Genomic DNA, 72089 nt, shown 5'->3' with positions numbered 1-72089 from the left:
AACAAAAAAATATAAAAAAAAATTAAAATTTGGGTTGAGAATATTTGATAATTATCTCAAGATGAGATTCTTAGAAATTTCAAATGGTAAATTTCTAAAAAATCTCTTGGTGAAAAATTTTCTTTAAATTTATCCCAGATGGTGGAAAAATTTAAATGAAATTTCAATAAAAATAATTATCATATTATTTTCTTTCCAAAAAAAATTAATTAAAAAGAATTTTTAAATAGGGCCAAATGGTAGAAAATTTAAAAATTCAAAACAAGAAAATATTTCTAATTTGGCTCAAATGGTGGAATAATTAGATATATTTTCAACCAAAAAAAATCTTTCTGACAACGAACCCTCTTTAACGAAACAAATAGGATCCTTGAATACTTTTGAAGTGAGAAAATATTTTTAAGAATTCTACCAGATTGATGGAAGAATCTTATTAATTATTTTCAATATTCAACATTAAATTTTAAAACCATTAGAACCAAGACCCTAAGATAAATTTAAAATAAAATGGTACCATCATTTGGATGGACATGTAAAGGTGCTATAACATTTCCCATATGTAACCGAACTTTCGAACCTTGTTCTAGTTGTAGACCCAAACCTATTCTTTTAGGAACCCTTAGTTAAGCTTAGAAGTTCTTTAAAAGGATAGATTTCTTAGGTGGCCAATCACACCTAAATAAAAAAGATTGGTGGTAACTCCATCCATTTATTGAGTCTAGCTATAGATTTACGGATCTATATGTTATGACATATCCTTAAGTCACTTATAAGTTTAATTAAATTATAATTTATAATAATATTTTGGCTAAAATATTAAAAAGGTCCTTAAATTATTTCACTTTTTAGATAAGTTCTACTTTTATTATACCTAAACAAGCTCTCATCTTTCGATTTGCATTCAAATAAGCGTTTATTTCAAACCAAAAATTGATTTAAGTAAAGGATTGATTTAGGCACAAACCAAATATTAGCAGTTTATTTGGATATAAATTAAAATTTAAGGGTTTATTTAAATGTAAATTAAAGGTTAAGGGTTTATTTGGATACAATAAAATTATAGGAGCTTATCCAAGTAAAGTGATAAAAGTCAAGGATTTTTTTATTGTTTTAACCTAATGTTTTTGTATTAAAAGTAATAACGATAATTAATTTGATGAATTTCAATATTTTTTAACAAATATTAAATAACATGGTAACCTTAAAAATTTTGGTACAGCAATGAATATTATTTAACTAATATAATGGAGAAAATGAAGGGGTATATAATGTTTCTCCTAATAAAAGAGTTTCATGCTAATCCTAAAAAAAATTGAAATTAATACATTAGTATATTCTTCTTTGAAACATCATATAAGACGAACTTTTTTTTGCCATATGGAGAAGATAAAGCTATGCAAAACCATCCAATCTTTTGTCTCATTTTTTGCTTGGCATAATTTTGCATTGGTGCTTTCATTGATTGATTGTAATTGTATGCTCTATCATTTGAAAGCTTATTTTTTCTTTTGTTTGAAATTTTTTATTGTATAAAAATATTAAAATATATAATCTTAGAAATTAAAATGAAATAAAATAAATTCCTAACCTTGGTACTTATTATATTTTTTCTTACAAAAATTCCAATTCTCAAAATAACAAACTTGTTATGTAGTACCTATACGATTTATAATGACTTAATTTTCAATATTAACAACATAAATTTTCATGAATGAATGTAACCTTAGCATGGCAAAAAATGTAACATTGGCATAGGCACATTAAAAAGATAGTTCCAATAAATTTTGTCATATATTAAAAAAAATCACAGAAACAATTAATCATACTTCATTTAATAATTCAAGTTAGGGCTTTCAACCACATCGATGACAAACAAAAGCGAGTAATTTAATACAATTGAAAAATATTAAATCATCTTGAGATAAAAATTAGTTAAGTAGAATAATTCTTATTACAATTTGATCTTTAGTTAGTGGTAAATGCAACACCTCATGAATCATCTAATTATATAACTTAGAAGTCCAATTGAAGTGCTCAAAATGTTCAATAAATCATATAGTGCTAGTTATTGGTGGAAGGTGTACGTAATTGATTTGCATTTGATTTAATATTAGTTTTTATTCATGGTGTAATAATTATAAAATTTTGAAAAAGGAAAATAAAAAAAATAAATTAAATATAGAAGTTGGGTTAAACTATAAGACTGATATATATTAAAAAAATTATTTTAAGTGACTAAAAAGATTTAATTATGTTATCAATGATCAAGTAATTTGTAAAAAAAAAATGATAAAATGATCAACTCATAAAACATACAAATAATAAAACCATTAACATACATATATAGTTAGCAATTTAATTAAAACAAAAAATTGAAAGGTAAAAAACAGAAAAAAAATGCTTCAATGACTTAATTATGATTATTTTTAATGAATTTATTTATCAACATAAACTATATGTAAAATTAGTTTTATAATAATATAAAACAAACTCCATATAATTGTCTTATTCTCATGCACACTAATAAGCTTTAATCCTATTCTATTTGTATTTTTATTTTATGTGAAAATAATATTTTGTGTCTTAATATGAGTTTAATTAAAAAAATTCATTTAGATTAAAATTTATAAAGAATTTACTAATAGTATTTTAATCAATTACTTTTAATATTTTTTAAATTAAAATTTTATTAAGAATACTTTAGTCAATCACTTTTAGTTTATAGTAAAAAAAAATCACTTTTAGAATTTTTTTAGTCTAATTACAAAAAAAATTATAATAATAAAAAAATTCATTTAAATTAAAATTTATAAAAAAAAATTTTACTAAAAGTTTTTTGGTCAATCATTTTTAACATTTTTGGAACTAAAATTTTAAATTTTTTAGTAGATTAATTTCATATAAACTCTATTTTTAATTTTAGTTGATTTAAATTAAACTTAAATAAATTAATAAAAGTTATATATATTTAAAGATAATTTTATTAATTAAAATATTTAAGTTAATTACTTTTAACACTTTTGGGATTCACACTTTTAGACGTTAGAAAACAACTACATTTACTTGTATAGAAAAGAACAAAAAATTCACTATCAATATTATTAATTGGCTTCAATCTCAATGGTCTATATTAGTTAGAAGCATAATATGACTACAAAGTCCCATAGGACACATATGTTATATATATATATATATATATATATATATGTTAAGATTTAGTAATACAAGTTAACAATGAATTTCACTAACTTTTTAAGTTATTTTAAGTTTAAATTAAATAAATTTACCTATCATAAAAATAAATATATAGAGCAGGAACAAATAACAAAAAGAGTATGTGTTTAAAGGTAGATTTTTCATCAAATCTTTATTTTAATTGTAGGACACACTTTTATTTTTTTAAAATTCCAACAAATTCAATATGAAATGAAAATCAATAACGAAATTATTAAAATAATAATAAAAAAGAAAATACACTCGCATTTTCAATTACTTTTAAAACATAACAACAAATTATAATCGAATTATAAAAAAAATAAAACAATGCCAAGTTTGATCATGCATTAATGTTTATACTATTTGAGTGTTTTGTTTGCTTATGAAAAAGAATGACTAAAATTTTATGATTTGATTTCATGTCAAATTTGTCTATCAAATTAAATTTTATGCAGACTTATTTACACATTAATTATTTCTAGCAATGAAGAAGGAAATAACAAAAATATGAGAGAAATGCTATTGAATGACAACTAATTAATTAAACAAACCAGAAAAAAGAAATCAACTATGATTAATGAATATTTTATTTTATATGAAAAAGGTTAGTAATAAAAAAAATTTAATAATAAAAATACTTGAATTAAAATTTATTAAAATTTTAATAAATGAGAATTTAATAATAAAATGTTAATAATTAAAAATAATTAAATTAAAATTTATTAAAAATTTTATGAAGCATATTTTAGTCACTCACTTTTAATATTTTAAGTGTCATCACGTCTAGATATGAGAATTTATCGCTTAACATTGACTTAAAAGAGTCGTCACCAATCTTTTTTATTTAGATGCGATTAGCCATCTAAGGAATCTATCCTTTCAAATAATACCTAAGCTTGACTAAAAGTCCCTAAAAAAATAAGTTCGGGTCTATTAACCAAAACAGGGTTCGAGAGTTCGGTTATGAGTGAGAAAAGTTATAGCACCCGCACAACACCTATCGAAAAATAGTACCAGCTTAATTTTATATTATCTAATAAGCCTTTAAAAATTTTATCAAGTAATTAACTATTGAAAATTATTCTTAATTAACTCCAATATTTTTGGTAAAAAATTAAGAAAAAATCCCCTCACCTTAAAAGTATGCAAGAAAATTACTGTTTCACTTGTAGAGATTCCGTCGTCAAATTATTTAACATAAAAATTTCAAGAAAGAAAAGGAAAAGAAATAAAATTTTAATTTTAGGTATAAATCATTTTTCTTTCAAAAAAAAAAAAAAAACTCATTTGCTTTTGTATAAAGAAAATTGACACTTTCAACTTTTCCTTAAAACATTTGAAAGATTTTTTATTTTAAGAAAAATTGATACTTTCAATTTTTTCTTAAAAAATTTGAAAATTTTTTATTTTAAGAAAAATTGATACTTTCAACTATTCCTTAAGACGTTTTTCTTGATAATTTTTTTTAAGAAAAATTGGTACTTCCAACTTTTCCTCAAAAATATTTTTTTCTTCTGAAATTTTAATTTCAAGAAAAATTGATACTTTCAACTTTTCCTCAAAAGTTTTTTTTGAAATTTTTATTTTATATTTTTATATTTTTTTAACTTTATTCATGTAAAAATACTCTTAAAAATAAACAAACACAAAATATATATATAAAAGAAAATATCAAAAAAAAAAAAAATAATTCGACTGAAGAGTTGGCGTAGCTTGGCTATAAATGTAGAAAAGTTGGAATGACTCAAAAAGTGATTTCGTTTGACTTAGCTTGAGACAAAGACCGAAAAATAAAAACGTTAGAATATGGGATTTACGTGATTTGAGATTCCAAATGATTGCACTTCCATTATAAGAATAGGTAACAATGTTGTCCTGACAGAACCAAGACTTTTAAATTTTGGAACATTGTCCTTCTTTGTAATATCAGACATTGAGGATCTTGAAGGTACAGTGCATCCACTAAATTGAATGTAGTTAACATCATTTTCATGGCTAGCCAAAACATCCAATTCATGAACTAGTTGTTGTGAATCATGTGTACTAGGCTTACAGGCACTCTAGACCTTGAGGAAGGTCCATTATTAGATGGAAAATTACTCCTTCCGATAGTAGCAGCTTCAGAAGGCTTTGGCAGGTACATGCGTGGGCTATAATGTGAATACCTGGCATCCCAAATTCGACAAGTCCCATCATCAGATGACGATAAAAGCTGGAAAGTAAAGGCAGGGCCTAGGACTAAATACAATGGCAGTTACAGCACTAGTATGCCCTCGTAAAACTAAAACTGGAAGCGCCAAACTCAAATCACAAAATCATTTGATGTAGATGCCATCAAAATATTGTTTGAACTAACAACCAGTTACGTCACCTTCATGTCTATGGTAGCTAGCCAAGCAAAATACAGTTTCCATAGACCTAATTTTGACAAGGCGATCATCTGAACCAATAATAACATATCTCCCAGAGCGATCAAGTATGGTATAATAGACAGCATTTTGATGTCCCCTCAACTTCGTTATATTTTGCATTTTTTTGCACCGCGGTAGATGGTTTAACAATAGCATAGCATGTAGAGCGAACAGAAGGAGATCAGAGGTGCTTCCAAAATCTCCCCCCAATTTCTCTTATGCTTAGCCCCCGAACTTGATCAGCTTGCATATGAGGCCAACGCAGATAAGCAGGTATAGGCTTTCCCTGCCTGTTTTCTATACTCTTTTCAGAATTCAAAAGTGAAAAGAAACCAAATACCAACAATGTAGGGATGTCAGTAGCATTCTTGGTAAGAGACAGATTAGCCAATTGTATCCATAGAGAGCCTTGTCCTTGCCCACGTATCCACCACAGCACGTATCATCGCCTTCTGCAATGGCTTCAGTGCTCTCGACTTTGGCTATAATAGCTTCCATGTCCTCAGTCTTGATGCAAAGCACACATCTAGTTTCTTCACTTTTCACCGGAGCAAAGTCATCAATGATGTCAAATACGAGAATGGTAGAGCCAGCGAGCTCAAGCTAAACAGAGAGGATATAAGGAAGCTCCTACTCAGTTTTGCACTTGGGGTAAAGAGTACAGCCATTATCGACAGCGTCGAATGCAGTCTTGTAGAATTGCATTGTATCAACTACCTTTGGTGCTTCCACCATCAGCTGTGGCTTCATCGCCATGAACTCCACCGCCACTGTCTTCTCGATTCCTTCGTTTTGGGCCTCCTACTACATCATTGATGAAAATAAACAAAACTCTTTACAAGAATGGAAATTGGAGCGTGTGAGCACGTGGGCTTTTGAACTAAAATCTCTCATAAATCAATTTGTTAGCTTTATCAAATCGTTTTAATTTTCTGGTTTGCTTCTCTCTTTCTTAGACTTTTAGTCAGGGCACTTCTTTCCTTGTTTTTTCCCACCAACTGGTGACTCTACACGATGGTTTACTACATGTCGCTGCTCTAAACACAAGCTATGCCAATTTCTCTATTTCACTGCTGATTTTCTTATGTGTTTCTGATCTTGGGATTTTTTTTCTGTGATTCATTTTTTATCTCTCTGTTCTCTCCCATTGATTCTTCTATTGATTTATAGGACTAAACTTAGGAAAATTTTAAAACAATTGTGATTTTATTTGCGTTATCAAAGAAAATCAAAATTTATCTTCCGTAAAATGAATCCCACTGCAACCCTATCAGTGCCACTCACTTCCTCCCATTAAATCCAACCTTCAAAAAAAAAAAAAAAACTAGATAATTATGAAATTAAACTAGAACTAAATAACATAAATAAATAAATAAATATGATAAATAAAAAAATAAAATTTAAAATAAATAAAATTCTACAATTGAGCTTGTATCGAACTTCACATCAACGAAAACTCCAGACAAAATGGGATGTCTATAGTTGCCCCTCTTTGCGCATTTTCTGTGAAACAAGAATTTTGCAAAGATGTAGATACTCATTCAAGACTCAACTCGACCTTTTTTTTTTGCTTTTTTTGTTTTTTTTTTGTTTTTTTTTTTGTTAAAATTTTGATCAAAGCTCCTCTAAACAGAGGCTCAATGACTTTAAAAAAAAATAAGGCTCCTTTAAACAGAGTCTCAACGACTTTTAAAAAATAAACAAGACTCCTCTAATTAGAGGCTCAACAACTTTTGAAAAATGAACAAGGCTCTATTCAATGACTTTGAAAAACATAAACAAAGCTCCTCTAATCAGAGGCTCAACAACTTTGAAAAATAAATGCTCTTCTAAATAGAGGCTCAACGACTTTGAAAAAATAAATAGCTCCTCTAAACAGAGGCACCACATCTTTGAAAAATAAATGCTCTTCTAAATAGAGGCTCCACAACTTTGAAAAAAAAAATTACTCGTCTAAGTAGAGGCACCATAACTTTGAAAAAAATAAATTGCTTTTTGACAATCATGTCCAAAAGAGTTATAGATCGTGTTTGAAGGAATTTTGTAATGGGAACTCAAAAATTCACAATTTGAGTTCAACATTCAAAGGTTCAGCTTCGCAAGAACCTTTCAGCTTCACAAGAATTTATTGAAATTTGATTCTCAAAATTTTAATTTTTATAAAAATTCAAATTTACAAGATCTCAAGATTTGCATTTGCAACTTGCAAAACTCGCATCCAACATTTAAAGATTCTCATTTAAAACTTAAAGATTCATATCCAAAAGTTTAAGGCTTTTCACTCAAATTCAAAGGTTCGCATTTGGAAAACTTGGGATTCACATCGTAAAAGTCTAAAGCTTTTTGTTTGAATTTTAGAGATTCACATCCAAAAGTTCAAAACTTCTTTTTCGAGTTCAAAGGCTCACATACAATAAAAACTTAGAGTTTCACATCTAAGTTCAAAGGTTTTCACTGAAAAATTTAGAGATTCGTATCCAAAAGTTGAGTTTGAAGCTTTGAATTTTTGAGATTCACATCCAAAAGTTCAAAACTTTTCATTCTAGTTTGAAAATTCACATTCAACGAACTTTAGGATTTCACACATCAAAGATTCTCATTTTGAAACCCAAAAATTCTCATTTTAGTTTAAAAATTGACAAATTTTGGACTTCATACCTCAAAAATTCTTATTTTGAAACTCAAATATTCTCATTTGAGAACTCAAAAATTTTCATCAAAGTATTCACAATTTACTTTTCAAGTGACTGAAAAAATTGCATAAATGAATGTCATGATCAAAGATGCAAATACCTTCTTAATGATGCAAATACCTTATTAATAATGCAAATGCAACAACCTAGATTCTTATAGTACCATGCATGTCCAAAAAAAGTTTTAATTCATCAAATTATGTGCATGTACTATTCAAACAACGATGCCAACATGATGCATGTAATGCGGACGTCAATAATGTCATGAAGTCCTAAATAATTATGGTAATATGGCTCTTAAGACTCCATCATTTTGAGCTTCTTAGCACTAGTCATCTCAAAATAAATTCTGTCTTTTATCACTTAATCATCGCCTATAAGCTTCTCAATACTAGCCATTTCAGAACAAATCTCATCCTTCATCACTTCACCAGTTTTGTCCATTGCCCCATATCATTTTCATCACTCAATCACAGCTCACAGGTTATGTCGATCCATTTATCCCCATACTTATCACTTGGTCATACCATTTTTTTTCAAATTTTACCTCATCTTCATTTTATTGACCAATCCATCATCATGTGTTTTTTCAAATAATCATTTTTAGGTTTTTATCATCTTTTCATATTTTCTCTTATCATCTTGAATTTTTTTCAAAAGAATGTAAGAATCTTTAATACACATTGTCATTCATTCATCATCATTTCAAATTATGACAACTATAATGCAATCATACATTTTCTCGATTTATTCTAGGGATACAGCAGTAAGAGAGCACAAGGTGAATTGAGAAATGAGTTTGGCACAAAAATAAATAGAGATAGAAACAAGTTGGAAGCATGTCATTGGGATGTTTGGTATATCCAAACAATGAATATTCAAACAATTTTGAACATTAATCCATGATTTTTTTTCAAAAACTTATTCCATTAGCTGTCAAAATTATTTTGAGCTCATTGAAATTTACCCCAGCTTTGGAGGATCTTCAGATGTCTTTAATCTTCTATATATTTGAATTGTTCATCCAACTTTTAACTCAGAGATTTTTCTACTCAAATCGCCTTTTCAGATTTTCAATTTGAGTTTCCATTTTCTCTCTTTTCCATTTTTCTCTTTTTTTTTTCTTTTTTTTTCCTTTTTTCATTCACATCGATCTCTAAAGCAGTGTAGCATGATTTTGTTATTTCATCATGAGCATACCTTAGCCCAACATATGATCATTCAATTCGAGCATCACATTTGATCTAAATAGACTTTTAAAGGTTGTGATGTAGGCCATGATGAGGGGTCATGAAAAAATGGATAAAATAGGCTCAAAACATATGTTTAAAGGGTTTAAAACCAAAGGATCATCACTTGATACAACTTGGCATTTTGCTCTGCTCTACATCATTTCACTACTTTTTTTTTCATCTCATTTTTCACAAAAAATTCCCCTTACTTTGCCTCAAATCATGTGTGACATTTTTTTTCCTTTCTTTTACTTTTCTTTCTCTTTGCATCTTTGAGATTTTTTTGTGATCTTTTACCTCTTTTCTTTTTCAAATATTGCCCCCTAATGTGGAGGTTGATCCTTGGTCAGGGTTCATTTAAAAAAGAGAATCATAATAGACTCAAAGGGGTAGCAATGAATGGTTTTTCAAATGGTAAAAAAAAATGGTCATTTTTCATCTCAAATGTGAATACTTTCCTTGAACATCATGTATTGAGCAAAAATAAGCTCATGAATTTGTATAAAAAATTGCACATCTTCAAGATATATTAATTTTACATCTGTTAGTAGTTGGCTTTCTTTGCTCAAATAGTTTCCTTAAATCAATGTGAATGAGTTTTCAAAATTAAATCTCAGAATTATTGTTATCATTGTCTAAACATTCATCATTTGAAATTTGAGAATAGGAATGAAAAGTTATGAAAGGTGAGCATGGAACAATGGTTGAATAAAAGAGAAAATATAATGAAATGCATTAACTTGCCTTTATTAAAATGATAACAAATGAAATCATATTGCATAAAAGAAATCCTAACGTTACTCTAAAAAAAAATCCTAAAATGACAAGAAACTTCTAACCAACCTTATCTTCATTCTTTAAAATTGTGCCTCTGTGCAATCGAGTGAAAGATTTTTATTGACATCCTACCCCTTGATTCATTATAGCTCTTCAGGCCTTTTTGAGTTAACATGTTCCTGATTCTCATTTAGAGCATTAACATTATGATTAGGCAATGGATTGCCACGAACATTAGGTGTTGTTGCTCTTCCTTGATCAAAACTTACCATTTCATCCTTGATTAACCATTGCACCTTATGCTTTAGGGCAGTGTAATTTTCAGTGGAATGGTTAGCAATTCCATAGTGGTAGTCACAGTGAGCTGTAGGATCATACCACTTAGGATAGAGTGGCTTAAGTGGTTCCACACAGTTGGGGGTAACCAGGTGGTTGTTATAGAGTTCTCGATATAACTTCATATAAGTCATGGGGATTGGATCAAATATAGGTTTTTCTTGAGTAATTCATTGCTCTCATGAACCACTTGCCAAGCTAATAGGACGAATTTAGGGTCTTGCAGGAGTTTGAATTTTAAAGCTATATGTGAGAGCTTGGGGGCTAAAAATGAGCTGGTATGTTGATGGATAAAGTGGTTGTGAAGCTAGCTGGTATGGGTAGGATGAAGAATTATTCACAGCAAGATAGTATAGAGAGTAACCTTAGGATGGATATGGTTGATATCCCTTGAATTATTTGTCAAAGTTCACGGCTTGAGCTTTAATATCTTTCCTCTTTGATGCCTTCTTAGTTTCTCCTCTTTTCAACTTGCCATTTTTAATGGCATTCTCAATGATTTCACCTGAGATCACTATGTCAGCAAAATTTTTTGTTGTATTCCTTATAATTTTTTCATAATAGAGAGATTTTAAAGTGCTGACAAACAGTACTGTAATTTTTTTCTCAGTCAGAAGAGGTTGTACTTGTAAAGTAATATCCCTTCACCTCTAGCCATACTCCTTAAAAGACTCATCTGCTTTTTTTTTTCAGGTCTATAAAGACAAACAATCAGGAGTTAAATTCATAATGTGTCGATATTGACTAATAAAGTCATGGGCCATATCGCTCCAAGAACGGATGCGAGTTCTATCTAGCTGGACATACCATCTAGTAGTGGAGCCCGTAAGGTTATCTTGAAAAATATGATTAATAGTTTCTCATTATGGGCATGGGCTACCATCTTTCAACAATACATGGTGATATGAGTTTTTAGGTACTTTGTACCATCATACTTTTTAAAATTTGATACTTTGAACTTTAGTGAAATAACCACATCTAGGACTAAGCACAGCCCAGCAACATCGACAGAACCAAAAAACCTAATTCCTTCTACAGCTTATAACCTTTGTTCAAGCATACTAATTTTTGAATCTTATTGAGATTCCACCACATTTACCTTTTTCTTCTCTTTTTTTTTTTAGTTCATCCAAATCTGAAACTTAGATTGGTTCTACTACCTTTTCAGTAAAGACAGAGTTCACGTAGCTGTGGTAATGTCTAGATTAGAGGCAGATGGCATTTCAGGATATGTAAGATATGTAAATTGTTAAGGTGGGGCTTCTTGTGTAGGTTAAGCTTGAAGTGGACCAAAACCAAGTGGGTATAAGAGGTTAGTCACTTCTTATGATGGAAGGCCCTGTTGGTCGATATTCTCTTCTATCCTCTTTCTCTTGTTTAGCTTGTTAAAAGCATCTGAATCTTACTCAACTCATTTTTTAGCTTTTCTTGAGCCTTTTCTAATTTTTCAAATCGATGAAAGTTTTCTTGCTCTATTTGTCTAGCTTTGGGTCTTGTGTTGTATTAATGAGTGAGGTTACTTAGTGGAGCTATCCTTGAACCTTTAACACCACAATTATGATTAGAAATGTTATGCTATGTTGTATGATATGCTAATGCATTAATGGAATATGGATCTTCATGGATGAAATAAAAATGATGCAAATGATAATGTTAGAACATGATCATGAAAATGATACATAAAATAAAATAACGCAGATGCACAAGTCAAACAAACAACATGGTTAGTTTCACGGATGAAATGAAAGTGATGCAGATGCATAATGTTACATGTGATAATGAAAATGATGCACAAAGTCAGACAATCAAAATGATTTGATAAACATTAACTTGTTCCTTTTAATTTCAAGATATATCTATCATTGGGTAAGAAAGGCTTTATCTTAGGGTTGGGCACTTCTAAAGCTCACTATATGTGGTTCAAGGCTAAAGTCTAAAGGTTCCCAAATTACTCCTTATATCATTGTCCGTCACAGACTAGTAAAGCATCACAATCCTCATCCATTATAGGCTACAAGCGAAAAAGATTCAATTTGAGTGGGAGTATTTGGCTAGCCATTGCGGAGGTATTAAAATCTCACGAAAGCAATAGGTACTTTACTCTTTCCTAGAAGGACGGAGCTAGGATATAGAGCTCATGTTATGCACATGCATATGAATGACAGTATTAACGAAGTAAATAAATAGAATGAATAATAAAAAAAAATCTATACAAAAAGGTTTAATTTTATTAGGCTTTTTGGATAACATAAATTTATCTGCTGGCCTGACTCTCGGGATCCCCATTGGAGTCACCAAACGGTCATCATGTCTAGATTTGAGGATCTGTCGCTTAACATTGACTTAAAGGAGTCGCCATCAATCTTTTTTATTTAGGTGCAATTGGCCACCTAAGGAATCTATCTTTTCAAGGAACACCTAAGCTTGACTAAGGGTCCTTAAAAGAATAGATTCGGGTCTATTAACCAAAACAGGATTCGAGAGTTTGGTTACGAGTAAGAAAGGTTATAGCACCTTCACAACGCCTATCGAAAGATGGTACCAGCTTAATTTCGTGTTATCTAATAAGCCTTTAAAAATTTTACCAAGTAATTAACTATTGGAAATTATTCTTAATTAACTCCAATACTTTTGACAAACAATTAAGAAAAAATCCCCTTACCTCAAGAGTATGCAAGAAAACTACTGTTTCACTTGCAGAGAATCCATCGTCGGATTAGTTAACATAAAAATTTCAAGAAATAAAAGAAAAAGAAATAAAAATTCAACTTTAGGTATTAATCCTTTTCCTTTCAAAAAAAAAAAAAACTCATTTGCTTTTGTATAAAGAAAATTGATACTTTCAACTTTTCCTTAAAACATTTGGAAGTTTTTTATTTTAAGAAAAATTGATACTTTCAACTTTTCCTTAAAACGTTTTTCTTGACAATTTTTTTTAAGAAAAATTGGTACTTCCAACTTTTTCTCAAAAATGCTTTTTTTTCTAAAATTTTAATTTCAAGAAAAATTGAAACTTTCAATTTTTCCTCAAATTTTTTTTTTAAATTTTTATTTTTTATTTTTAAATTTTTTTAATTTTATTCATGCAAAAACATTGTTAAAAATAAACAAACACAAAATAAACAAAGGAAAATACCAAAAAAAAAAACTAGGTTGGAGAGTTGGAGTGGCTCAACTCCAGATGCAGATGCAGAAAAATTGGAATGACTCAAAAAGTGATTTCACTTAGCTTAGCTTGAGACAAAAACTAAAAAAAAAAAAAAAGTCAGAATATGGGATCTACTTGATTTGAGAATCCAGATGATTGCACTTTCATTATAAGAATAGGTAACAATGTTGTCCTGATAGAACCAGGAATTTTAAATTTTGGAACATTGTCCTCCTTTGTAATATCAGACATTGAAGATCTTGAAGGTACAGCGCATCCACTAAATTGAACGTAGTTAACATCATTTTCATGGCCAGCCAAAACATCCAGTTCATGAACTAGTTGTTGTGAATCATGTGTACTGGGCTTACAGGCACTCCAGACCTTGAGGAAGGTCCATTATTAGATGGAAATTACTCCTCCCAATAGCAGCAGCTTCAGAATGCTTTGGCAGGTACATACGTGGGCTATAATGTGAATATCTGGCATCCCAGATTCAGTAAGTCCCATCATCGGATGACAATAAAAGCTGGAAAGCAAAGGCAGGGCCTAAGACTAAATGCAATGGCAGTTACAACTCCAATATGCCCTCTTAAAACTGAAACTGGCAACCCATCTGGCAAGCGCCAAACTCGAATCACAAAATCATTTGATGTAGATGCCATCAAAATATTGTTTGAACTAACAGCCAGTTACGTCACTTTCATGTCCATGGCAGCTAGCCAAGCAAAATGCAGTTTCCATAGACCTAATTTTGATAAGGCGATCATCTGAACCAGTAATAACATATCTCCCGGAGTTATTAAGTATGGCACAATAGACAGTATTTCGATGTCCTCTCAACTTCGTTATATTCTGCATTTTTTTGCACCATGGTAGATGGTTTAACAATAGCATAGCATGCAGAGCGAACAGAGGGAGATCGGTGGTGCTTTCAAAACCTCCCCCTAATTTCTCTTATGCTTAACCCCCGAACTTGATCAGCTTGCATAAAGGCCAACGCAGATAGGTAGGTATAGGCTTCCCCTGCCTGTTTTCTATACTCTTTTCAAAATTCCAAAGTGAAAAGAAACTAGATCCCAACAGTGTAGGGACACCAACGCAGATAGGTAGGTATAGGCTTCCCCTGCCTGTTTTCTATACTCTTTTCAAAATTCCAAAGTGAAAAGAAACTAGATCCCAACAGTGTAGGGACATCAGCAACATTCTTGGCAAGAGAGCAGATGAGCCAACTGTATCCATAGGGAGCCTTGTCCTTGCCCACGTGTCCACCACAGCATACGTCGTCGCCCTTTGCAACGGCTCCAGCGCTTACGACTTTGGCTATGACAGCTTCCACGTCCTCACTCTTGATGCAAAACACACATCCAGTTTCCTCACTTTTCACCGGAGCAGAGTCATCAGCGATGTCAGATACTAGAATGGTAGAGCCAGCGAGCTCAAGCTGAATAGAGAGGATATGAGGAAGCTCCTACTCAACCTTGCACTTGGGGTAAAGAGTATAGCCATTATCGATAGCGTCAAACGTAGTCTTGTAGAATTGCACTGCATCAACTACCTTTGGTGCTTCCACCATCAGCTGTGGCTTCATCGCCGTGAACTCCACCGCCACTGCCTTCTCGGTTCCTCCGTTCTGGGCCTCCTACTACGTCATTGATGAAAATAAACAAAACTCTTCACAAGAATGGGAATTGGAGCTTGTGAGCACGTGGGCTTTTGAACTAAAATCTCTCAAAAATCAATCTGTTAGCTTTATCAAATCCTTTTACTTTTCTGGTTTGCTTCTTTCCCTTTCTCGTTTGCTTCTCTCTTTCTTAGACTTTCAGTCAGGGCACTTCTTTCCTTACTTCTTCCCACCAGCTGGTGACTTTACACGATGGTCTACTGCATGTCGCTGCTTTAAACACAAGCTATGCCAATTTCTCTATTTCACTACTGATTTTCTTGCGTGTTTCTGATCTTGGGATTTTTTTTTCTGTGATTCGTTTCTGATCTCTCTATTCTCTCCCATTGATTCTTCTGTTGATTTATAGGACTAAACTTAGGAGAATTTTAAAACAATTGTGATTCTGTTTGCGTTATCAAAGAAAACTGAAATTTATTTTCCACAAGATGAATCCCACTCCAACCCTATCACTGCCACTCACTTCCATCTATTAAAGAAGAAAATTAAACCTATCATCCCTCTTATTGCCAAATTTTCTACTTATGCAATGGTGCATCCTCCATGGCTGTGTAGGGATACTCAACAAACTTGAATATGTTTCAGAAATATATTGGATAATTAGAGTGTTTATATAATATTTTATAAAAAAATTGTGTTATAATTCATATTAATACGAAAAATATGAAATATATTTAGATTTTATTAAATCCATATATGATTTTTATTAAATACATTATTGTATTTTAAATTTTTAAATTCACCTAAAAACTATTATTCCAATCCAAATATATAAAAAAAATTATACCACCTTCAAATTTTAAAATAAAACAAGAGAGCCACATGATTCATATAACAATTGACTATAAGACTATTAGTTCGAAGTATTTGCCCTGATTGAAAATTTTATATTGATAGCGGAGTTTCTTCTTGGGAGCGACAATGGTAAGGGTTAAATTTTTAGGGTTTAAATTTTTTAAAATTCAAACAATCATCCCTAATAGATGATATTCAGTAAATTTTGGATTCAAATTTTAACAGTAACAATATCTTTATTATTTTTAAATTCAAATTTTAACATATGCAATATCTTTTATTATTTTTAGACTAAGATCTTATTTGTATAAAAAATAAAACTAGAATTATATTTCATAAAATCTTCACTCTAACTCTGTCTACCTTACATATAACAAATTAAGAATGTTAATTCATTATTATATTGAAATATCATTTACCAGTTTAAACTTCACTCACCTACTGTAATATGGACCCTCTTACATTTAAAGATTGAACTTTAATTTAAAGATACCTTCATCTCATATTTAATGTTATAAGATGCGTTGGTATCTTATATTTAATGTAATAAATTTAAACATCACATTTGTAATCAAGAAATGGTTGAATCTAATTCATGAAACAGAAGTAGAAATTTGAAGGGAGAGTTCTCGAGGTAGTTATTTAGTGGCCAATGTTACTACCTTGGTTTTCTGCTACTACTGTGCCTTCTATATGCTGCTCTCAAGCCCTGAGTTCAGATGCTGACAATGTAGCATACTGCATAGACAGCAAAAAATGGCATTTATGTATGTCCTCAATATGCACAAAATAGATGCTTCAGTTTTAGTAATGTTAGGAAAATGGGGTCCAGTCTCATGTAAGTGGTTTTGGACCAAGTAAAGGTCATGGGCCTTGATCTTTTATTTTACACAGAGCCCTAGCTACTTAATAAAAAAGAGGTGGGATTGTTTTATGTGTGTGTCGACAACCAAGCAGAGAAAGAAGAAAAGCCAAAAAAAGCAGAGAGAGAAAAAGGAGAAGGGAGAGTTGGTTAAACGGAAGTCGATCCGTGGTCCGATTGAGTTGGAACCTTGTCAGGAGGTTTATGATTCAGAGTTATACATTCTGAACGGTGAAGATCGGGTTTGAAGCTCTCTAGGAACAAATCCAGGGTGTATTTGTTGAGTCACTTATTTGGTGAGATTTCTCCAATTGTTTCTCTAGTTGTTGATTAGCTCTAGTTTTAGCTAGAGAAGAACTTTGTATAACTATTATTTGATAGTGAAGATTTTTCTGGTGGCCCGTGGTTTTTCCCTCTGCACTGAAGGGTTTTCCACGTAAATCTTGGTGTGCTTTATTTTTCCTGCGCATTTGATTATTGATTGTTGTCTATTGCTTCTGTATTGTTGTGATTATTGCTTCAGGCGTAACAAGTGGTATCAGAGCGAGAGTTATTTTGAGACATCGATACAGAAGCAACCCAGGATAGAAGTAAATTCTGTTTGAGATCATGGAGGGTGATACAGGTTCCATGATAAAATTGACAGCATCAAATTATTCAATTTGGAAGCCTATGATGGAGGATCATCTATACTGCAAAGATTTGTATGAGCCAGTATTAGGTGATTCGGCTAAACCAGCAGATATGAAAGATGAAAGCTGGAAGAAGCTAGGTAGAAAGACGCTGGCTACAATCAGAAAATGGGTTGATATCAGCGTGTTCCATCATGTAGCGCAGGAATCGGATGCTCACATTGTTTGAGAAAAATTGGCAGTATTGTATGAGAGAAAAACAGGTATGAATAAAGTTATGCTTGTTAAAAAGATTACAACTTGTAAGTCTAAACATAGATCTAAGTCTAGAGGTAAAGTGAAGTGTTTCCATTGTGGTAAGGCGGGTCATATAAAACGAAACTGTAGAATCTTAAAGCAAGAGCGAAAAGATGAGAAAGGTAAGAGTTCAGATGATGGCAATATTACAGCAGTGAATTCAGATAGTGATTCAGTTACTTTGATTTGTACACATGATGATTGTAATCATGTTAGTGATCTCGGCATTGAGTGGATAGTTGACACAGGAGCGGCATATCATTGTGTTCCTAAGAGAGAGTTGTTTACAACTTACAAAGCAGGAGACTTTGATTGTACCAAGATGGGAAACAAGAGTGTGTCGCAGATTGTTGGGATTGGTGATATTGTTGTACAAACTAGTACAGGCTGCATGTTGACTTTGAGGGATGTCAGACACATTTCAGATATGAGAATGAACTTGCTTGCTATTAATGTCCTTGATAAGGAGGGATATGAAAGTCGACAAAAGAATGGACAGTGGAAGCTTCTCAAAGGATCTATGGTAGTTACAAAGGGAAAACTATGCTGCACAATGTATAAGACATGGATGCAATTGAACGGTAGCCAGGTAAATACCATTGAAAATGATGCTTCAGCAAACTTGTGGCACAGGAGGCTGGCACACATGAGTGAAAAAGGGTTACAGGTTTTGGCGAGGTACTCTCTCATTCCCTTGACCAAAGGTATGTATCTCGATTCATGTGATTATTGTTTGTTTGGTAAGCATCATAGAGTTTCTTTTCGTAAAAGTTCTCAGAGAAAAGAAAATAGATTGGAATTAATTTATTCTGACGTATGTGGTCCCATTGAGGTTGAGTCATTAGGTGGTAGCAGATATTTTGTTACTTTTATTGATGATGCTTCACGTAAGACTTGGGTGTATATGTTGAAATATAAAAGTCAGGTACTGCAGTATTTTCAAAAAATTTCATGCCATGGTTGAAAGGATGACAGGGTTACCCTTGAAGTGTATTCGAACTGATAATGGTGGGGAATACACATCTAAAAGCTTTGAAGAGTATTGCTCAAAGCATGAGATCAGGCATGAGAGGACAGAACCTGGAACACCGCAGCATAATGGTATAGCTGAAAGAATGAATCGCACCATTATGGAAAAAGTCATATGTATGTTGAGGATGGCAAAATTACCAAAGCCATTCTGGGGTGAAGCAGTCAACACAACTTGTTATTTACTTAACAGGTCACCATCAGTTCCTTTGGGTTTTGACATTCCAGAAAGAGTGTGGACAGGGAAAGATGCTTCATACTCTCACTTGAAAGTTTTTGGGTGTAAAGCATTCATGCATGTACCAAAAGAGCAGAGGTCAAAGCTTGATAGTAAAGCTACACAGTGTGTGTTTGTAGGATATGGTGATGAGGAATTTGGCTACAGGGTATGGGATCCAGTAAAGAGAAAGACAGTCAGAAGCAGAGATGTGGTCTTTCATGAAAAAGAAACCATAGCAGACCTTGAGAAAAATGAGAAGACTACACGAGTTACTGTTGAATGTGATGTTTCAACACCGACAGAGATTTCACAAGAAAGAGCCACAGATGGTGAAAATGAGCCAGAAACAGAACTTGGGGATATGAATGAGCCAGCCATAGTTGGTGATGAGCCAGATGCTATTAGTTTTGAGCAGGGGGAGCAATCCTCTCTACCTGAGAGTGTTGAGCAGGGGGAGCTACCTTCAGCATCAAGTGATGTAGAGTCTCAGCTCAGGAGATCTACTAGAGAGCGTAGGCCATCTACCAGGTATCCAAGTTCAGATTTTATTTTAGTTACCAGTGAAGGGGAGCCAGAAAGCTTTCAAGATATGCAGGCTACTCCGGATAGAGAGCACTGGTTAAAAGCAATGAAAGAAGAGATGGAGTCATTGCGAAAGAATGATACTTATGATCTTGTTAAACTTCCAACAGGAAAGAGGCCATTAAAGAATAAATGGGTGTTCAAGTTGAAAAAGGATGGTGACAAACTAGTGAGGTACAAAGCTCGATTGGTAGTAAAAGGTTTTTCTCAGAAACCAGGCATCGATTTTGATGAGATTTTTGCTCCAGTTGTAAAAATGAGTTCTATTCGAGTGGTACTGGGATTGGCAGCTAGTTTGAATCTTGAGCTTGAGCAACTTGATGTTAAAACTGCATTTTTGCATGGTGATTTGCAGGAGGACATTTATATGAATCAGCCTGAGGGTTTTGAAGTGAAAGGGAAAGAGCACTTAGTTTGCAAATTGAAGAAAAGCTTGTATGGCTTGAAACAAGCTCCGCGACAGTGGTACAAAAAGTTTGATTCTTTTATGGTGAGTCAGAGCTATAAAAGAACAACAGCGGATTCTTGTGTGTATATTAAACAATTCCCTAATGGTAACTTCATTATCCTATTATTATATGTTGATGATATGTTGATTGTAGGACAAGATGCTAGTATGGTTTACAGGTTGAAAGAACAATTGTCTAAGTCCTTTGATATGAAGGATTTAGGTCCAGCAAAGTAGATTCTTTGTATGGACATTATCCGAGATAGGAGAGCTGAAAAGCTGTGGTTGTCACAGGAAAAGTATGTTGAACGAGTGCTTGGTAGATTCAACATGCAACATGCTAAATCAGTTAGCAGTTCACTTGCCAACCATTTTCATCTAAGTAAGAAATCTTGTCCAGTGTCTAAGGAAGAGCAACTAGCTATGTCTAGTATTCTTTATTCTTCTGCAGTCGGTTCTTTAATGTATCTTATGGTTTGTACAAGGCCTGACATTGCTCATGCAGTTGGTGTAGTGAGCAGATTTCTTTCTAATCCAGGGAAGGTTCACTGGGAAGCAGTAAAATGGATTTTTAGATATTTGAGGGGTACCTCAAAAATGTGTTTGACTTATGGAGTTTCACAACCAATTCTAGAAGGGTTTACTGATGCTGACATGACAGGTGATCTTGATGGTAGGAAATCTACTTCAGGGTATTTGTTCACTTTTGCAGGAGGAGCTATATCTTGGCAGTCTAAGTTGCAGAAGTGTGTTGCTTTGTCAACTACAGAGGCTGAGTATATTGCAGCAACTGAAGCATGTAAAGAAATGCTTTGGATGAAACGTTTTCTTCTTGAATTAGGGTTGAATCAGAAAAAGTATGTGGTATTTTGTGATAGCCAGAGTGCTTTAGATTTGAGTAAGAATACCATGTACCATGCTAGAACAAAGCACATTGATGTTAGATATCATTGGTTACGTTCAGTGATTGAAGAACAGCAGATGCTATTGAAGAAAGTCCATACTGATAAAAATGTGGCAGATATGTTGACTAAGATACTTCCCAGGAAAAAGCTTGAGCTTTGCAGTAACTTGGCCGGAATGAGTTCCCTGGCCAAGGTAAGTTCCAAATGAAACTGCTATGGTGATGAATCTCCTCCTAATGGGGCTGGAGGGGGAGATTGTTAGGAAAATGGGGTCCAGTCCCATGTAAGTGATTTTGGACCAAGTAAAGGTCATGGGCCTTGATCTTTTATTTTACACAGAGCCCTAGCTACTTAATAAAAAAGAGGTGGGGTTGTTTTATGTGTGTGTTGACAACCAAGCAGAGAAAGAAGAAAAGCCAAAAAAAGTAGAGAGAGAAAAAAGAGAAGGGAGAGTTGGTTAAACGGAAGTCGATCCGTGGTCCGATTGAGTTGGAACCTTGTCAGGAGGTCTATGATTCAGAGTTATACATTCTGAACGGTGAAGATCGGGTTTGAAGCTCTCTAGGAACAAATTCAGGGTGTATTTGTTGAGTCACTTATTTGGTGAGATTTCTCCAATTGTTTCTCTAGTTGTTGATTAGCTCTAGTTTTAGCTAGAGAAGAACTTTGTATAACTATTATTTGATAGTGAAGATTTTTCTGGTGGCCCGTGGTTTTTCCCTCTACACTGGAGGGTTTTCCACGTAAATCTTGGTGTGCTTTATTTTTCCTGCGCATTTGATTATTGATTGTTGTCTATTGCTTCTGTATTGTTGTGATTATTGCTTCAGGCGCAACAAGTAATACCTTTGCACTTTACCAGCTGAGTTGTTAAGCTGAAGCATCAAATTTGGAGCACAAATTCTTGTGAGGGTATGCTGAAAATTGATCGAACCCATCAACCATAGATGCACAAATTCTTTCACTAATGCTACATTCCAGTCTCCACAAATTTATTCACACAAGTTGTATCAATCCATCAACCAATTATCTCCAAGGAACTTCAGATTAATTTATATAAAGACTTTTGGATGAGAACATCCAATTATAATACATGGAGCATTTTCTAAAGAAAAGAATTTTGGAGCACAAATTCTTGGGAGGGGATGCTGAAAACCACCATTGATTGAACCCTTCAACCATAGATGCACAAATTCTTTCACTAATGCTACATTCCTGTCTGCACAAATTTATTCACACAAGTACTATCAATCCATCAACCAATTATCTAAATCAATTCTTATAATCAGCTAAATCAATATATAATATTCTCTAAATCAATATCAAATTAATTTAGAATATTAATAGAATAATATCATTGAAATCAATCTGATATATTATTAGAATATCATTGACATGTTTTAAGCTATGTATTTTTACTTGCACCCACCATTCCTTACCTTCACAAATCAAACCAATTCAAAGCCATCTTTAAACATCTTTCTTTCAAGAAATTAAAAGACCAATCCAATCAACAAGTAGAGAAAGAATAAAGTAGGAAGTTCCAGGAGAGGGAGATTCCGAACAGGAGCAGATGAGTAACCAAGACAAGAACCACCAGCAACTTTCAAGTGGCAATAACCATCAAGGCCGGCAAGGTAATACTAAACCTGGCATTCTATTTTCACAGGGTCATCCTCCAAGTCTTCAGCCTCCCCATCAATTGCTGCCTCAAACTGATCAGGCTACTTTGTACTAAACTTGTTTGAAGGGTTCTTCTAATAAAAACTGCCTTCGTACCAAGCTCTACTTTTAAACCCCAACTTAATTAATTACATGCATCTATTTTTTTTTTTTTTTTTTTTTTTTGCAAAAGTGTTGGGTTCGAATCCTCTTTTTCAGAATTAAAAAACGGCTGAAAGTGTAAATCTGTATAAATTTCCAAGGACCAGGACAAATCTGAAACAACAATGTAAAGAGTGTAACAGTTTGACTTTGCAGGAAATATGAGCCCTTCTCCTCAAGAATCTTGTCCAAAGGATGCTCATCAACCACCAGCTCGGGTTCAATCCGTTCATACAAATAATCTACTAACAAAAGAAGAGTATTCCATTCTAAATGGAACCCCTCATATTAGGAAGATAGATGAGCCTGTGAAAAGATATGGTACTGTACTAAATGGAACTCCTCATATTCGGGAGATAGGTGAGCCTGTGATGTTATGTCGCAGTAGCTCCTACTTGGCCGATGGACCAGCATCTCCAAGAATATATCCACAGCAACCTAGCAGTTGTAGCATCTTATGAAACCTGTAGTTGATAAATTTTAGCACGCTTCAATATTTAGGATCAAAAAAGGCTAAATCCGCATTTATGTTGTACCCGTTGTTAATGAATTAAAATGAATAACTACTACTGGAAGTTGGTTAGTATTGCATAGAAATCATTAAGATTTGATCAATGATGAAATCTAGATTTGAAGTTGTAATCTGTGAAAACATGAAATTTGGATTATTAGGCTCCTTTTTCCAACTTTATGATGGATTGGTAAGGAAATATTGAAATCAAATTCTAAATTAGCTTGGTGGAATTATCAAATATGTATTATATCAATCAATGAACTTCCTGAATTGATCTATGCACAACAAACCATCAGTTTGTAGGATGAAGCATGCAGCTAATTTTTCCAGCAAACCTTTGGAAAGCTCTTATTTTCACTTTCTTCCTGTCTGGTACATAACACATGCTGTGACAGCCAAAATGTCTTAATTGTCCTTGATTGATCTTTGAAGATATAGTGATGTATTCTCTGCAGTTTAAGCCGACGAACAAGTAGCGTAAGCTTACGAGAAGAGCCCATTAAAGAGGGAATCTACACCCACAAGACAAACTGGCATCGAATTTGCTGTAAAGGATATGAGTACATGTCACTTCTCTACTGCTGGTTTCTTTTCTAGAGCACCTGCCAAGAAAATTCTTGCTTGCCAAAAGCTTTCTAGATATTGGTAAGAGCTTAAGGAAATTCAAAAGCCAGGTTCTGCTATAAATTAAGGCTCCCCAACTTTAATTTGGCCACCAATTTATTATATTATAATTACAAAAAAAAGTAGTAATCTTTTTATCTAAATAAGAATCAACTTATGATTATATTCTAAGTTATGAGTTAAAGAAAGATTTAAAAGTAAAAATAAATTGAATATGAACAAATTTACTATATTTATGATATGTTAATCTAAATAACAAATTTTAAAATATTATTTATAATTATTTATTAAGTTTAATAATCGAATATAAATAAAAAAATCAAATTTAATTATGAACTGTCTTTCCAGACGATTCTTTTCACATTAGAGAGTGCACTCTTCGAAATATTATTTCTATTAACTGTGTTTGTGGAAAGCTAAATATGTTTATTTCCACCCACCATTCCTTACCTCCACAAATCAAACCATTTCAAAATCTTCTTTAAACTTGTTACCTTCGAGAAATTAAAAGACCAATCTAATCAACAAGTAGAGAAAGAAGAAAGTAGGAAGTTCCAAGAGAGGGAGATTCTGAAAAGATGAAAATGAGTTACCCAGGCTAAAGGTATAACCGATTTGAATTGAATCGATACAGTGAAAAACTCGAGTTTAAACTCAACTTCTAACTCATAGTTGATATTCGATTCGAACTCGATTGAGTTTTATTTTCTTAACTTGAGTTCAATTCGTGATCAAAATCGAACTACTCAAACTCGCTCGATTAAACTCAATTAATATATAAAAATAAATTCAATTTTTATATTTGATAAAAACTTAATTATTTATGTTCGAGCTCGAGATCTAAATCTTTTACAAGTATTTTTTTATCAAACCTAATAAATATTATATTTTCAAGATAATAATAATAATAATAGCAATAACAATAACAATAACAATAATAATAAAAACTTACACAACAACCAAATTTTATATCCTTGAGTTCCCCAAAAATGTATTCCTCTACCTATGTATGATTTAGAATATTTTTATTATACAGATAGGATGTGATAAACAGTAAAATGTAAAATGAAAAGAAACTTGAATATTATGATTTGATCAGGCTTTCTCTTTCCTAATCTCGTATAAAAGTCCAAGAGAATCTCCTTGAGATCAAAGAAATTACATCAGGGATACAAACTATATACATCACTAAACCCAAAAGTTATAACACTACAGACATAAATGATTACCAGCAGAATAACATATCACAAAACTTTCTTACTAAAACCAACTCAATAACTAACACTTGACATTCCAAATAATAAGAAAGGACAAGGATATAAAAATTAAATTTCAACAAAAAACACTTGCCCTTTGGTTTTTTTTTTTTTTTTGCCAATGCTTGTCCCTTGTTCAGTCGAATAACTTTATGATTGGATCGCACCTCATGATACCTTCATCCTCATTGTCAGACACTTGTTTGAATAGAGAATATATGATCTCAACCTTAGGCGACTGCGTAGGCACGGATGCCCTATAACCGGAAATCAAAAGCCACTGCCTGGAGCTGACCACCTACAAATTAAACAAAATAAAAAAAAAAATCCCAAAATTTTAAGCAGAGACAACCAAATCACATCTCCATAACTACTATTACAAATTGCATGCAATTGATGGAAACTCAAGAAACCCAAGAATAAGGAATGAGATAATCCCTACAGCAGCAATTGACGGGACATCAGATTGCCCAGGAGAGCCATGTGACACATCCATGCCAAGGATGATAGTCGAAACCTTTGAAACAACAGGGATTGAAGGTGTTTGTTCAATTGCTAATATCGAATTCAAACCTCCAAGCTGTAAGCAGATTGTAATAGACATGTTAGCAGGTTTAATACCGAAGATTAGAACTGCAACAAGAGGAACTGCTTAAAGTAAAAAAAAAAAATTAAAAATAAAAAGAGAGCATATTTGATAGGAATAGACCTTTGCATTGATCTTGAGAAGCAGATTTGTAAGGTACTGATCATTGACCCTAGTTGCAGCCATACACTGAGTGACTATGCCAAACTCAGCAAGATTCTTTCACTTCCATGGACCATAAAAGATTTAATGAACATTATATTTAAGGAAAAGACTTTAAGAAAGACATGCATGGCCAATGTACGAACAGATGAGATTGTGCACACCATAAAGATCACAATTTTTCCTATCAGGCAGCAGGTAAAGAAGGAACTGTGGAGCTCCAGGAAGTTTAGATTGGATCTCCTCAAACATCTTCTCCACTCTAACCAAAGAAGGGACATGTCTGTTCTGATTTGTCTCTTGAAACACATCAAATGGAGGATCTATACGCTAAAGCAGAGACATGGAAAAGAACTTAAGCCAACAAGTTGAATTCTACAACTTTATGTATGCTAACTAACAAATCCCTTAAACAAAAGAAAAATCAGATGCCGGACTTACAATTCCTTTCATTTCCCCACATCTAATCAGATCTCGTACTAGGCTATTTATATCACAACGTGCTAAGAAGTTAACAACGGCCCATTATTCAATCCTACTTGGGTACTAAACCAAGTTGGAGAGTTGCATTCCTATATCTTAATTGCCCCCACCTCCTTTGGAGCTAATGTCTGGAGTCATTTCGAAATCCCCAACTTGCATTAAAGCACAAGCATCTGTGGAAGACCCGGAAAATCCAACTATAAAATGACCTACTAGATGTTATATGTATATATTAGAAGTACCCTTCAAAATCTCAAATTTTGCATAACAATATAATTTACGATCACTTCAATTAGCTATTACAAGTCAAATATTGACTCAAGTTTTCTAGGTTTTGACAAGCAGCTCCTTTCGCCTTCCTGTTTTGAATCACTAACCTATTAATATGAATAATGGATAGTTTTCTCTAAGCTGGATCGCCTTAATCCTGTCGTCTTCTTGGCCACACCAACGTCGACGACATTGATAACTTTCCTCTACCACTTTTTTTTTTTTTGTCAAAATTTATTTTGGCACGATCATCGCTCAAGACAGTTAGAGAACTATAGGACAAACAGAGGAAGTGGATCATGCTCAAAGACTTTATTATTATCATGTTTTTGTACGAAATTACATGGATGACTACATAATCAGACACAAGAAAGAATCATGGCTACAATTATAAAGTTCACTTACTATGAAAAAACCTTTTATAGTTATGCAGAAAGACAGCAGCCTACTTTGATTTGTCTTGGATTTGAGTTGGCTCTGGTCTAACTTCGAAATATTGGAAGAGAGTGAGAGGAAAGGGTGCTACTGGGATTTTTTGGTGAGACGAGAGAGACGGGAAGAAAGAGGGAAAGGAAAAAATAAAATGTTAGGGTTTTTTAGATTAAAATTAAAGTAATAATTTTATAAATAAAATAATAAAAAATATATATAATAAAAAAATTCGATAAACTCATGAATTATTCGAATTATATATTAATATGCGTGAATTTTATTAATTTTATAAATCGAATTATTTAAATTTGAATTCAATTCGATAATTATCGAATCAAATTTAAATTTTAATCGAATTAAATTTAAATAATTTATAAATATTAATATATCATTTACACTTCTAATCAAAATTAAAATCAACAGCAAATTTCGAGTGGCAACAACTCTCGTCCGGTTCCTCAGAATTCTTACCATCACGGCCAGCTAGGTAATTCTCAACCTGGCTTTCTATTTTCACAGGGTCATCCTCCAGGTCTTCAGCCTACCCAACAATTGCTGCCTCAAACTGATCAGGCTACTTTGTACTAAACATGCTTGAAGGGTCTCTCTAATAAAACCTGCCTTCGTACCAAGCTCTACTTTTATACCGCTACTTAATTAATTACATGTATCTAAAATTTTTTTTGAAAGAGTTGGGTTCGAATCCTCTTTCAGAACTAAAAGACGTCTGAAAGTGGAAATCAGTATAAATTTCCAAGAACCAGGACAAATCTGAAACAAGGTAAAGAGTGTAACAGTTTGACTTTGCAGGAAATATGAGCCATTCTCCTCAAGAATCTTGTCCAAAGAATGCTCATCTAGAGTCAGGAAAACCACCAGCTGAGGTTCAACCCGTTCATACAAACAATCTATCAACAACAGGAGTATTCCATTCTGAATGAAACTTATGATGTTCCGAACATAGCTGAGCCTGTGGTGGCATACCCGGATCTGCACTACCCACAAGAAACAAGTTTCTTTGGCGAACCAACGGCTCCAGGCCCAAATATGATGGTTTTGTCTCCACCACGACCACGACCACGACCAGGAGATCCACCTTTGCTGAAACCCAAGCTTTCTTGTTGCTGTTGTCCCAGTCGTTGCATTTTATGAAACCAGTTGATCAGTTCTCATAAATTATTGAAATAAACTTTTCAGCATTGAAGTACAGTTTGTTTTCCGTCTTTCCCCCTAGTGACTTACCTCTCCATTAAGTTAACATTTTACAGTTTTGTTTCTTGTAGCTATTTCTCCATATATGTATAAGGTTTTATTGATCCAAACCCTCTATATCAATTCAAGTTCAACAAATTTTGGAAAAAAAAAGTTCGGATACAATCCCCATAGGCCATATATGGTAACAAAAATTCTATAACAACAGGATCACATGGTAAATAGAAAGTTATATAATTTATATAAAACCATCAATATTGCATGATTTGATAATTACCTACCAAAAAAAATCACGATTCCCAATCAATCAATTTATTGTTATTTTTAAAAAAATGATTTAAACATGAGTTTAGAAATATTCAAACATAATTTTAAAATTTTTATATTTAAAAGGTATTTTGAAAATAAAAAAATAAGAAATGAAAATAGAAATTCAGTGAGGGACGTTCTCCATTGATGCACATGAGTAGTGACACCAACACCCAGAAGCAGCTGCAGCCACAGCTATTTAATGAGGCTCCTTCTAGGCAAGGATCTTTAAACGATAGTCAGTCGAAAGAGAGTAGTCGAGTTTCCAGCCATATTCCCAACAAAAGAATTTAGTTACGTCTCGACATGGACATCCTCGAACAGATGATTCTCCTCTGAACCATCAGAGTTCGTATCACATCAACAATAGTCTTCTGCTTCACAGGAATATTCTTCAAAGGGTGATTACGTTCCAAACACTCAAAATCTCTACCATTCACCACAACAGCGGGTGTTGGCTGGGGCAACTTCTCTGCAAGCACAATCTCCAAAAGGGGATAGTTCACTTCACCTGCTGCCTTCTGGTAGTGTTCATTCTCCTTCAAAAGATAATTATCCTCAACAGAGTGATCAGAGTTCGTCCCATTTCAAACAACAGCCATTTCCGGTTTTGGCTCCTTCCACTCCAAAAAACAATCAGAGAAAGTAATCAAAGTTCGTATCAATCCCACCAAGAGCCATCTCCATACAGCTCCTTCTCCACAAAGATGTCTTTCAGAAGATGGTTATGCCGCGAGTTCTCCAAATTCCAAACATCTCCAGCAACAGCAGCCAACAGGTTACTTACTAGGTAAGCCTCCAAAGCAAGTGGATTCCCCAAAACATACTACAATTCCTATGAGAAAACTTTCAAAAACAAGCTGCGTACAACAGGACCTAACGAATGGATATGCTCCATGCAAATCACAACCACCTTCAATTAAGGCATGCTGCTCCTTCCAAATCGGAAGAGCATGGAAATGCCTATCACAAAAAAGTACCTACAAAGAAAGATGAAACTTTAACTGAAAATGTCATTACATCAGAGGTTTGCTCTTCACCCAAAAATAAGTTGGGATAAAATTCACATGTGAGTAAAGAATTTCACGTTATTAAAAAATTTAAATGAAATGTGTATCTATACGAAAGACTTAAGAACTCAATAATTTTTTTTTTTGTTCAAGTAATGTTTAATATGTATATATAGACTCTCTGATATGTTCCTATGGCTCCAAGTGAATAAAAACAATCTTTCCCACGCTCAAATAAAAAAGTCAAAACTCTTTGAAAGGCACGTTCTTGCCCTTCCATGGAATAGACACGAAAGCTTCATGAATGGATCGGAAATAAGAAAGACCAATAGGGTAGGTGGTTAGAAATTCCTGATGTATGTAGACGAACTCAATTAACATAAAACGAAATAAAACTAAGATGGAGTGGGATAGCAAGAGTCGAGAAGATGATTCCTTACTTTTTTCTCTCACTCAAAACCATGCATGAGACTTTCATCTCGCACGGCTCCTAAGTGATAAAAGTAAAGAACTTGTCTTCTTTCTTTTTTAGATTACTTTTCTCACATATGTATAAGATCAAACACATTCGATTTCTACATCGGACTACTAATCCTTAATTTTTCGAGGACTTCCAATCCAATCAATCAACTTGTCTACTTGCTTATCGACATTCATTGCCCGTTGGGCAGAGCTGTTTAACTTTTCTTCAACTCAAAATGAGATCCCATTTATTGGTTCAAGAAAAACTCGAAAGGAATCCACTCTTGACTTTGACCCTGGGTCTCTCCCGATATTGGAAAGACTAAAAGTGATTTACTTCCCAACAATTGGTGTCAAAGTCAAGGTTACAGGTTCGAGTCTTAGTAGAGTTGTGAGGGAGAGATTATTGATAGATCAAATATTGATCGTGTCAATCAACTCCATGTACTTGAATGTTAGTATCAGAAAGTTTCACATGAATACAGCGAGTGTGTGAAATTGAAACACTTAAAAAAATGCTTGAACACTAATATCAAAAGGTTCGACTTGGATGCAATGTGTGTAAAATCGAAACACCTAAGAAAGAAGGTGATGTACTAAGTCAACTTGTGATGGAGTGCAAAATTAAGGTTGTGATTGATTACAAGCTTGAAAAGGCACTAAAACAACCTAAACAGCAAGGCTGTGTGTTATGATTTAGTACAAGCTTGAGAGACATTGAGACAACCTAAACCTATAAAAAGATAAGGTTGACTGTTAGGCCTAAGGTGCACTAAAACCATCCAAGATATAAGGTTATCTGATCCAAAGAAGATGCTAATAGGATTTAATCGCACAAAAAGCTAAAATAAGATTTGATGAAAACTCACAAATAAACATGAGATTATTGGAATAAAATTCACATATAAATAAAAAATCTCACGTAACTAAAAAATCTGAATAAAATATCTTCTATATATATATATATATATATATATATATATATATATATAAAAACTAGTTGATAATATGCTCCTTTGACTCCAAGTGTTATTTATCTCCCAAAAAAACATTCGTCCACCAAGAACTAGAAGAAAACAGTCATCTCGGTCTAGCTGTCGATATTCCATCTTATGAAACCATAAATGATATCTATTGGAGAATTATCAATCATGAGTCCGTTTTGTACAAAAATGAAAAAAATCATGTCTCCATAAAAAAAATTCCACTTTGTACATACAATATCTTATACTTGATTATACATAGTTTTCAGTCCACTTACTCTTTGCTCTCCAATATTTCAAAGATATCTAACAATTTCACTATTCATACAATTACAAATTAATTTTTTTAAAAAAAAAGGAAAAACTAACTAAATAAATAACATCAATGACAAAAATTAAAAATACTTACCCAATAAATACTCATAATAAACCACAATGTACATCCAAAGTAAAGAAAAAACACACATTATTCTTCAAAAATTAAAAAAATCAATACAAAATTATCCATAACAATTACTAAAGTATTTCATTGACCCTTTCTCTCTTTCTTCAAGTTTCATAAAAGAAGTATAAATCAAGAAAATAAATAAAAAAACAAAAAAACTTACAAAATAAATACTAGCTTTTTCGGTTTTTCATAATTGAGTAAATTCCCTTTATTCAAAAATAAAAGTATCATTACATTAAAAATTTATCGTAATTTTCATATTAACTGAAAACCCAAAAATAAAAATAAATTAAATTAAATTATACCAAAAAATTTATAAAAAAAAAAAAAAAGAGTTTGAATTTCTGGGTGAAGAAGATTGAGAAGGAGTCCAAACACCTTTTTCCTTTCTCATATTTGACAAACAATGCCCCAACCACCGCTACAAAATAAATCTGAATTAAAATAATAGCCGGTGTATGATAACTTATCACGCTCTTACCCGTCGCCAATTCCACCAAAACCAAAGCAGTTAACTCCAAACCGCGATCCACCCGTTTATTCTCTCGCTATATGGCTTAAACCCGAAATTCACTTTTAACCCATTTGAAATCGCTTCTTTTAGAGGCACAAGAGGGAGGTAGTTGGGGGAGGAGGAGGAGGAGAACGTGGATCCCGCTATGGATACTGATTTATTTGATTTTCGAACCTCCGCTTTTTTGCCCGTTCCGCTTCGGTAACGAAGGCGGACTTGGGAGAGGCGTGATTCGAATGGGTCAGAATCTGGTGAGGTGGGGGATGAGTCCGGAGTGGCGCGTAGGAGGAATGAAAATTGGGGTTTGGGTGGCGCGTGAGGGAGTACACTTGTGAACGGGAAGGAAGTTGTTGTTAGTTTGGGAGATAAAGCTGGCTGTGGAAGTGCTGCCAACATTTTCGCTGGTTGTTTTGTTCTTTCACTTCGGTTTTCAGTTCTACGCGTGTCTGATAAGAAACCGAGTCTCTGTTTTTTATTTTTTTATTAATTTAATAATTTATGTATAGTTTTTAATTTCTTTTGTACAAAAAAAAGTGTTTTATGTACGGTTATAAACTTTTGGGCTTCTTTTTATTTTGCATTGGAAATTTTTCATTGGACAGATTTCGAAGCCCAATTATCTTTGATGACAGGAAGATGGGCCCAAGATTTCTTCCCTCAATTCAAAGCCTAACTAAATTTGTGTTGAGGTGTAATTTAAGAGTTAAGCCCAAGTTTGACCGTGGACTTGGAAATTTAACAAACGAATCCATTTCCGTCGGTTCAAAAAAAGTATTCATATTTATTTTTATACATTACAAATTATAAATTATAGGTAAAACAATAAAAATTTTTACATGTTTTATAATTAAAATAAATAAAATACATTATTTATTCTATTACTAAAATAAAAATTAATTTTTTCTTTAAAGTTCTTAACCCACCATTAAACCTTCTTACCCTATTATTTATTTGATTGAAAATAATATTACATGCATAAATCTTCTCGAATATAATTTTTAATTTCAAGTGTAATTCCAATGATATGTTAACTAATTTAAGGATGAATCGATAACAAAAAATTACTTTTAATTGTAATAGATACTGATTAATTAATTAGACTAAATTTAATTATGTTAACTTGGATCGATTAAATTATATATATTGTCTATATATAAATATTTATGAGATCTACGGATAGAAAGAGGATTCCAATCTTTCTTCTTCTTTTTTTCCTTATGAAAGCGATAACAATTGTTAGATTGGTTGTAACTAAATGAAATTTAGTTAAAGATTCTAAAGCATGTTGTAATTTCAAAGAAAAATTATTCCATAAATGTAAAGCAAATTAAAGCTTGTGAGAAAGGAATCAAAAGTGCAATTACTAGAGTTTAAATGTTAATCACATCTCTTTTTCTACCAAATTCTACTTATATTATTTAACAAACCAATTTATAGTCATATCAAAATAATAAATAGTGAAATTTGAATATAAAATTTTGAGAAAATCTTTTTTATCGCTAACACAAGATTTTATATGTTTTTCATTTTCTGAATTTAAAAAATTAATAAGTTAAAACAAAGTTAAGAAGGAAAACAAAATAACAAAACAAAAATTGTATTTCAAAGTTCACAACTCAAAATCATAGTAACTGTGAATTTGGAAAAAAAAAATAGCAAAATCCAAATTACGGATTGGCATTCTTATAATTTAAGGTTTGAAGATACTACAAAACTTGATACAAAATTAATGCTAGAAATAACAATTGAGTCATTGATTAGACAAAACAAACCAATATGAAACCAAAAAGAATAAATGAGGGTGAAAGAAAATCAAAACATCCCATCTCTATCCCAAAAGCTTGTCTTTATCAACTTATCTATAACTATGCCCTACATTTTCATGGGGAAGAATAAAAATTAATGTCTAAGAAAAGTTCTTTTCATCTAGAAGGAAAATAATAATAAAAAAAAAAAGAACATCAAAGAATAGTTTGGAAAATAAATGAAAAGATACCAATCTTTTTTGTGAAGTTAACATATAAAACAATGCTTCAATTGTCTATAAACCTCAAAAAAAAAAAATTCTAGAGATAATTTATAAGAAAATGCCAAAGATCAAAAATCTTTCTCCAAAAGCTAACTCAAAAAAACTTAATTAGAATAAAAAATTTTGAGACTATGACTCTTAGAAAGGAACTGTTAACATTGATGGTTGTCTTTAGAAAGTGAAACATATATAATTATGACATATAGTTAAGAGGGAAGAAATGTCTATTTAAAAAAAAAAAAGCTTAAGAGTTAAGAAACTCACTTTTAGATCAAGAAAATCTTATCCAAATGCATATTAACATTGTGGAAATATCAACTAATTTTTTTAAATGAATGAACTCATAAGTTAAATATAGAAAAAAATATTACAAGTGTTGAGATATAAAAAAAATTATAAGTGTTAAGATTTAAATTATATATTTTTAAATATCATATTTTAATAATAATTGAACTAAATCTTGGATTCAACCATCAATTAATTTTTAAATACTAGATTAGATGTCTATCTTTTAACACATGTTTGTTTCTTAAGAATTGGAAGTGTGAAGGCAGTTAAGGAATTGGGGGAAAAAGGGTAGACAAAAACAGTTGGTTTGATTGGGAATATTGAAATTGGCTCTTTTGCCGGTAGAATTAATTTTTCATTTTTTTTCTAACGTGGACAAAAATAATTAATAATCTTTTGATTACAAGGCATCCTTTATCACTATAGCTTATTAGGGAAGGCTGCTGAGTTGGATTACGACAGATATTTCTTTGGCTAATTAACATTTTAATATATATATATTTATGTTGACATATCCTAATTAAAGTACATCTATATGTTAAAATGTTATATGATATTCTTTTACTTAAAAAATTGTAATAATTGACTCTTATGTCTCAAAAAAAAAATTTTAAAATGGTAACAATTGATGTTGAAATTCTAAAACATATATGATGATTTTAAAGATATTTTTGTTGATGCTTTTGCTATTCATTTTTTAATTTTAATAAAAATGAAAAGTAAAAAAAAAAAAAAGAATTGAAAATGAAACAAATAGAAAAACCAAAAAGTAAAAATATCTATCAAAAGAAGTCAAAATGAATAAAATTATAATAAAAAAAAACCCTTAAAATTGACTTTAAATTTGTTAAAAGAATCCTTAATGCTTATGCATATATATGAAACTTTAGGACACTCCTTCCTATAACAAAGGTGTATAGAAAAAAATGTGGTTCAATTTCTTGGCAAACACCCTAAGTAGTTGAGAGTTTCATCCTCGTTTATTGATTGGTTGTCATGCAAAAATTAAGCTGTCAAGCAAACCCATTTGACACGAGGAAACCATAGTCTTGATCAAAGAACCCAAAAAAAAAGGGAGCAAATAGCATATGTTCACACGAAAATTTTAACTTAAAAAAAAAAAAAAGGTTTAATTTGTTTTTATGCGAAAACAACAATAGAACCTAATATAACTTCCGTCGAAAGCAGGGTTGTTTTGCCAAAAATAAGATGCTATTATTTAGCCACAATCGATTAGTCCGGTTGGTAAACGAAGGAGTTATTTTTTTCTTTGTTAACCAAAGTCCGAATCTTGTGAAAAGTCACTTTGAAAGAAATTTTAAACACATTAAATTAATGTAAAAAATATGAATTTAAGATCGTTAGAAAAAAAAATTTAACTCAGATAAAATTTTAAAATATGTCGATCATAATATTAAAAAAATTGCTATGATTTAAAATGTTTCCTAAATCAAATTATTGACACTATATAGCATTTTTTATTTCTTTTTATTTCTTTTTTTATTGGAATAGATTTTTTTTTTATTGAGATACATAATATTGCATGGTTCTCCATATCAAAAGTAATAACATGTGATGATCCCATAAAATTCATACATTCAAAATTGATTAATACCCAAAAAGGATGATCATCAATAAGATTTGAACAAAAAATCACAAACAAACAAATCAATTGAGTGCTACTCCGATAATTTCCCAAGATCTCTATGGTATACCAAAATTTTCCTAAACTATATATATATACATATATTTTGGAATTAAGACCAAATGTGTCACCCTACTATCGCATCCATGAGGAACTTTATATATATATATAAAAGAGGTTGTAATTTGAAGAAACAAAAAGAATTGCATGTACTAAAATTTGAATATCAAATTCATTAAATGTCATCTATTAAGAGTGATTACATAAATCAACTGAATTAAGTTTCAGGTTGATTCATGATAAATTTTATTTCTGTGCTTTGATTTTTTTGAATTGTGTCATTGTACTTTCAATTTTTTGTTGATTTTTTAATATAAAATAACATAATTAACAAAAAATTATTGTTTACATTAACAAAATCCATGAAATATTTAAATTTCATTATTTTTATCTAAAAATTAACAAAACTTTTCTTCTTTCACTTGATGTCACTGCAAATTCATATGAGCATTAAAACAAGCTTGTTAAACATAGTAAAACAGCAACAACTCATGCAATAAATGGAATTGATGAATGCAATACGTGTTAGGTAATATTTCACCGGTTTTCAAAGTTGAATGCCTTGCATTAATGGGTAGTAGATTGGTTTAATTTCTACTGCTATTTCTTAACCCCCCCCCCCCCCCCCAAAAAAAAAAAAAGAAAAAAAAACAATTTAATGTGTATCTTTGCAATTTCTTGTTGAACAAACATTGGAGAGAGTAACCAGCAAGGAATAAAGAAGAAAAAATAGTATGGAAACCCTACGAAACTGGAAACTGCTTGGCCTTCACAATTATTTAGTGTCAAAAGAAAAAGATAAAATTAGGCTACCAAACTAAATAAATGGCAAATTCATATGCATTTATAGAATAGAATGAAACAAGTTTGAAAGTAGGCTTCCTTCATCGAAGCCTGAAAAAAGGTTGAGAAAATGAAACTTAAAATATTGGTGAACAAAAGTCAAATTAAGTTACGGCTGAAAAATTAAAGAACATTGCAAACCATACACTTCTCCATGTGAAAAAGTGTATTATTCAGGCCTTTTTCAACTAATAATTCTCAGTTTCCCATTGATTATGTGCATCAGATCATCTATTTCAGGTGTTGGTCAAAAGCACACCAACAATTCATATATATATATATATATATATATTTGATACATCAAAAACGATATATATATTTTTCTTAGATTTTGTCAAATGATCATATATAATTTTTTTTTAAATTTTAAATCATATTACTTTCATATCTATGTTTATATAATTTTCGTATCATTTTTAAAATTAACAAATCTAGTCAAAAAATACTAAAAGCGTTGCATATGTGTTATTAATTTTTTTCATACAAACATTTAATCCAATTAGATTAGGATTCTAGTCTTCCTTAAATTAAAAAGAAAAAGTCATTAGTTTTCATCAAATGTTCACTACCTGCTGTTTTAGATTATGCAAAAAAGAACAGCAAAATGTCCTTCAACGAAAGTGATACAAACAAATTTAAAATTATAGTTTATGTTGGAATTTGTTTACCTACTTGTATCCAAAACAAAAGCCATGCAAAAACCAAGCAAGAAATATGTACTGAAAGCCAAAAGCCATGAAGGAAAAAAACATAGCAACAGTTGAAACACAATCTTACCATTAGTTCGAAAAGAATGGAAATTAATTAAAAAATTATAAATTGTGATTTATTTTATAACAACTAATGAAAGAAATAAAGATTAATGAATGGGAAATTAATTATTTTCCATTTAATATATATGCAACAGTTTTACACCAGAATCTGATCAACTCAGCTCTATCAACAATCAAATTACAAAGCCAATTGAAGAAATTAAGCTTAAAAACAAAAAGAAACAGACAAATTACATCATCCTTTCCCTGCCAAATTCAGTTCTTACACCAACCACAAGCTTAATTCCTCACCTGTTTGGGTTTTTTTTTTTTTTTCTTCATGTTCTCTTGTTTTTGCTTCCCAATAACAAAGAGAAATAAAACAAAATCCTGAACAAGAATCCCCAAGCCACAGTAATCCACAAGCAATTCCATTTGCTCAAATCTGTTATCCCTTCTTGTTTCAAAATATCCGACCCTGTAGTCAAACATGTTGAGCTGGTAATCCTCATCCCCAATGTATTGCTCATTGCCTGCAATAATCTCACTTTCATAGGGGCTGGAACTTCTCTAAGTGGTGAATTGTCAAAAATTTGAGTGCCTCTCACAAAACATTTTGTGGGATTATCAAATTCATTTTGTAAAACTGCTTCATATGGGTATTTGACGAGGGATAAGTAATGGAACCAAATCCAATAGGCTGGGATTCGGTCACGGTTGATAAAAAAGCCGCTAAAGAGTAAGAAATAGGCTAAAATGGCAACGACGATTGTGTAACCCAACATCACATGTGGAACGACACCGGATAGAAATGTGACGAATGAACTTCCGGACCAGAATGAAGCAAACATGATCAACAAATAGAATAAGAATCCTGAAAATCCACCATCAAGGCCTACGGCCCAAAATGTCGTCGCCGCAAAAGCAACTGATAAGCAAATCAGCCCTGGTAAAACTACCAACGCATTTGATATAACATAAGATAATCTCCTGTAAGCGTTGTAAGCAGTTTCTCTCATGAAAATGTACCTTTCTTGGAGAAAAACTGGCAGAGCGTCGGCACAAGTGTAAAACGTCGTTGACATTGCAAAAGCGAAAAACCCTAGTCTTTCTTGTGCCCCTTTTGGTGAATTATCAAGCTGCCAAAATACCGTTGCTAAAATGAACCCCGTTACTAAAACTGCTCCCAAACGGATGCCAAATAACTCCGGCATTCGCCTTGAGTTCAAGATCGACCTGTTGGACAACACCACCATTTCTTTCCAAAAAGGATTTGCAAATCTTGGAACCAAGGAAGTTGAACTGACATCATTGGTTGCACCTGGGACAAGTTTACCTCTAGAAATACTGGCGCTAATTGCTTCTTTTAGGGACAAACCAAGCTGGTCTGGCTCAGGGTCTCTTGTATGCTTCATGCTTTGCCATGACTTGTTGAATTCGACCAAACTTTTTGTTCCTCCCGGAGATCCTTCGAGTTCCCGGATTAAATCGAGAGCAAACTCAGTTTTGTTCTCATTCTCCGGTATCGGATGCCCGAACTCGGAGAAATATAGCGGCAGGTTCGTCGGTGAACCACTATAAACAGTTTGTCCACGGGACAAAAATATCAATCTGTCAAGCAATCCAAGAATTCTGTAACTTGGTTGATGAATTGACATTATGACAATGCTTCCACTCTGAGCTATCCTCTGTAAAACCTTCACCACCATGAAAGCACTGGTCGAATCAAGCCCTGATGTAGGTTCATCCAAGAACAGAATAATGGGGTCATGAATTATATCAATTCCGATTGATACACGACGACGCTCTCCACCAGAAACACCACGATGACCTTCATCACCAATAACAGTTTTGGCTGCGTTTCTTAAGCCTAGTTGATCAATCAAAGCTTGAACTCTCGTTTTCTTCTTGGATTTCGACAAAGTACGCGGAAGTCGAAACTCAGCAGCAAACATTAAGGTTTCTTCGACAGTAAGCATTGGAAAAAGCAAATCATCTTGCATAACATAAGCTGAAATCACTTTCAACATCCGGGACTCTAAAATTTCGCCGTTTAAAGTCACGTTCCCTTTCAAACTTCCTTTAGCTATTCTATTAGCTAAAGCATCTATTAGCGTCGATTTCCCCGACCCACTTGCTCCAAGCACGGCGAGTATCTCCCCATCTCGAGCCTCCCCGGAGATATCATCAAGTAAGGTCTTGGTCCTGGTAAATAAACTATCTCCAGCAAGTGGGTTGCCGGCGACGGTGGAAGCGGCGGCTCTTCTATTCCTCCGTCTCAAGAACCCTGGCAGCTCCATCTTGCAGCGAACCTTTACACTATAAGTAAGGTTGTTAAAGGAAAGAACAAATGGCATCGGCCGCCGCTCTGTGGCATCGACGAGAATTTCATGGACCGGAGTTTCGTCGCCGGTGTTTTCTTTCCTTACATCGCCGACATGTTTAAGTAATTGTCCAAGCGTTGGTAAAGATCCAGTGGCGGTTGAGAATTCGCCGGCAATAATCTCCATTGAATGAGGAAAAAACTGGGAAGTATTATTATTATCGGACGATATATTTTCGGCTACAACACGAGACATTGTGGGCTTTTCGTTTTAATTCCTTTTTGCCTGAAAATATCGGCCAAAGGCTACGGTTAGAGCTGTTTTCAAGAGAAGAAGAGAGAAAAAGGGCTCTTGTGGCTTTGGGTAATTTGGGGTTTGGAGAATTCTATAAATATATATATGAATTTGAAATTTAATGTGAAAATAATAAGGGTCAGGTGATTAAATTACTAATATTATTATTGAAAAATTTTATATTTGATGTATTATTATTGTATAAATATTATTTAATGATAATGAATTTTGTAATAATATTTTTTAAAAAGTTAATTTCAACTATATTTTGTTTAAAATTAATTTTTTATGAATATTATTGTGTATATATATAACATAAAATGCATAGAATATAAATTCAAAAAAATATTATCCTTTTTTGGCCTTTGAAAAAATAAAACATATCATCATTAAATAATTTAATAATTTTATGTATTACTATTATTATTATTATTTGCTTGATACTGTTTGTATTGGGAGGTAAGAGAAAGGTCACCTAAATCATCCAATCTGAAATCTAAACGCTTTTCTTTTCTAGGAAGGAGGCGAGTAGAACACGTGGACGGTTGTTATTGATGTTGATACGGCTTTTGAATGTTGGATGATTAAACGTGGCAAAAAAATTTTTTTAGTACAGAGGAATTAGGTTGGGTGTTTATCTACTGTGGCGTAAGCTTTGTCTAGTCCAAGTGGATGGCTAAAGATTAAAAGGTTAAAAGTTAAATAATTCGGCGTCCCCAATATTTGATTCAATAATTATTATAATTTTTTTTAATTCAAATAGTAAGTTTAAATTTATTTAATTTTTTAAATAAAAAATTAAATCATTTTTCATAGATCACGATTTTGAGATAAAAGATGAATTATATAATAAATAATAAAGACAAAAATGTAAGGTTTAAAAAGTATTTTCTTTGCATTTAAGGTTTAAATGTTTGCAGAAAAAAACTTAGCTCACAAGAGAAAACAAAAGGTGCTTTGAATTTGAAATTGGAAAGCAAACAAGAATGGCTAAGACTATAAATGAATTAAATTTGGGTAAACTTATATTTATGATTTGTTTATTTATTTTTAAAAAATATTTAGGTTCGATTCTATTCGATAAAAATATTATTTTATTTATTCAAATTCAATTCGTTTAAATAGTAAAATATTTAAGTTTGGTTTATATTCAGTTTAATTACGTTAAATGAGTTCGTTCGTAAATATTAAATGAATATATTCACGAATATATATAAACGAACATATTCGTTAATAATAAATTAATCATAATCAAATAAATTTAAATAAATAAATCTTAAATGAATATAAATGAATTTTAAAATAAGATTAGAGTAAAAAATAAAAATATAATTTTAGTAATATTATTAAAAAACAAACAACAAATAAACAACAAATGAATATAAATGAACGAGTTTTAAATAATTTTTATCAAGTTTATTTATGAATATAAACGAACAAAGTAGATTTCTATTCATATTTAGTTCATTTAATAAATGAATACAAAAATATTATTCAAAATAATTTATTAAATTTAATAAACAAATATAAACGAACAAAAAAGGAATATGTTTACGAATAATTCGTTAAAAGTTTCATTTGTTTACACCCTTAATAACGAGAACTTGAATTATAAATAAATTTTATTTGAGTGAAACTTTCATGCCTAGATGGCTAGTATTTGTTGAAAGTTTAAATTAATTCATGAGCTATTATCAATCAAAGTTAAGTTTGAGAGTTTAACTCAAACTTAAAAAAAGAACATTAATGCATAAGGATTGAAATTTAATACTAGTTGTTATTGTTTTTTTATAAAAGATTTCATACTTTAGCAAAAGAGATGGGTTTTAGAGCTAATATTTGAATTTTAAATTTATTAAATATTAAACTCAGATTTAATATTAATTTTTATTGTTAATTAAATATAATATAATTCTCATTTCCCTCATTTAGCTTTTTTATTATTTGGTTTGCAAAAGTATTCTTATCTTCAAAAAAAAAAAAAATCATTAGCCCTAATATATTTATCAAAGCTTTGACAGTTGCAATTTCTTGGTAGTGTTGTTACATGATCAAGTAAGCCTAAAAAGACAAGTCCCTACTTCTAAAATTAGTAATAGTAATTAGTAAAATTTACCAAGTAGGTGGGTGATTTCTTGCTTTTATTTTATATATTCTCTTTTGAAAATGTCATTTGGTGTTCAGAAATGGCACACTAACCACTCAGCTTAATTAAATGTAGCATGAAAAAGTGTTGCTAAAGTGAAATTACCAAATTATTGCAGGTATTATAATATTTTTCATTAATTTGGCAAAGTCATGTGTACTTCACTTTCTAATATTTGCCAAAAACAAAAATAAAATCAGAATTGTTAGTAAATCAAACTTTTAAAGACTTTGCTTTGATCTAATTTTGTCTCATCTTTACAACTTTATAAGTTTACAAGCCTTTTCAAACCCATATATATGCACATTTCATTTTTTTTTTTATATTTAAAATTATTTATATAACATTTCACATTTGTTAAAATTATTATGATTTTGTATTTGAATGGTTGATTCATGATTGATGGCTAAAAAAAACCCTACTTTTTTTTTTTTTTTTAAATTTTAGTAGTATGTGTTAGGATCATGATTTTGGTAATTGGGAAAGAGGAAAGGACAAAACTTGTGGTTTCCATAAGCAGAAAATTTTAAGAAAATTTAAATATTCATAATAATTTAAGGCAAAACAATTGAACAAAAAAAGAAAGTTTAATTTTCTGATACTCAATCCTTGTCTTCTCAAAAGGGAAATATAAGAGGTTTAAACCAGCAAAATGAAGAAAAAAAAGCACAATTTTCTTTTATTTTTTTTTGGGGTTTGAGGATTATTTGGTAGTTAAATGTAGATAAGCCACCTCTTCTTACCAAATATCAAGCTAACTCATACCTATAAGTGAAGGCTGTGAAATTTTTTTTTTTATTTTCTTTGAAGCAAAAAAAAAAAAAAACAAGAGATAATTGATTCAAGTGATAAAAAGAATTTTTTTTATTTTGTTATTTGAATTCGAATTTAATAAAAAATTATAAAAAATAATTTATTATAAATTCATTAAATTTGACATAAATAAAATCACTTAAACCAATAAAAAAATGGAATAAAACTTAAAACCCCTTGTCACTAAAAAAAAAAAAAAATGGTCGGGGCATAAACAATTGTGAATATCCCATGGGCATGAGGTATTTGCAGCATTAAAAAAAAAAAAAAAAAAAGATTGGGTCATAAACAATTGTGAATATCAGCATGGGCATGAGGTAGTGCAGCAGTATTCTCAACTGTTTTAAATCATTTTTCTGTTTTCATTCATCAGCAAAATTCAAAGGTTGGAAACAGCTGCTGTGTTATCTGTACTTGTTCCCCTGCAATTTTTTTTTTCCTTTATAAAAGCCGGTGCCAAATTTGGTCAACTTTGAAAGTTTCTTTTTATTTTACCATGTTCGAATTTAAAACCCCAACTGGCAATGGCAAGGGTCCCTGATTTTTTGGAACCTGAATTAGAGCATAAATATTTGTATTTATTATAAGTCTGTATATATTATTTTCATTCAAATTATATTAAATAATTATATATTTTTTAAATTAATTATTTATTATATATCACTAGTTTATTAAAATAAATATTCAACATCTAATTATTACATGTAACATGTAATCAATGCTTAACTTTTTCATTAATGTAAGAGCACATTTAATATTATTGTTGAAAATAATTTGAGTTTAAGCAATTTTTTATCCAAACGCAATATTAAATAATAAGTTTTTAGTTTAAAAGTTTAAGTTTTTAACCCAAACTAAAAACTCTTTTAAGAAGTATTTTTATGATAAAAAAATACGTTTAACATAAAAAAATTATTTTATTATCTTTATATTCTAATATTTTATTATCTAATATATATATTTTAGAGATTTTAATTATTCATCATAATTTTTTATAAAAATATTATATACTTAAAATTTCTAACCACTTTTTTTTCACACTTTTTAAATGTACTTTTTTTTAATTAGTTAAAACTCATAATTTTTAACAAAAAAATTTTGAATTTTAATTATGATGATGATCACTTTTTAAAATCATCTCGAATATATAATTTACAATCACTTATTTTATATTATTAAATACAACATATTTTATCTTGATTTAAAAAATTGAACAATTTATTTACTCCATATTTTTCTTGCAAAAAAACAATAATGCTGAATTAATCCTAAAATATTTAAGATATTTATAGACACTATCAAAGTTTATTAAATTTTTATTAATATTAATATGCGGAAACATCACCTAACATTCTGACATTGTCCGAACTTCATCCCTTTTTGGAACATTCTTAAAGACACTTTTTTTATATTAATATGGAGGATTCTACTTTCGGAGTGCTCTACACATGATCATGCACCAACGAGTTAATTAACAAAGAAGATTGGTTGAACAATTGCACCGATGAAGTAGTTCTTAATAACAACAATACGTTGATTGATGTAATAAAATTAAGAGTTAAGCTGTTCAACTTGTGTAGGGGGGAAAACTTGGAAAATGACCTTTTAAAGATCAGAACTCATTCTCTGAGAAATTAACCGCAAGGTCCCAGTAATGGGCCACTCCGGCATCAGCAAAAACCTTTTTTGCAGCAGCTTCAGTGATGCACTCATGAACAGAAAACTTGCTGAAACTTGATTTCGCAACGCTACCTTGCCAGACTAACACACACTTGTTAGGAGGTTTATCTTCGTCTTCATCTCCGGCCTCCTCTTCTTTTACAGCTTCAGCCCAGCTGATTCGCCTAAGCATAAGCTTCCCATACCTCTTAATGGATTTGCTTCCACCTTCCACCACCACAACACTGATACCCTCAGATATAACGGTGCAACCAGTCAAACGGTTTTCTTGGGCATTAACATCAACTTTAAAGCGGGTCTTGGGATGTGAGAGGTCATTGATCCTGTAAACCGAAACAATAGTCTCTGCTGTATTTGGGTCGTCAAAAAGCTTTCTCTCTTTCTTTTCACGGCGTTCAGCTGGGGTAAGCTTGCGAGCAATGTTCCTATCCACGTGAGCCTGCTCCCGCTCAGCAGCAGCACTACGGATTTCCATTTCAAGCTTAGTAGGATCTTGGGTAGCTTCAGAGCCTAGAACTTTCATTAAATTGCTCAACTTAACTTTTGGCTTGGGAGGTTCTATCAAGCCTTGTCTAATCATCTCCTGTTTATCCTTTTCCCGGGCCAGACGTCGCTGAGTGCGAAGTTTCTTCTGCTCCTTCTTTGTTAGCTTCATGGGCTGAGGTGGAGGAGGAGCTGGCTCAGCAGGAGGCTCAATTGGACGAGGATGTTCAACATAAATAGTGATCTTCTCCTTCTTCAGTTTATCTTCAGTCAGCACACCGTCAGTGATGTCATCATAAGAACCAGAAACCAAAATAGCTAGATCCCTGAAATACAGCAATAAAAATTTCATCAATCAAACGACAACAAAAGAAAAGGGACCACTAAAAGAAGAAATGAATTAGCAATTGTAATGCCTCTTTTAAATTTTTAAACAAGAATATTGCATATGAGACAAAATAGATGAAGAAGCTTTTTGGTTGTAGACATATGATGTAGCGTATTGCAGGCCTTAACTCATCTTGAATATCACCAACAAAATTCACATGGCAAGAGTTCCAAACTTTTACTCAACGTATAATATCCAAATAAACTCTTTTTAAGGGTAATTGAAAAAGCAACCCAATAGTTATAGCCTAAGCAGAAACTAAAACAACATCAATTATAGATAACTGCATTTCCAGCAATAAATAAATTTTCCTCACATATAAGACCAGCAGCATGGATTGTTTCAGTTTAATTAGATGACACGTTGGATTAACTAATATCTCCTATGTGAGTTAATTAATTAAAGATAATCAATGATGCAAAAAAAATCAGCTTACCACCACTCTATTTCAGGAATTGGGTCTTTTAGTTTCTCCTTCGTTATAATTCTTTCAGACACCTCGATCAAATTTGGATTTATATCAGCCTTTGCCTTTGCCAATTGTGCTTGCTTTGCCTTTAGCTCTTTTGCTTTTGCTTCTCCAAATTGACTCTGTAATGAATAGATAATAATCTCAAAACCAGACAAACAACTAATGGAAGAATCAAAGCAAGAGATAGAAACACAATAATTAATACCTTCAATTTGATGATCTCAGCATCTTTTGACCATTTCCCTTCCTCTACAAACTGAAAAGTCATCCTTTTTGGTCTAAGAAGCTTATTCTTATCGATCCCCATCCTTGCATCAAAATGTGGATTTGATTCTGGATCCACCTCCAGCTCAGGTTTAAGGATCTGGAATGCGTCTTTCTTTTGCTTGTTAATGTTGACCTGAAAAATCGAATGGATCAAGTTATACAACAGCCTTTAAAATAGCACAAATTGCACTGGAAGTAGGAACATAACAATAATTGCACCAAGACTACAAATTTCACAAACCTTAAGGGTGCTAAGATTACTTGGTTTAGTCACATTAATGATGTTACCATGCTCATCAATTTCCCTACCAAATGCATCAACACGGAGGACAGGTGCCTTGGTAGGTTTCTGAGGAACTGGAACATCTGCTTGCACCTGGCCAGGGAACAAGTTTATTAGAGGAGCAAACTGAGGGTCCTGGCGGAATCCCATCTTAGCAGCCAGCTCTTGAGCACGCTTAACAGCTTCTAAATTGGGTATTGATGCAAGGCCAGGAACAGCAGCCATCACACTAGTAGGTGTCTTCACAGAAGCTACTGCTGCAGAGGTAGGAGGAAGCACTGATGAGCTTGATGGTCCACTAGCAATAGCAGCAGTCACTGATGGGACCTGTCCCTGAACTGTTCCAGTAGTAACAGATGAACTGGAGCTAGGGCCTTTGTTCAACTACACATAACAATAACAATTCAACATGAATATTTTTCAACTTTCAAAACTTCAGGACAAAATGAAAAAAGAAATAAGATGAACTCACTGAAGGTATCTTCTTCAGTTTCTCCGCTAATTCTTTCTGCATTTGTAAAGCCTTTTTAGCTTTGGCTAAGGCATCAAGAGAGAGACTTCCACCACTTTTCCCAGCAGCTGAAGAGCCATCTGTACTAGATCCAGTAACCTCATGAGATCTGGTAATACTATATGCTTTATTTTCAGCAGTAGAAATGGAAGGTACCTTCGTAGGAAGTGGGTGTCCAGTCTTTGGTAATGATGCCTGAGCAACACCCTTCAGGCATGGAAAAAGTAAACTTACATCAGTGTACACTTAAAAGTTTCGCAACAGGCTAGAAATTTAGACCAAAAAAAAATAGGCAACTTTTAATTAGAATATATCAACATAACTGCATTGAATCAGATACCAATATGCAAACATAACATTTTAATTTTAACAATATTCCGCATTATTATACATTTCAGATCCAATACTAACACATGATGCATTAGCTAATATCTCAACTTTCCAGCAATGCATAAGTAATCATATAGTCAAGTCAACAACAGTGAAGCATTATTTTAACAATAGGAAGAATTGGAAGACCAGTAAGTTCTCAATAAGCTAATCAAATCATGTGATATTATAACATTCCACTTTCTACAAGCCTCAAATTAGCAGCAAATTTAAGAAGGCAACAATTATGACTCCCGCTATGTATTAAACGGAAGCACAAAGAAAGAACTAGGAAAAAGAAATTCATCAAACAAGTTTCACAACTTACGCACCAATAATAATTCCCCACAATTTCAAACAGAATGTAGATCATAATGCAACAATCACTTCTATAGTAATAGCAATTTGAAAAAAAATGCATAATATCAAGGGAATTAGACGTTCAAATAGGTGCAAAACTGCATAAAAACAACAAAACAAGTTTAAGGTTCATACTCCAAATATTACCAAAATCCACAATCCAAATAAAATTAAAAACACAGAGAAACTTCAACAGATATAGAATAGATTCCATTAAAGTTGTTAATTTTGCTACTTACTTTTGTAGTATTGTTTTTTATTTCCTAGAAATTTGCTTCAAAACAAAGGAAATTAGCAGAAAAAGTCATAACTAAATTCTAATTATAACATACTCAGTCTAAATGGAAGTAAAAAATTCATGTATTTTAATAGTTTTAATTCTTTAAAATTCTTATTTGCTTTTTCACTTTTGAAATCAAAATAAACTAACAATCGAGAAAACATCAAATCAACGAAGCAAACAAGAAAAGCAAATTTTAGAAAAAAAATAAAAATAAAAATTAGGAGACTCACATTTTGAACTGGATCACCACTATTGGCGGCATTGGAGAACTCAATTTCCTCTTCTTCTTTAGCCTTATCCCCAAATCTTCTCCTCTCTCTTTTTTCCTCTCTGTTTCCTTCTCCAACTTTAGCTCTCTTCTCTCCTCTCTCCTCACTCTCTTCTCTCTCTTTCCTCTTATTCTTAGCTTCAACTTCCTCATAAGAACTCTCACGATGCTTCCTATCTCGCGAACCCTCCCTCTCAAATGATCTCTCGCGTTCATCACGGCGCGATGAGGATGATTTATGATCCGATCGCCGGTGAGAGTCGCGGTGGTGGCTGCGGTGGTGCTTGTCGTCGCGGTCTCGGGACCGTTTGGTTGCGGGATTATCTTTCTCCATTTTTAGGGTTAGGGATTTTTGGGGAGGGTTTTGGCTCTGCCTCTCTTAAGGTTCTGTTCTATTTCTACCGTGTTCGTAGCGAGTTTCTCTAAATTATTGTAATCATATTAGCCGACGTCGATGAAGCCGTTAATCTACGATTTGGATTTGGCCCTTTAATAGGCCCATTATATTTTCTACATGGATGAAGATTTGGGCTCTTCTTTTTAATAGGCCAACGAGGCCCAAATCGGAAAAACAAAGTGGAAAACTGGTCTGTCTAAAATTACTTAATTCTGCTTTCAACAATGTCTCTCCAAACAAATGTCAGTTATTTTGTCTGAATATAATGTTTTAATTATCAGATATGGTTCTTAGATTTAACGCCTGCACCTCCTCCTCTAAGATTAAAGGTAAATACTTGTTAATGTCAATTAAATTTCTTTTTTAAAAAATAAATTTTATTTTAATTTTATTTGATTTATACAATTATTTTTAAATGATAACATTTAATAAATCTTAAGTTTAAAATTTAATACGTGTAATTCTTCTTCCTATACTTAAGTTACAACATCTTTTATACCAATAAATTTTTTATTTAATAAAATTATTTGATATATTATCAGTAGAGTTTGTTAATTATACAAGTGAGGTTAAAAAAATTAATATATTTTTTATTTTTTAATTAAATATTTTATTTTTAATATATTTTTAAAAATATGTGTTATCCTATTAATCATGTTTGTGAATTTTTTTATTTAATTTTTTTTTACTAAACTCAAGAAAAAAAACAATTTATTATTAATTACAAAATTCTTTTTATAAAGATTATATTAAGAAATGTCTATAGACACTCTTTTAAAATTTTCTTATATAAAAATATTTTGAAATAAAATTAATAAATTATAGGTAAGTTGGTGATTTGATGCTTTAAATTAATATACTTTTTTTTTAAATTAATAGTCTAAATACAAAACGAAAGGAAAGAGAAAGATCATCATACCGTAGCTTTTACTCGCAAGAGGCCCTAATTAATGTTCCTTTGTTGGTTTGCAATGCTTGGGCTTGGGCCAAATTTCTTAGGCGATTTGTCAGGGTTTGAAGGCCTGGTTAGGGATAAGTAATAAAATTTCAATTTGAATTTATTAAATATTATTTTATTTTTAAAAATAATTATATAAATTAATTAAATTAAATTTAAAATTGACAATGATTATTATACTTACAAAATAAAATAATTATTTGGTACTGTTCTAGGAAATTTTCTAAATACTAGAATAATATTTATTATATTATTTTTAATAAATATAATAAAAAAACAGCTAACGACAAATGCTCCATATTATTATTTGATAAAATGATAAAATAAAATATATTATATTAAAAAGAAATTTAAAAATATTCAGAATTGACACCAAATCAGCCAACTAATTGATTGTTAGAAATAAAAAAGAAAAGTGATAAAAAACAAAATGGACAATGAACCCAAAATAAGGAAAAAAATCAAATGTTGACTTGACGTGGCGTCTTTTGATTGGTCTTGTGTTAAAATTTTTGGTATTAAAATGAATCTGGCCGTAGAGGATGGAATTTTTATCCATTCTCTGTCTTTTACGCTTCAATAATGGTCGACTTTGAAAACGCGTTATTTTACATCACTCTGAAAGCGACAAGAGATCGACCGGCATGATTTGCATGTCTCAGTGGTGTCTTTTATTCTCTAAGGAAAAAATTTTCTGTCCTCAACAAATTGACACAATAAAAAAAAAAAAAAAAGATACAAACAAATTATCCAAACATCATTGTACATGATACAAGGCCGTGTTTGGATTTTTAAACTTTTTTAAAAAAACGATATATATTTAAAGATTATTGAATGTTCAAATATGATAAAAATTTTAAATTATATATGATTGTCGGTGAGGGTAAAACTTAGATTTTTTTTTTTTTACATAAAATTTATGAAATTTTTTAATAAAAATGATCTAATAAAATTAAAAAATTTAAATAGATAAATTGATAGAGTTTAATAAAAAAATTAATAATATATAAAAAAATAAAAATATCATTTATAATTCAAATTTAATAAGTACTCATTCAACAGTAAAAATTTTATTAAATTTTTAATAAAAATGCTTATCTTAAACATAAATCAAAATTTATTAATTTTTTTCAAAATTTATACACTTGATCTATATATCAAAATTTTTTAATCTATCATTTTTATTTTCAATTTTATTTTTAATATTTTTAATAAAAAATTTTATAAATTTCATCTAAAAAATTTTATTTAATTTTTTTTCTTGTTTCATGATAATTAAATTTTAAATGAATATAAAAAGAGAAAATGATGCATCAAAAGAATATGGGTTCAAATTATTTTCGAAAATGATTGATGCATTTTACATTTGAAGAGAAATTCAAAATTGGAATTTTATTTTCTTTCATTAGAAGAAAAGTTTATAAAGTATAATTATTGAATACATTGAACATTTGCTCTTTTTTAAGAAAATGAACATTACTATAACCAAATTTGTAGCAAGTAGTTTTCTTCTCAATTATCATGTTCATGCATGGATGTCAAGTAGTAGTAGTAGTAGTAATAGTAATTAGTAGTAGTAGTAGTAGTAATAGTAATTAGTAGTAGTAGTAGTAGTAGTAAAATAATAATAATAATAATAATTTTAAAAAATTATATATAATCAAGGCTCTTTTAGATTATAGTAATAGTAGTAGAAATAATAATAATAATAATAATAATTTTAAAAAATTATATATACTCAAGGCTCTTTTAGATTATATATGAATCAAATAAAAAAAACTTATCACATAAGACATGAAACATGTGATAATCACTAATAAAAGATTAATTCAATTAATAGCATCATTCTTTTCGATACGAGTGATTTAGAGTTTGAGTTTAATCAATAATCTTTTGTTGAGATTATTTTAAATGTATAACTTGTAATCAATGATCTTTAAGCTAATATACATCATTTATTAAATTAATATTCGAATATTTATTTATGTTTTTTGCTTTTATTCTCTTAATTAAAGAAAAAAACTCACTAGAGTCAAGAAAGAAAAATTTTCTTTTATAAATTAGGATTACATTCCTAATCTCGCACCAGATGGATATAGACATTTTAATTTGGCCTAAAAAAAATTAGACCCAACTGCTTACTTTAAAAAAAGAAAATATATATATGTAAAAACAACAAAACAAACATGGCCTAATTCCTAGACTTACTTCTCTTGCCACTTTTTTCTCTTGCACCAACCCAAGGACACAACTGTTAAACTAAACCACCAAACGTACGACACAAGCTTTTAACGTTCACACGGAAGGAAGGTGAGACTAAGCCGCCCTTCATAGCTGTCCTCCATTTCTACTTCAATCTTCAATTACGTTTTTGCCTATTCGAACGCTTTTGAGTCAACTTATCTACTTTCCAATCCAAATATTAATTAATTTTCATTTGTGTTGGCCTTTTCTATTCAATTCCATGAACTTTCCAAAAACAAACGTTGATCGTAACGTAACTTTCAACAGCTACAAGTTGTGGAACTCATTAATTCGACATCTTTGTTACTTTCTTTCCTTCTTCAAGTTGGGTTTTTTGGCAGTCTCTTTTCAATCTTTCCTTTGGTTACTGTCAGGTGACTTTTTCTGATTACCCTTTTGTTTATCATTGATTTTTGTTCATTGGGTTGTTACCAAATTGGGTCTATTGGTGAAGTTGCAAAGCAGTTGTGAGCTTTTTCATTTCGTATCTCAGGTTAGCCTGTTTTGTTGTAGTAGTTTCTTGTCTACTGCAATTTCTAGTTTTTGCCATTGGTCTCTTGATCATCTCTAGTTTTTGCCATTTCTACTGCAATCATTATTGTCTTTTCTAATCACTTGTCAATATTCAAGTTTCTGTCATGGAGAATCCTGGGAATTTTGGATTGATTGTTTGGATTTCATCTATGTTTTTTTTAGTTTGTCTCTCACTTGGATATAACCCTGTAGATAACTATTTGATACACTGTGGATCCTTTACAAATATATCAGTGGGTGATAGAGTATTTGTAGCTGATAATTCCAGTTCTTCATCTTATACTCTTTCAACCCCAGAGCATATTTTTGCCAATTCTAGTTCAAATTCTATCTCACTCTACTATGATTCAGCTCTGTATCAAACTGCTAGAATTTTCAATGGACCTTCCCATTACAGTTTTTCAATAAAAGAACAAGGAAGACACTGGATTCGTCTTCATTTCTTTCCTTTAGTATTCGAAACGTACAATATGAGCAAGGCAAAATTCTCTGTTTCTGCTCAAAACTTTACTCTTATCAGTGAACCTCAGTTAGGGAATGGTTCTGTTGTTAAGGAATACAGCTTGAACATTACTTCTAATAAGCTGGTTCTTACTTTTACCCCTTCTGCCAATTCATTTGCTTTCATCAATGCCTTGGAAGTTTTCTCAATTCCTGATAATCTCATTCCTAAAGAAGCCAGAACAATTGATTCAAAAGGTGGGAACAGAAATCTGTGGGAGCAGGCACTGGAGACAGTTGCAAGGGTGGATATGGGAAATACAACAGTGCTTCCACAAAATGATACCTTGTGGCGACTTTGGGTTTCAGATGATGCATATCGGACTGACAAGAATCTAGGATCATTTGTGTCAAATGTCAAAGCTGTTAATTTTACTGGAGGATTGGTGACTGAAGATTTTGCTCCTGCTTCTGTATATGGCACTGCGACTATGTTGAACTCCTCCATAGATCCTAATCTTAATGCAAACTTGACATGGAGCTTTGATGTTAGCCCTGGGTTTGATTATCTTGTTCGGCTTCACTTTTGCGATATAATGAATAAAACTACTCTGGAAAGCATCTTTGTGGAAATTTTTGTGAATACGCATTCAGCTGGTCATCTTAATCTTGGTTCTCAGACATCAAATGTTTTAGGTGCCCCATATTTTATGGATGTGTGCACAAGGGCAAGTGCTAGTGCTAAGCTTAATGTAAGCGTTGGTCCATCTAATATACTCCATTACCCAACTGTCATTCTCAATGGTTTGGAGATCATGAAAATAAACAATGCTAGGGGCAGTCTTGATGATCCTGATGTTGTTTCCTCGAGAAGGTCCAAGATGAAAGTCGTGGTTATAGTTGGCTTGGCTGTTGGATCATTTGTTGTTGTTGTTTTGGCTGCAGTTATCTTCCTTTTTTGCAGAAGAAGAAAACCAGTACTGGGGAAAGAGGAGCACTTTTCCATGAATAGGGGACGAAAAGTTCATACCACAGGAAGTAAATACTCTAATGGGACTGCCATATTTTCCAGCTCAAAAATTGGCTATCGCTTTCCTTTCATGGCAATTCTAGAGGCCACTGATAATTTTAGTGAAAATTTGGTAATTGGGGTTGGTGGTTTTGGTAAGGTATATAGAGGAGTATTGAGAGATGAAACTGAGGTTGCAGTCAAGAGGGGAGCTCCTCAATCAAACCAAGGTCTTATTGAATTCCAGACTGAGATTGAAATGCTATCTCAGTTCCGACACCGCCATTTAGTATCATTGATTGGTTACTGTGATGAACAAAATGAGATGATCATAATTTATGAGTACATGGAGAATGGAACACTCAAGAATCATCTATATGGCTCAAGTCTTCCTGGGTTGAGTTGGAGACAAAGGCTTGAGATATGCATTGGATCAGCCAAAGGACTTCACTATCTTCATACCGGTTCAGCTAAGAAAATAATACACCGCGATGTCAAGTCTGCCAACATACTACTGGATAAGAATTTCATGGCTAAAGTTGCTGATTTTGGTCTTTCCAAGACTGGTCCTGATATTGATCAGACGCATGTGAGTACAGCAGTGAAAGGAAGCTTTGGATATCTTGATCCAGAGTACTTGACAAGGCAAAAACTAACAGAGAAATCAGATGTCTACTCCTTTGGGGTTGTTTTGCTTGAAGTCCTTTGTGGAAGGCCTGTTATCGATCCATCCCTTTCGAGAGAAAAGGTGAATTTAGTTGACTGGGCAATGAAGTCTTGCAGGAATGGGAAATTGGAAGAAATTGTAGATCCTAGTCTTGTTGGTCAAATAAAAACGGCCTCTTTGAGGAAGTTTTGGGACATAACTGAGAAATGCTTGGCAGAACATGGCATTTATCGGCCTTCAATGGGAGATGTTCTATGGAACTTGGAATCTGCACTTCAAATAAATGAAGAAAAATCCAATCAAAACGGTGAATTATCTTCTCAAATCAGCCATGTCAGTGACTTGGAAACGAGTCTAGAATTCAGCAGAGCCGGTGGTTTAGACGACCTTGCTGGTATTTCAATGAGTACAGTTTTTGCTCAAATGGTGAGAGAGGAAATGAGGTAGATGAACATTACATATTGTACATGAAGAGGTGAATTCCACTACATTTCTCTTATTTCTGCACTTCACCTTGCAAAAATATATCTCAATTAGCTTTATCCCAAGGCTGCAAGTTCTTTAAAAATCAGTTAGCTAGATTTGATATTTGCATGCAGTAGTCATCTTTGTATTTTTTTTCTACAATAGTTATCTTGTTTTTTTTTTTTTTCTACTCCAAAATATTATGTCCAATTTTCTGTTTCTATAAGATGAAAATCATATAAAATTTTCAATTTCTCAATAGGTTCGAGCTAGTATTTTTCTCGACATTGTCTCTAATTAATTTAAAAGAATAAAAGCCAAATTTTATTATTAAAAATAAAAGGTAATATTTTTTTATTTTATTTTGGGAATAATAAAAATATTACAAATGTAGAAGAAAAATTCCGTAGGAAGATCAATTTTTCTAGAGCAAAACAATATATACAATGATTGTTGTACAATTGATTAATAATAATTTAAAATTATGTAAAATTAATTAAAATTTTTTACAACACTATAATTATAAATGATGAATTTTTATATAATATTTTATTATGATTAGATAATTATAATTTATAAAATTATAATAAATAAAATTATAAGTGATAATATTTCCCTCGAGCAAAAAGTAAAACAATAAAAGCATGAATTACAATAATAAATGATACAATCAAAGGATCTTATACGCAATACACCGACTATACATAACACCACGTTCTTGGAAAAAAAAAAGAAGACTTTGACAATGATCAACATGATCAACGGTTGTAAAAACTTCCATTGCGCCAATTATAGCTGGCAACGCAGACGAATCAGGAGCTGCCAACGTTACAAGGGTAGACTATTACCGTCCTACAGACATTCGTTGGCTTCAACTCTCACCATTTTCTTACAAGTCGTGGGATATTAAAAATAATGATATTGTAAAATTAAAATTAATAATAAAATATATTTTTAAATATAAATATAAAAATAATGAAGTGACTTATAATTTTTAAAAATTGTTAAAAACATTAAATTAAAGTTTATATATAATAAAAAATTTAAATTATTTATTATTTTATGAATAAATGGTTAAAAGTTATTAAAATTAATTTATGTCAAATAATTGTTATATTAAAAAAATTAATAACAGTAATATATTTACAAAATTAAAATTTAATCAAGTAATATTTAATTTTTTTTTTTGCATTTAGTTTTAAATATTATAAATTATAAAAAAAACTTTGAAATATTTAATGTTAAGAAATAATACTTATAACAATTATAAATATTATTTACCAAAATAATATTAAACATAAGAAATATAAAATATAAAAAATAAACTAATTTAATAAATACAAAATAAAAATAAAAAGCAAAAATGATTTAGAAACTAAAAATATTGATAATGGGTGATACGGTCAGGGATCCAGTGCCATGCCTTATTGGACCCTTAAGCCTTCGGTCGAAAACTATTGATCCAACACTGTTGGATACTACACTGCTTGATATCCAGATGGATTGAAACGGTGGAATTGCAACAAAATGGTGCTAAATCTCACCACATGAGGGCAACAATCAAATCCAAATGAGGCTTAGAATTTAACACCATATCAACTATATAAACTAATTATTATTTATACTATTAATTAAAAAATTATTTCATATAATATCAGTGAAAATTTTTAATTTTACAAACGAAATTAATAAAATAACACATATTTTATTTTTTAAATAAATTTTTTATTTTTAAAAATATATTATAAAAATATATATCGCATTATTAACTTTATTTATAAAAAAATTCCCTACCAATAAATTTCATATTTTCTCTTAATAAAATCTATACTAAAAAGCAACCACTGAAATCAGTCTCTCTTGTTAAAATATATATTAGTTTTAAATCCGTACCATACATGAATAACGATTATATATATACAACTCAATTATATATAATATAATTAATAAATTTTATATAAAAATAAAAAATTTCAGTGTAAAATAATGGAAAAATAAAAATATTGTAAATTAATATGTACCTATATAATATAAAGAAAAATGCTTTGTATCATATCTCATCTAATAGTGATATTTATACAAAATTAAATAATGTCTATTCCAAACCATAGAAATATATTCCACTTAAAATCAGTCTTTTGTAAAAACTTTTGTTTGGTGCGCCTCTTGGTTTAGTGTAAGACATCTAGAACTTATAATAACAATAGCAAACCTTTGACTAAGTGGTATCCATCCTTATATTATATTCATTAAGGTCAAAATAGTTCAAATTGAATTTGCATTATTTAACGAATGGGATTGAAACTATATATTACATATTAAATATAGATAAAACTATAAATGAAAGGTAAATAGGAGAGTAAAAACTTGTGCCAAATTCTAATACACTTCAACTTTAACTAAAAAATTTCATCTTATTCACATCTATTATTAGTCATGAAAAAAAATCTAGCAAAATTTTTAAGGACTAAAAATTAAAAAGAGATACAATATATGAAATTATTTCATTCAAAAGTAAAAAAAAAAAAAAACAAAAAAAAAACTAATATTGAAAATGAATAGATAAAATAGAGTATGAAGGTGTATAAAAAAATGAATAAAAGAGAAATAAAATCAATAGACAAACATGATAAAGAAAAAAGTTTATGAACATAAAAAACATGTAACTTGGTAATCAAAATTTTCTTAATCATAATGAAGTCAATACATTTGAAGGGTTAATCTCCTAGTACTCTTAGCATATAGGATTCACTATTTATAATAAAAAATTTGAGAGATTTTTATAAATTGAAAGAATTTATGCAAAAAAATTATAATGGGTTATTAATTATTTATGTAATATATCTTTTATTTTGAAAAGTTTACACTTAATATTTTGAAAAATTCTTGTAGGACAATAAATTATACCAATTGTAATTTATACTTATATAGAAAGAAATATGAAAATATGTTTCCAAGTAATTACACTTTTATTTTAGGTTTGAATTTTTAGCATTTTATGCCTTATATATTCATTTAGGTTAAAAAATACATAAATTATTTCTTAATTAAATACTAAAATCACAGTTATTAAATAGTCAATTCTTTCAAAGCATATTTCTTTTTTATAATATACACCTTAAAATTTAAAATTAAGAATTGAATTTGGTTGAAAATGATTTAAGATAATTTAATTATAACACATTTATAGAAGGCAAAAAAATTGGATATTTATAAAAAAATAAATAACTTAATTTAGCCAAATAAATATCTTTTAAATTAATCAAATATATATGAAGTCAAATCAAAATAATTAAATGAAGGATACATGGCAATTGTTCAAAACGATCCACATGTCAAAATAACATATTATTCACATTGGATTTTTTTTTCTTTTTTACCAAAAAATTTTGTTTTTATATATTTATATAAAATGGAATACACGACTTACTGATCATAACTCATATACATAAAATCTAACATTATAATGTATGATTAATTTTATAACAATAACAAAAACAAAATCTAAGATTATTATGTATCATTATTCACATCCATTATTTAGTTGGATATCATATTTAATCAAACATGAATATATCAAATAATTGATTAAGGAATCAACTATTGACCATAATTATAGTGGTTATTAAATTTTTTATAATATTTTTGATTAAATTTTAATAGAAGTTCTTTGAATCATTAAAAAAATGTTCAATGACCGTAAGTATAATATTTATTAATTTTTTGAATTATTAAGAAATTCTTTAATTATAATGTAATTTAGTTTTAATTTATAATTTAGGATATTTTATTAAAAATAAAAGGTAAGTCAAATGAAAATTAAAAAGAAAATAAATATAATTAACGTATTGAAATATTTTAAAATTTTTATGAAATCAAATCAATTCATATCAACTTAAAAAAATAAATATAAATAAATATAATTAATATAAGACACATGACAATTGATAAAATTTACCCACATATCAATATTATAGACTATGCATACTAAACATTTCCCTTTTTTACCAAAAATTTTTGTTTTTATATATTTATATAAGATTTCTCACAAATTTTTTAGCAAATTCTTCTTTTACTCTTGTCAAGCCATCCCCTTTCACCATGTAATGTATGCATCAAACATTTCCTAATTAATGATATACTCTCTTTTTCCCAATTTTACAAAAAAAAAAATTTAACTTTGATTATTATTTTTAAAATATCATATCAAATTAAAATTTAAAAAAAATATGTGTAGACACCCTATTTTATCCGGAGATTTTTCAAAATTCATGGGGCTTCGAATTTTAATTTTGATTATACAATTAGGCCTTAATTGAAAAAGTAAATTTTGGGCCCAAAGATTAAGTCTTAAATTTTATTTGTATTTTAATTTTTTTGTTTAATTTTTATTTTTTGGTCAAAAGAGTCAAAGTCAATTGGTAAAAAAAAAATAAAAACAAAAAAGGGGTAAAAATAAAAAAAATGTGGGATTTCACATAAAAAATCTTGGATTCAATTCAACTATTAGATTTTATCTTAGATTTTAACTTTAATGGTTAAATAATTTTGGAAAGACTTTTGACTCAATTTATTGAAAAAAAGGGAATATTACTAAAAGAATAAAATTAAAAGAGAAATCCTAGATTCAATTGAATTAAGTCCTTCCAAATCGAAAGGGATTCGATCCCTATATAAGGACCTTGAATCTACGATCAAGGGGGTCTAAAAAGCAATTCAATTCAAGTTCAAACGGAGATTATTTAAAAGAGAGAAAATTGGGGCAAAATTTTAAATCAACAAGGAATAAGCAATCAAGTAAAAAAAAATTTACAAGAAGATCCAGTTAGAGCTTTTAGAAAAAAAGGCTAAGATTTATAGTAGTAAGCATTAGTTTTTAAAGGTGAAAAATTGTTGAAACCCATGATCCATTGAGGTAATGTTTGCTTTCATTTTTTTTTTTTGTGATTTTTACATAACTTTTATAATATTTAATTACTTACTCTTATATTTATTGCATAGTATTTATTTTTGTATAAATTTATATGACTAATATTATATTTGCGAGATAATTTATTTGCCTAATATATTTGTTTGCATGATTAATATATTTATTTGTGTGATTTATTAATATATTTGCTTGATTATTAATATATTATTTGTAGGATTATATTTAATTTGATTGCATGATTATTAATATATTTAATTGCTTGATTATTAATATATTTATTTGCATGATTATACATTTAATTGCAAGTTTATTTGCATGATTATATATCTATTTGCATGTTTATTTGCATGGTTTATATATTTTTATTTGCATGATTATTAATTTATTTATTTGTGTGATTGTATGATTATTAACATATTTATTTATTTATTTATTATTGCATAATTTTATATTTATTGCATGGTATGATATTATATGTTATTGCATGATTAATATTATATTTGAATGATATTTAATTTCATGTTTCTATATTTATTGTGTGCATAACTGCATGATTATACATATTTACTAATATATTTGTGTGATTATATTTGATTTCATGATTATATTTTTGCATGAATGGTTATTAATATATTTGCATGGTATTTTATATTATTGAATGATAATATATTTACATGATTGTTATTATTACATGATCATTAATATATTTGCATGACATTCTTGCATGAATATTTTAGTATGATCTAGGCATGATATTATTACATGATATTTGATATAATTTATAATATATTTACATGATATTTTTGTATGATTTAATATTTATTGCATGATAACATGACTGCTTGATATTTTGATAAAATTTTTGTATCACCATGTTTTGTAAATAAATAAATAAAAGGACTTGAATTGATTTATTTGTATGATAATACCATTTTTGATAAGGCTTAAATAAGGTAACACATAATTAACTAGGTACCATTTTAAGCATAAAAGGGTGTTAATATTTTCTTTGCACATAACTAACTTTTTAACCTTAGTTTTGATACATAGACCAAAACCTATTCTTTTTGGTGACCCTTAATTTACACTTAGGACAACCTTAAAAAGAATAGATTCACATAGGTGACCAATTACATCTAGATAAAAAAAGATTGATAGCGACTCCATAGTTTTTATATCTAATAGATAGGTTCTTCTAACCTAAACATTATAACAGTTTGGCGACTCTACTGGAGATATTAGAGAGTCAAGCCATTAGTTAGTTATATGTTATCTTAAGCCTTGCTTTGATAGTTTTAATATGTAATTATTTGTGATTTTTATATTACTAACTTATTTGTTTTTGTTTTCTTGTTTTATAGATTTTAATTTTCTCTGTACATTAATGTATTTGATTATTTGACATGTCCTTTTACACACACCATACTTGCATTCATGTATAAGCTCTATATTTGAGCTTTATCCTTTATTAAAAGGAAGCAAGTACCTATACTATCATAAGGTAATAACTTTCATGTGAGCTAATGAAAACTCCTACTCAAATTGAACCTTTTTCATTTGAGCCTATAATGGTGGGTGAGGATTAGGGTGCTTTACTAGTCTATAATAGATGATGATGTAGGAAACAATTTGAGAGCCTTTAGATTGTTAAGCCTTTGAACCCAACATGTACATGAACCCTAAGGATCCAAACCTAGGCTAGAGCCCTGTCCTCCCTTTAATTAGGAAAAAAAAAACCTAAATAGGACACATGATGGGACAGTTATTATTCTTGTAAATTTATGTCATTCCTTATATATATTTTTGTATACTAACATTTTATATTTTATTATTCCTTGTATATTTTATATTATGTTAACTAACATTTTTTTCTCTACTTTATTGTGCATGCACACATCATTAAATTTACATAAGGAATGATTGCCACAAAATAATCTTAACAAAAAAAATCTTAATTACATCCATGGATAGCCTATCAAAATTTTTTGTGTCTAAGAATGAAGTCTAAGGAAACTCAGCTTAAGGGAGGTGGTTGTTAGCTAGCCAATTATGTAACTATTCTGATTGCCAAAATCCATCTCAATTTTAAACGAAATAATCCTAGCAATTTGGTTAGTATTTAGAACCAATGGAGTGTCACTACCGAGGAGACTTTTCAAAAGAAGTTTGAAGATTTTGTATTACTTATTCCATCCCTATTGATGATTAGCTTATTAGGGCCATGGTTCAGTTTTGGGACCCTTCATATCATTGCTTTGTGTTCATTGAGGTTGACATGGTGCAAACTATTGAAAAATAGTCAACTCTCATTCGCTTAGATCTCTCCAATCCTAATAAGGTATATTAGAAAAATAAAAAGAGTGGTTACCAAAAAAAGGTTGCTTAAATGATGACCATAGATGTCCAAAATGTTGATAACTTGGTAAAAGGAAAAGATAAAAATACTGGTATTCCTTGGTCCATTGTTTGTAACTTTATATAAAAAATATTTTGACATTGAAAGAGGAATAGATTTAATGGCATTGGCTTTATATGGGATATGGTATTTCCAAAAATAATTGGTGTTATTGATGTCATAGTAGTGAATTTTTTTGATCAACTTGGTTACCAAATCAATCCTATTCTTGCAATTTTGGTTGAAACTATTAGATTTTTAAATCATTGTCATTGAAAAGGAGATGGGCATTTTACTGGATGCGCTTAATTGTTAACCATTTGGATGAAAAGTCATATAAAAATAATGGTGGTAAATTTCTCAAGGCTTATTTCACTATAACTATTCCCATCAAGGAATTTTGTGAAAATGAATGGCTTACACAAAAATCTAAAGAGGCATGGATTTTATTTCTACGCAAGTTCACTAGCCAAGATGTGATATGGAAAACTCTTTGGTTATCTTATGGATCAGTGTTGTATGGTTGTGAAGATAAGCTTTGGGTTTTTCTTTTAGGTATTTGAGGTACAGTGAGTTATTCTCCCATCTTGATGCAAAGATAATATGGCTATAAATAGTTTATTCCAGACACTTTTGAACTTAGTACAATAAAGTTCTCATATGTTGAAATTGATACCTTCATAAAGATAACCAAAGCCTTGTAAGCTTAGAATTTACCTCAAAGCGAAGATAAGAGGAGATGCTCAAATGAGGTTATGCTTGAGTACTTTATGTGGCACATTAGATGAGGTAAAGATATTAAAATCTTTAAAGAAATAACTCTAAATAGCATAATGAAATCACCATCTCTTGATTCCCTATTGGCAGTGAAAATCGCTAAAAGAAAGCTCCAAGTTGAAAAAAATGAATTGAACTTTGAAAACAAAAGGCTAAAAAAAGAGTTAAAAGGAAGAATGGACAAAAAGGTTTAAGCACTCAATCAAGAAAGGAATGAATAAAAGAATCTTTTTTTTATCTCAACATCATTTAGTCATCCACCAATCGTGAGTTAGCCTAACTTTTTTAATAAATGGACAATTGCAAGCAAAGATACAAAAAAAAGATAAAGCACTCATCAAAGCACAAAAACACATCCAATGCTCAATAGGATAATGATCAAAATTGAAACACAGATAGTTGTTGTGAATGAAGAATGTGAGCAAGCAAAAAAGGCATATATGAGAAAGCATAACCAATTAGAGTGCTTGCTTGATCAAATTACTATTGCTATTTACAAAGCTAAAGACATGGTAGAAAATTGGAAGAATAGAAAACAAAGGTGCCACTAGTAGAAGCACATAGCCAAAAACTACTAGATTTCCTTTATGAAATGCAATGCCAATCTCGACAAATTAAGGATTATTTTTTATAATAAACTTTAGACTTTTCACAGATGTAATATTGAATTTGGTTAAAAATAACTTTTAATTCAACAAATTTTTTTTTTGTTAATAATTATTATATGGTAAATCCTCCTTATTGCGTTCATACATTCATGCATTTATACGTAAACATCTCTTCAAAGTGCATAATAATAAGTCATCATAATTCTTAAAAATGGTAAAAAATTAGCTCAATCTTTAAATAATCTAAGGTTCTAAAAAATTTGATATCAAGAAAAGATCATGGAAGAAGAAAACACTCTTCACCTCTAGAAAAAGCACAAGAAAAATTGAAGGGGCTATTAGAAACTATTATTGAATTATTGAAAAATATGAACAAAAAAAAAATGGTAGAAGAAGTAGCGATACAAAATGAGACTAATCCACTATACCCTTTTGGCTTTAATCCATATTCAACACATGCATCTTAAAGGGCCCAGTACCAAATGCCATTCACTACAAGTTATCCTGATATTCATATTGATATGCTGATAACTATTGCTCATGCTCTTATTTTCCCTATTTTTGATATTAAGACATTTGATCCTACACAGATTTCAAATATTGATGATCTCAAGGAATAAGAAAAGCTGAAGATAAGATTTTTTGAAACTAAAAAAAGCTTTAGTTTTTGAAAGATAGACATAATAAAAGAGGCTTATAGCCATTGAAGGAACAAACTTTTATGGGTCAATGATGTTACTGGATTATGCTTGGTTTCTGATGTGATTCCATCAAAGTTTAAAATGCCGGAGTTTAAAAAGTATGATGGGACCAAATGTCTTATTACACATGTTGTGATGTATTATCACAAAATAACTACATATGCTCATAATAAAAAGTTACTCATCCATGTTTTTTAAAATAATCTTACTGGTTTAGTAGCTAGGTGGTATGTGCAATTGGATATATCTCATATTTATGGATGAAGAGAACTTGCAAGGCCTTTCATTACACAATACAAACACATTATAGATTTAGCACCAGATCGTATGTCTCTACAAAAAATGCAAAAGAAAGATATTGAAAGTTTTAAAGAATATACCCAAAGATGAAAGGATATTGTTGCCTAAGTTCAATCACCACTTACTGAAAAATAAATCATAATTTTTCTTATTAATACTCTCAATGATCCTTACTATTAAAGGATGATTGAAAATGCCACTAAAAATTTTAATGATATGGTAATTTCTAGAAAGGTTATTGAAAATGTCATCAAGAATGAAAAGCTTAAAGGTGGTGATGTAAAGAAAATGGCTGTACTAAAAAAGAAAAAAATGAGATACTCAAGCTATAATTCATGAAAGATAACAGGTTAGAGGCTTTAACCTATATTTTCTTTACCCGATGTATTAATCTTACTACATAGCCATTAACAATGTCTTCTTAAGTCCTTATACTTATTAACTAGTTATACAATCACCCAACTTTCGATCAATTGCTCAACTTAAGAATCGGGTAAAAAAAGAAAAAGCTCCTCTAGATCCAATTTTTATGACATACACTAAGTTACTCCCTTAACTCATTGAGAACTATTTGATCACATCAATTTATTCAGAACTTATGAAGCTTCCTTACCTCAAGTGGTATAATGCTAATGTTACTTATGACTATCATCTTGGTATTGCTAGCGATTCTATAAAAAATTACACAATATTGAAGTATGAAGTGCACAGCTTGGTCACAAATGGATTGGTGAATTTTGATAAAAAAGTAGAGACATGTGTCATTAAGAAGCTTTTGCTTAACCACCTGAGGTATAATTTTGAAAGAGTTTTTATAAATATCTCACTTTAGGAATTTTAAGAAATAATAAAAGTTTGAAACATTCGAGTATTTTATGTCAATTTTAAATTTATCTTTCATCATTTTAATAAAGTGATAGATACATTTTTATTATATTTTTTTATTTGTTCTATTTACTTTTATATATATGGCTTTCATATTTCACCAACTCCTATGTTCTAAATAATGAATATTCAAACAATCATGATAATAATTCAAGATTTGATTTTGAAAGCATCATTTATATTGATGGAATTGATAAGTTGATACTCTTAATCTGTTGGGATCATTGAAATAAAAAAGGACATATTTCATGAAATAAAACTAGCATGTGATTTCGCTCATTTATAGACAGAAGTGATTTTGTGTGTGGGTTTTTATGATGATTCGCTCATAAGGTTACGCATAATTAATAAATGTTCTTTGTTAAGAGTATTCATATTTGAAATAAGAAATGCCCATATTTCTTTTACCTTTCATACCAAGAGTAAAATTATCCATTTGCTATCTCATTTAAGATTATTGAATTTTCTTTAAAAGAAACCCTAACCAAGGATCACCCTCCATACTATGGGGTAAAGTTTGAAAAAGGCTTGATCATAAAGAGAAAAATAAAAAAAAGTGAAGGTCTCTAATAATTTTAAGGGTGTAAAAAAAAAACCTCTTTGGTGCTTATATATTTTCTAAAAAAGAATGAAAAGTGCCAATAAAAAAAATGTGAAGAAAAGAAAAAAAAGAAAAAAAAAGAATTGATGAAGAATAAAGCAAAAAACCAAGCTGCTCCATATGATAATAAATGATTCATTAGTTTATAACCCTTTGAATTAATTTTGGACCTACTTTATCCATTTCTTTCATAACCCTTTCATCCTAGCCTATGTTACGTCCTTTAAAAGTCTATTTTGATCAAATGTAAATGGTTAAAGTGGAGAATCATGAATTGAACTAAGAAAAACTTGTAATAGAAATGTTAGAAAATTTGATTGAAACGTCACTGATGGATTAAGAGAAAAAAGGAAATGAGAAAGAAAGGATGTGAAAGAGATGTGCAAAAAAAAAAATGCACAAACAAAAAAACAAAAAAAAAAGAAGACTTAAATTGAAAACCCAAAAGGACGGTTTAAGTAACAAAAAAGAAACTTGAAAAAACAACTTTGATGAAGATCCTCAAGAAATAGGGATAATGTTTGAATTTATGAAATATCAATAATATCAATGGAATGAGCTTTTGAAAAAGAATTTAGAATTAATTTGTCTAGAATTATCTAAATATTCATTATGTTAGATGTTATGTACTCTTCCCAGCATTTATCTTGATTCATTCTGAAATGATTCTTTATTTATTTATTCCTTACCAGACTTGTTCTTATAATGGATATCTTTTCTTTAATTTTTCTTGTTTTTCACCATTTATTTCTTTTCATGATGAATTAAAGAAATGTGATGGATTAATTTTGATATTGAATTGAAATGATGATAAATGAATAAATGACTGCTATGAAAAATCCTTGCATTATTTTGAAAAAGTTGAAAGTGACTGTGGCATATTGAAAATAAACTGTGAAAGATGAAAGAAGTTTAAAATAATATTGACCCTTGTGGCTTACAAATGAAAAGAAACATTTCAAATGTTAGGATCAAATGATGAAGCTAATGAAGATGAATTTTGGGTCATAAATCAGTTGATACATTTACTAGCCAGTTCCAAACAAGTTAAAGAAAAACATGATAAGAAACTAAAAAGAAGACATAAAGAAGAGTCATGAAATCCCATTAAAAGAATGAAATTTTAGATTTGGATGATATAATGGATGAGACTATTTGATGGTGTATGATAGCTCATGTTGAAAACTATAAGTGTTGATGAGTTAAAATGAGTGAGAAGGTACATCAAAAGTTTTAAGAACCCTTTGATTTATCACAATTGAAAAGATAAATGAATTGCATAACATACATTACATTCACCACATGCATTACATGCATGCATCATGCGGAGATGCACTTACTCATGGTATTCATCATGCATATTTGAAAAAGAAAAAAAAGATTAAAGTTTGAAATTGGGTTGAAATTTTGCATTCATTACATTCATGCATTGTATTCACTGCATGCATTACATGTTGTATATATCATCGCATTTATTGCACTCATGCATTGCATGTTTGAAAAAGAAAGATCAAAGTTTAAGTTGTTAAATTAGGATGAAATTTTGAAAAATCTTTGGGTTATGCATTCATTGTATGTATATGTTGTATTCACTATATTCATTCCATGCATCATACATGTTTGAAAGGAAAAAAAAATAAAATTTGAATTTTGAAATTGAATTTGAAAATTGTGGAGAATCTTTGCATTCATTGCATGCATTCATTACATATGTTTGGAAAGTAGGAAAGAAAAAACTAGATAAGAAAATAATTTTGAGAAAAGACATTGAAAAATAATCAATGATGATTCAGATGAGAAGTAAAGACTCAATTTAATGTAAGATTTTTTTAAGTTTCAATACCTATATCAGGGATGAGCTTTTTCGAAGGTAAGAATAATCTTATTTAATTTTTCAAATTTCAAAGCCTCAGTTGTGGAGGAATATTTTATTTTTCAAAAGTTTCAAAGCCTCAATTATGAAAGAGTATTTTATTTTTTCAAAATTTCAAAGCCTCAATTGTGAGGAAGCATTTGAGTTTTCCAAAGTTTCAAAGCCTTAGTTGTGTGGAAACATTTTATTTTCAAAAGTTCCAAAGCCTAAATTGTGGAGGAGCATTTTATTTTTCAAAAATTCCAAAGCCTCAGTTGTAGGGAAGCATTTTATTTTCAAAAGTTCCAAAGCCTTTGTTGTGAGGAGCATTTTTCAAAAGTTCCAAAGTTACCAAAGTCTCAATTGTGGGGAATCATTTTATTTTTTAAAAGTTTTAAAGCCTTAGTTATGGGGAGTTTTTTTTTTTTTTTTCAAAAAAAGTGTTTCAAACCTCTCAGGAAGAACCTTTCCAATTTTCTTTTTCGATTTTTCTTGACCCGAACAAAATAGATGTCTTTTATCTTTGTATAATTCCTATTTCTTAGAAAATGCATAAAAAGGGACAACTATAGACACCTTATTTTGTCTAGGAATTTTTTGAAATTCATTGGGCTTCAAATTTTAATTTTGATTATACAATTAGACCTTAATTGGAAAATTGAGTTTTGGGCCTAAAGATTAAGCCCTAAATTTTATTTGTATTTTAATTTTATAGTTTAATTTTTATTTTTTTATCAAAAAAATCAAAGTCAATTGGTAAAAAAAAAAATTAATTTTGTTAGTTGATTGATTGAGAGATCCAACAACATTAGATGATAATTAATGAAATATAGAGACAATTAATAAATTTAATTTTGTAGACCTATTGATATTGAGATGCAAAGTTTTTTTCTGATATATTTTCACAATAATCTATTAGCTTTCTATTGATAGTTTAAGAAATAGTAAATGCATTTTTGTCTTACAAAAACTTTTTTTTTTTTTGGTTTTTGTCTCGGAATTTCTCTTGAGGATATGATTTTATTAAAATTTAATGAATTTTGTGCAACAACAATTTTTAAGAACTAATCTATGTGATACACCAACTCAGATATTATATTTAGTATAATATTTAATAACTATTTATATTTTTTTAATATAAAAAATAATTTATTATTAAGTGTAAAAAATTATTTTACTTTATTGAGTAGGTTCTTGAGCACGCTAGTAATTATGATGAAAAAAAATCTTTCATCAAATGACAGTGCTCAAATTTTAAGTGATCATCAATTTTATACATTTTAAATTTTTGGTTAATGTATTGAACAACTTGAATATTATTATATTCAACTTTGTGTTATATGCAAACTATAACAAATTATGTATTTAGATATTTTAATATCTATAATATTTAGTTTATAAATTTATAAATTCATAGTTATGAATATAAAAATGTTTATCTATTTTTTTATTTAATTATAATAGTAAATAATTAAAAAAAAATTAAGTGCTTTTGTGTATAAATGCTATTAAATTTAGTTGTGTTTATGACAAAAACATTGCTAAATTAAGCATTTGTAACGTTTGTGGCAAAAAAAGTTATTAATTTCTTTTTAAAATATCGTTATTTTTTTTCATGTAAGTATAATTGATGTTCTTAGCGACATTTTTGACCAATGATGGAAAAACATTGCTAAATATGAAAAAAAAATTGCTAAAACCTTATTTCGTTATAATGAATATTTTAAAATTTTTATAAAATCAAATCAATTCATATTAACTTAAAGAGAAATAAATATAAATAAATATAATTAAAATAAATATAACTAATGCAATACACGTGACAATTGATAAAAATTATTCATATATCAATATTATAAACTATTGGCATTGAACATTTTTTTTTATAAAAATTTTTACTTTTATATATTTACATAAATTTTTCTTTTTTTTTGAAAATTCTTTTCTTAGTATTGACATCCTCTTTCACCACGTAATGTATACGTCACGCACTGCCCTTTCACCACGTAATGTATGCGTCACGCACTTCCCAATTAATTATATACTCTCTTTTTCTCATTTTGTACGCTAAAGTTCGACTATTTTATTAAAAAAATTTAACTTTGATTATTATTTTTTAAAATATTATATAAAATTAAAATTTTAAAAAATATACTTTAAAAATTATAAATCTTATTTTTAAAATTTTATGATTTTATAAAAATAATTATTAAAATTGAATTTATTTAATAAAAAATAAAAAGTAACATACGTTGTGGGACGAGGGAGTTTATCCTAAACTGTGAGTTGTCGAAAAGGCCTTCTCATAAATAGGCCATGAGGAAATTAGACAAAGTGTTGATTGATTGAGAGATCCAACAACATTAGATGATAATTAATGAGATATAGAGACAATTAATAAATTTAATTTTGTAGAACCATTGATATTAAGATGCAAATTTTTTTTCTGATATTAGCTTAATATTGATAGTTTAAGAAAGTAAATGAAATTTTGTCTTGCAATTTTTTTTTTTTTTGGTTTTTGTCTCAGAATTTCTCTTGAGCATATGATTTTATCAAAATTTAAATCTTAATAATAAAATTAAGAATATAGTTTTAAATATCCACACATGCTAAATTAAGTCAATAATTATATGATATGTTTATAAAGTGTTGGATTTTTAATTTTAATTATCATAAATTAATTTTTAATAGTCTCTAGTACACAATAAAAAAAAATTGCTAAACTAAAATATCATTCAAATCAAACATAAATATATGTACTTTCTCATATACTTGTGTTTGACAACTTTAATACATCACAAGTCTACACAAATACAATATAAATATTTAGACATATGTCAAATTATAATAATTTAAAAATTATATGATGGTAGTAATTAAAATGAGAATTATTGAAAAAAGAGTAAACCAATGGACAATAAACTTTTGGAATTTACTTGATAATAAAAACTCAAAGTCATTTTCCTAATATTCCCCCACCACTTTTTTTTTTTTTTTCCAGTTTTTATGGCTAATACAATTCTTTGGAATCTAAAAGGGTACCAAAGCCATCATACTCATTTGATGAAAATGTCAGTGTTGTAATTAGTTTTCTCTTATCCCTTCTATTTTTTGTTGGAAAATTTTTAAAATAATAAAGATAAATTAGATAAGTAGAATACATAATCAATGTTTTGAGAAATTACGTATACAAAGCAATAATTAAACTTTGACAAGGAGCAGTCTACTAACCATACAAGGGAGTTGACTGTCCATATTTGCAAAGAAAACAAAAATCTTTTATTAAGAAAATAAACATGAGCAAACGACTGCCTTGTCTGGAAAAGTCTTTTTTTATGAAATTAAACAAGGCAGTTGAATGCATCTGTGTGGCATTGGATTGCATCAGTTTGGAAAAGCGTATTTTTT

The 72089-nt window shown here is 30.2% G+C and overlaps 3 protein-coding genes and 4 pseudogenes across 12 annotated transcripts; 2 read left to right on the top strand and 5 right to left on the bottom strand.

Moving 5' to 3' along the window:
- Window positions 1-13981: 13981 nt before the first annotated feature.
- On the bottom strand, window positions 13982-15966 carry LOC111309829 (uncharacterized protein At5g48480 pseudogene; annotated as a pseudogene).
- A 6660-nt stretch (window positions 15967-22626) lies between these two features.
- Window positions 22627-24346, top strand: LOC149513345 (uncharacterized). Its single transcript, XM_089748992.1, has 2 exons — window positions 22627-22904; window positions 23248-24346. Exons 1-2 carry the CDS (start codon window positions 22841-22843, stop codon window positions 23550-23552), a joined length of 369 nt encoding a protein of 122 aa, XP_089605118.1. The 5' UTR covers window positions 22627-22840; the 3' UTR covers window positions 23553-24346.
- A 942-nt stretch (window positions 24347-25288) lies between these two features.
- Window positions 25289-27588, bottom strand: LOC149513344 (protein argonaute 4A-like). 8 transcript variants are annotated; one of them, XM_089748353.1, is made up of 5 exons: window positions 27392-27588; window positions 26398-26563; window positions 26195-26290; window positions 25928-26065; window positions 25289-25783 (listed from the first exon to the last, which is right to left on the bottom strand). In XM_089748353.1, the coding sequence occupies exons 2-5, from the start codon at window positions 26542-26544 to the stop codon at window positions 25622-25624; spliced, it is 543 nt and encodes a 180-aa protein (XP_089604479.1). In that variant the 5' UTR covers window positions 26545-26563; window positions 27392-27588; the 3' UTR covers window positions 25289-25621. The 8 variants fall into 8 exon arrangements, with proteins under 8 accessions (XP_089604479.1, XP_089604476.1, XP_089604477.1 ...); XM_089748350.1 differs by having other exon boundaries at window positions 26398-26925; window positions 27392-27587; XM_089748351.1 differs by having other exon boundaries at window positions 26398-26889; window positions 27392-27587.
- Window positions 27589-29943: 2355 nt separating this feature from the next.
- LOC149513343 (uncharacterized) lies at window positions 29944-32890 on the bottom strand (annotated as a pseudogene).
- Window positions 32891-38086: 5196 nt separating this feature from the next.
- On the bottom strand, window positions 38087-40656 carry LOC111309828 (ABC transporter G family member 6 pseudogene; annotated as a pseudogene). Its single transcript, XR_016330328.1, has one exon. The product of XR_016330328.1 is annotated as an ABC transporter G family member 6 pseudogene (transcript).
- A 4361-nt stretch (window positions 40657-45017) lies between these two features.
- Window positions 45018-49325, bottom strand: LOC111310254 (protein RDM16-like). The gene is made up of 6 exons (XM_022909518.2): window positions 48877-49325; window positions 47596-47841; window positions 47082-47507; window positions 46779-46973; window positions 46538-46692; window positions 45018-46039 (listed from the first exon to the last, which is right to left on the bottom strand). Exons 1-6 carry the CDS (start codon window positions 49246-49248, stop codon window positions 45163-45165), a joined length of 2271 nt encoding a protein of 756 aa, XP_022765253.2. The 5' UTR covers window positions 49249-49325; the 3' UTR covers window positions 45018-45162.
- Window positions 49326-52647: 3322 nt separating this feature from the next.
- On the top strand, window positions 52648-55890 carry LOC111310251 (putative receptor-like protein kinase At5g59700 pseudogene; annotated as a pseudogene). Its single transcript, XR_016330327.1, has one exon. The product of XR_016330327.1 is annotated as a putative receptor-like protein kinase At5g59700 pseudogene (transcript).
- Window positions 55891-72089: the final 16199 nt, after the last annotated feature.

Source organism: Durio zibethinus, chromosome 19 (genome assembly GCF_047325235.1).
Source record: "Durio zibethinus cultivar Kanyao isolate XHJ-2024 chromosome 19, ASM4732523v1, whole genome shotgun sequence".
In the NCBI taxonomy this organism is placed as follows: Eukaryota; Viridiplantae; Streptophyta; class Magnoliopsida; order Malvales; family Malvaceae; genus Durio; species Durio zibethinus.
This window is presented reverse-complemented; position numbering and strand designations above follow the sequence as displayed.

What these genes read in the sequence shown, in the direction of transcription:
- LOC149513345 (XM_089748992.1), top strand. Translation starts at nt 22,841, where the DNA reads ATGAGTAACCAAGACAAGAACCACCAGCAACTTTCAAGTGGCAATAAC. An exon ending in TAACCATCAAGGCCGGCAAG is followed by an intron (nt 22,905 to 23,247) that starts GTAATACTAAAC and finishes TTGACTTTGCAG; the next exon opens with GAAATATGAGCCCTTCTCCT.
- LOC149513344 (XM_089748353.1), bottom strand. Translation starts at nt 26,544, where the DNA reads ATGTGTTTCAAGAGACAAATCAGAACAGACATGTCCCTTCTTTGGTTA. An exon ending in TTCTCAAGATCAATGCAAAG is followed by an intron (nt 26,066 to 26,194) that starts GTCTATTCCTAT and finishes ATCTGCTTACAG; the next exon opens with CTTGGAGGTTTGAATTCGAT. An exon ending in ATGTCCCGTCAATTGCTGCT is followed by an intron (nt 25,784 to 25,927) that starts GTAGGGATTATC and finishes TTTAATTTGTAG; the next exon opens with GTGGTCAGCTCCAGGCAGTG.
- LOC111310254 (XM_022909518.2), bottom strand. Translation starts at nt 49,248, where the DNA reads ATGGAGAAAGATAATCCCGCAACCAAACGGTCCCGAGACCGCGACGAC. An exon ending in CTGAGATCATCAAATTGAAG is followed by an intron (nt 46,693 to 46,778) that starts GTATTAATTATT and finishes TATTCATTACAG; the next exon opens with AGTCAATTTGGAGAAGCAAA. An exon ending in ATTCCTGAAATAGAGTGGTG is followed by an intron (nt 46,040 to 46,537) that starts GTAAGCTGATTT and finishes GCTGTATTTCAG; the next exon opens with GGATCTAGCTATTTTGGTTT.